General features: G+C 40.1%; 1 protein-coding gene across 1 annotated transcript; it reads left to right on the forward strand.

The window, feature by feature from the left end:
- Window positions 1–4,677: 4,677 nt before the first annotated feature.
- On the forward strand, window positions 4,678–52,986 carry AKAIN1 (A-kinase anchor inhibitor 1). The gene is made up of 2 exons (XM_059409263.1): window positions 4,678–4,766; window positions 50,938–52,986. The coding sequence occupies exons 1-2, from the start codon at window positions 4,751–4,753 to the stop codon at window positions 51,129–51,131; spliced, it is 210 nt and encodes a 69-aa protein (XP_059265246.1). The 5' UTR covers window positions 4,678–4,750; the 3' UTR covers window positions 51,132–52,986.
- The last annotated feature ends 19,103 nt before the right edge of the window (window positions 52,987–72,089 follow it).

Below are 72,089 nucleotides of genomic sequence, written 5' to 3' on the forward strand. Positions count from 1 at the left end.
GGGAGAGAGAATCTCAAGCTCAGGGGGGAGCCTAACCCAGGGCTGGACCCTAGATCATGACCTCAGCCAAAGACAAGTGTCAGATGCTTAGCTGACTGAGCCACACAGGTGCCCCAACTTAGTGTGGCACTTATAAATAAACAGGTAAATTTTTGTATTCAGAATTTGTTGAATAAGATTTATAGTGTTTATTTACAATCTTAAAGTTGAATATTGAGTTGAACACTTCGTGCTTTTTAAAAACTTACCAAATTTGTTTTAATTTGAATTTGTTGATTCTCCCTCTCCTGTCACCTAGTAAAAACTTTCTTTTCTGTGTGTGACTTGGGAGAACTTTTTGTACAAAAATGGACATGGATATATAGCTCTTTGGTAGGAAAAAAAAGGTCTTCAAACAATGTTAGATTTATTTTTTCATGAAAATGTTCATTGTGCATAAACACACTATAAGATTATAACTGTTCTAATTTACTTTTTCCAATAGTTGCTAATGTTTCCTTTCAGAAAATTTGGCAATGTTATAGGCTCTTTTAAAGCATCTCACAGGACTTATACACTACTTCATAAAATGCAAACCTACAGAGACACTGTCCTGTATTCTTTGAACCTGTAACATTTGTTAAAATTTCCCATTTCTTTTCCTACAACAGTGTAGTCATTAATTTTATTTTCCTTTCCCTTTTATTCTATCCTCTACCTTCATTTTTTTTTCAATTTATGCCATTTCCCTCTCTAGATGTATTTTTACCTTGCGTTCTTTAAGTCTTAACAGATTGGATAACACAAAGATTAGTTTTTCAGTGTCTTCTTCCTCATTTGGTTTTTCTTTTTTCATGTCTATGTCACATTCTTTCATTCCTTTTTTTAAAATTCCTGCTCAATTCACCTCTATAGCCTTCCCTAGGCTCAATTCAACAGCTTCTTGCAGTTTTTGGAAGAAAGGAGTCCTTCCTTTTCCAGCACTTCATTTCTGTAATCATTTGAAACCTACAAGCCAAGACATTTGGAAAAAATTATGTTTCAATGCTTCATAATGAAAATTCTTCTTTTCAATCTATTTCAACTGTCCTCAGAGATACTAAAAAGTATTTGAAATTATACTTGGTTGAATAATGCATTAAAATGAATATGGAGCCTGAAGAATCAGAGTATGGCTGGAGCCAAGGTGAGCTGCAAATAATGCAAACAGTGGGAGTATCTCAAGATGGGTTTTCAAATTTTTTCTATTTTTTAAAGCTCTAAAGACCAACAAGGATAAATTAATGTTAGAGGGAAGAGATGAGAACTGGGGGAAAGTTTGAGAGTTATAGCTCTAATCTGTCTATCATAGTTTCTTTGGAGTTTCTAATTTAATGTCTGTATATCATGTAAATCACTACTTCATAATGTGACCATGTTCATTTTATATAAAATATTCTCCCAAGATTCCAAGTAAAATAGTTGATTCCATTAAGTGACTCTTTTTCTTCTGTGCCTTTCAGTTCATCTACCTCCTTGTTCAAATGTCTATAGGTAGGAGTGCACAGTTTGATAAGTTCAGCATGAGAGCAAGGAAGTAGGGATATGTAGTCCAAATTGTTCATTGTCTTGCTTCCTATCAGTATTGCTATCATTGACTGGAAATGATAGTGCTGGAATGAGGTAGATGGTGGTGGTGGAAGGGGTGGCTGCCTCTCTGATGGATGGCTATTTCAAAATGTAGTGGATTGTTTGACTAAAGAATGAGTTGCCTTGAGTGAAGGTGTTTAAACAGAGACAATGAGACTATACTTGGGAACATAAGCCTCTGCTGTTGACTAAGACTAGATCTATCAAAGAATCTGTGTCTAATGGTAGAAAAAAGGGAAACTTTTTTTTTCCCTATGAGACAGACAGTGTTATTAAATTTATCATTTACACCAAGATATTAAAAAATCTAGTAGCCTTATTAAAGTATTTAAATTAATTCAACAGAATAATAACTCCAGTGGTAGCAAAAATTGGAGATGATATTCTTGAATATAAAATTTACTGATGAAATAATTGTAAATAAAAAAGGTATTACAGTGCTTGGGTTTTACTGGGAATAATATTAATTGCCCTAATTAAATATAAACAAGCAAACACTGGGTTGGAAGTATATTGTTCTGTGGCTAGGTAGCAATATTTTGTTGTGTGGAGAAAATGAAGAGAAAGAAGGGCAGAAAAGAGCTGAGAACAGGCTGAGGAGATTTTTCTTTTGTCCTTGGCCTGTTGCATTAGTTTTTACTACATCATTATTACCTGCTGCTGCCATAGCAAACTAATCAAGGATGTTCTTGGGACCATTTTCAGGCATTCTTTATTTCTACTACTGTCTTGGCTTCTGTGGAGGCCAAGCTTGGAAGTCTATGGGAATATACTTGCATTCCTTCCTTATTTAACATTTAGGAAGACATGCTGAGGTTGGAGGTGGCATAAATAGTTTTTCACTTTTTAAATGCTGATACGTTGAATACCTTGCTAATCAAAATATATTTTATGGGCAGGCAGTGCTCTGCAGCCTGGACATTACCTAGGAGCTTGTTAGAAGTGCAGAATCTCAGAATCTGTCACCCACCCTGATCTACTGAATCATAATCTGCATTTTAAGGAGACCTCCATGGGATTTAGATGCCCACTAATATTTGAAAAGTTTTTAACCTATTTAGTTTGCATTCCTGTAGGGTATCATCTGTTCCCTATGTGTCAGCTATTTCCTGGAATGGGCTTAATTGGGGCTGCACACTCTCTTATTTAATCTGTTCATACATCATTGCATTTAATCCCCAAACAAACCTTCATAATACCTTAATCCTTATATTGCAGATGAGACAGTTAAATGACTTATCCAAGGTCACACAGCTAGTAAATGGGGGACTTGAGTCTGACTCCTCAAATCTTTTCTCTTTTCCTACACCACACTACTTTCTCTTTACCTTAATCATGAATAATTGTCTATGCATGAAGAGAATAAAGCCCATTAAAAAAAATAAAGGTTATAAAAAGGCCTTTTAAAGAGGACTTGCAGTCATTCAAAGATTATTTCAGAGTGTGTCGCACTTCTGGTGATAAAGCAAAGAAGACAGAATGAAGCACCCTTGGTCCCTGGTTTTGGTGTAATTCAGGGAAGTAAAAGGACTGCATCTTGTCATGTCCATACCTTATCCTGCCCATCAGCTGACTTGCATCTTGCTGCTGCTGAGGCAGGTTCCATCTGCTTAAGCCTGTGTTGAGCCAGGTGCTAAGAGCAGCACTGATTGTGTTGTGTTGAGGCTGCCCATATGCCTCCATGCAAACTGAAGTTCAAGAGCCGTAAAACTGTTTGCATTCTAAATCTATCAGATGGCTTTGAACAAAACCAGTGCCAGTAAGGCTATTTGAATGCTTTAATTTGGCAAAAGAGTGTAGAACCTATGGCCACCAACCAAATTATTAAGAAATATTGTATTTCCAGGATAGCTGTATTTTCCAGGGAGAGGTGCAAGAAACCCCATAAAACACTGGAAATGACCCAGATCACCCTTTGTTCTTAGAAAACTCCTTTCAGCTGCAAAAACAAAGAATAAAACCCAAAGCAACCTGACATCTGCTTTGAGGCTGGAGAATCCTGTTGTCTTGTTAGCTCTGGGGTTATAACCCAGATAGACTTGTTCCAAGCTGGTAACAGCTAGTCTGGGCTATCCACACTACACAAACATTTCTTGGGGGAACTAGATAATGACTTAAAAATGAGCAGTGAATTAGAAGCATGAAGTGAGTGCGAGTCATGTCCCAGTCACTTTAGAACTGGGTGTGTATGGGAGGCCCAGTTCTCAGTCGGATGAAAGTAGGGGAAGTACTAACCTTTCTTGATCAGTCTAAGGGCTGTTCTCATACTTGAAGAGAACTCTTTTGGCTCAACCTTTTATGGAGTGTGTGAGGGTCTCAGTGAAGACATACCTCACTGAGGTCTTTCTTGTGCACTGGCCAGCCCTACTTTCTCTAAAATGATGACCTTGAGAGCCTCCGAGTTTAGGAGCCTCAAAGTTTAGGCCAGTTCAGCCTCCTGGGGGGTGGGGCCTGATAGGGGCGCCCTCTTCACGTGCTCCAGTCACCCTGTCCTTCCCTCTAGCTCTCTTTCTGACGTTAGCAGCGGAGACTCAGAATGAGGGAGGAGTCAGGGACCCCAAGGGCCCATTACTTGGAAGCCCCACCCCTCTTTTAGAGTCACCCAACCCGGAGAACTCAGAGTCATCCTCAAGAGTAAAGTTCTTTGAATTATATATATATATATATATAAAAGGGCAAACCCACTCTAAATGTCAGTCCAATATCCACGGGGGCGAGGGACAGCAGGTAATTAGAAGCAATTAGCTGTCCCCCTGCCGGGAAGCCGGGCAATTACCTTTTTCTCTCTTCCTCTTCCGTCCTTCCTTCTCCCGTGGAAGCGATAGAAGTGTTTTGCTCCCCAAGCAGCAGTGTACGCTGAGCTGGCACAGGAATGAGGGATGAACTGAGCAGGATTCGGTCTCCTCCTCCCGCCGCCGCGGTAGCCGCCGGCAGAGCAGTGCATTGTGGAGGGTGAACGCGCCGCAGCCGCTGGAGCTGGCTTCCCGGGATCGCGCGGCGGGGAGCTGTCCGAGGTGCTGAACGTCCCGGCCCCTGCACGCCCATCGCGCCCATCTGACCCCTCCAAGTCCTGGCCTTTCTCCCATCCCTCCGTCTGCCTGTCTATTCTCCTCACCTAGGGGCGTAGCGTCTGGAGGAAATCATGGTGTTCGCTCCAGGTATACCTGCACCTTGCTTTTTCACCAGGTGTCCAGGCGGGGATCGGGGAAGAGAAGGGAGAACATAGGGAGAAAAGGCCTTGCCTCCCATCTGCGGGTTTTGGAGTTACTATCTGAAAACTAGGGGCGGGAGAGTGCCTCTGTGCAGTCTTCGCCTCTCTCCCCAGTCCCGTCCCATCTGTCCTCTAACCATCCCCAGCTCTAGTCCCGTCGCTGCTCTAGCCGCCTCGTTCCTCCACATCCCATCGGAGCTCAGGCACCTTGAGAATTGGGACCTTTGCCAGACACACAGGCGCCTACGTGGGCGGGAGGGTGGAGAGATCCGGCCAGGAGTCCTGGGCTTCGGGATACTTCTGTGGGAATCTTCTTCTCTGCCACTTAACCCTCTGCAAAAGTGGCAAAGTAACCCGGTTCCTCCCGATGTCCTGAGGAAAGAAGTGGGTGAAGCCCACGGGAGTGGGACTAAGGGCAGAGGAGCGTTCCTCCTCAAGGAATTCGACCTGAAACTCTGGCAGGAGGCTGCAGCTCGGAAGCTGCTACTGCGGCGCCGCTGGCTGTTGCAGTGTCTTTTACGAGCTGGCAGTGAAGGACTTTGGTCCTTTTGCTGCTATCTGTGGCTACAAGTTGGCAAAGAGTCAGATTTGCCTGCAGTTGACCGGCTTACTGGTGTGTGCATGTGTGTGTATTTGAGCAATGTCTGTGTAAGTTGAGCATTGGGAGAAAACATGGTCATTGTTAACCTAGGAAGCTGTCTCTAGGGGGTACATACAACAAGGTCTTTCTCTCAAATTCCAGGCTCTGCTTTCATTAAATACTGCTGTGGGGGAAAATGGAGTATGGAAAAGAGTAGAGGAGACTAAGACTCTAAGTTTGTTATGGTTCTTTCACTTGAAAGGTTTGTTTGCATTTGCTGTAGCCATTAGACCTCAGGTAGCTAGGGAGGAAAAGTATAATGCAATTTTAAAAGGGAAGAATTGAGTCTGGGTTAACTTGAGAAAGGGAAGTTCCCCCTCCCCACCCCCAAACAGGATGTTAGCTGAGGAAGCAGGAGTGAATTTCTGTCAGTCCTGACACTCACCACAGGCAGTGACTCAGATGATGACTTAAAGGAAAGTCCAGAGGCCCTTCTTCTGACCATTTCAAATTATTCAAGGGGGGAAGTTGTTCTGTACAGTGAAGGACATTCAATCAGCATAGGACCTATGAAGTTGAAAAAAATAGTTCTTGGTAGCATTTATAAACTACTTACCATTTTGTAATGCACTTTTATGCCATTATTTCATTTGATTTTCAAATTATCCTCTGAGGGATGCAATATTTCTCTTTTACCAGCCCCAGGGGGGCTGATTTCAGATAGTCTTCCCAGCCTCAGCTGGAATTTTCTGGGTCCTCTGATTCTCTCAGAACCTATCTTCTTGACAAAATGCCTTTTCTGTCTCAGGGTAGACGCTTTTTTGGACGAGGGTCAGATATAACCCCAGGGAAACGTCCTTCCACTTCTGGGCTGAAGATGAGCTAGTGTTGTCCAGAGTTAGGGTTGTTGAGTGAAGTTAACCAGGCATTTTCTAAAGGCATGATTGTGAATGAAAGACTGTGCAATGAGCAGTGAGTAATTCCTGGAGAAGACTGAACTGGCTGAAGCAGACTACTGTTTGCACAGGGCTTTACTTTTCCATTTTTCTTCTAAGTTTTGTATTAGTTTTATTTTTTTTACACCTGAAGGGAATGTAGAAGTTATTCATAACTGTCAGAGATGGTATAAATTGACCTGGATAGGATATGTTACAGAAACCTGTGGGGAAACACTTTTTGGGTCATTTCTTCAATTTCGAGTTTTTCTTAAAAATTATAAGCATTCTGGGACAATAAGAATAGGGTGCTAAAATATTGTGTTAACTTACCTTTTCATCTACTGATCATATGTCTTCCAACTCATATAGTGATTTTATTCTGAAAGAATATCAGAACAATGAATTGTTTTTGAACTCTGCCAGATTTTCATCATTACAGCCTCATTTCTAGGACTGTTGTTTTTCTAAATCTCTATAATCAGGGATCCAGATGTTTTGTGCTAGTCAAGGCAAATACTCCTCCATTTTCTCCAAGCCACCCAGGAAGGGAGGGAACAGAGGCATGCGCTATGATTATTCCAAAATTAATAAGGTAAAATAAAGTAATAATCCACAATGAATATAACAAGTTTACATGGAACTGTTTATAAAATTGGGTCAGTGGGTACTGTGCCCTTCTAAACCCATTGTAGCTCTTTGGGTTTTAGAAAAGGGAAACAAGAATCCTGAGGCCTACTTCTGGCCTTGCCTATGTGGATTGACCTGCTTTGAATGATTCTGCTGCCTCTTCACTTACCTTAAAGGCAAAGGTGAAAAGTTACAGAGATTCAGGAAGCAATTTTCAGTCCCGAAGTACATGTAATGAAGGAGAAATGATTGTAAATTTATATAACTCTACTTAGGATTCACTCTTATTACATGGTATAAAACAAACTTGCAGTCTCTTGTTTCAATTAGTCTACAGATTATAAGGAATAGGGGTTAAGCTGGGCAGGGTCTTTGAGTGTTATCTTGGTTCACATAGTGCAGACAACTCAATTCTATACTTTTCTTCCTTCTTATACCATTCATAGACTTTGTAATTTATGGGGATTTTTATTTTATGCATTTTAATATTTAAACTCCTTACTAGTAAGGGACAATGACTCCTAATTAAATAAGGATTCAGTTATCTAAAACCTATCATGCATTTCTTCTTCTCTCTAAAGGAATGGTGCAAAATTAGTAACAGTTAAATGAGTAATAAAGTATAAATATATTAATTTCTCCTTAAGTGACATCTATCCTTAAATATAGATTAAACTAAGCTGGGGCACATGGCTGAGGCAAAAAACAAAATGAGACCCCTTGTTTATCCTGAATCTCTTATCCATTTCTCCTCCTTCCTTTCCCCACAACTGAAGGTGGAATCTTTGTAAAATAATGTGAGAAGATTTAGAAGCATATCAGCAATGCCAAATGAAAGAGGGTAAACACAACCAATATGGAAAAATATTTTGGCCTGGTGCATAGCACTAAATTGACCCAAGTTTCTTAGTTTGTGGCTATGAAAAAGCTTCCGTTTGGGAGGAAAAAAGTTTTGGGATGTCTGGAGTTTACATATGGTGCTGGTTTTGGGGGGCAGAAATCAAGGCATTATTATGCATTCATGGACAAAGTCGAAGTAGAAGAAAGAAGAAAAACCAATGGGCATTGATGTTGAAAAGTGAAAAAGAATTCAAGAAAATTTCAGCATATTTCTTGGCCTATTCCAGGGTGAGAAAGCATATGTCCACAGATTCTAATGTTTTTTCAGTGCCCTGGTTTCATCCAAAGAATTTCAGACTCTGAACAATCAGATTAACAACTCCTTCTTCCTTGAAGAAGAGCTAATAAAGAATAGATTGTGAGGGGTGCGTGGGAGGCTTTGTGAGTTAAGCCTCTGCCTTTGGCTCAGGTCATGATCTCGGGGCCCTGGGATCGAACCCTGCATCAGGCTCTCTGATGGGCCGGGAGCTGCTTCCCCCTCTCTCTTTGCCTGTTGCTCTGCCTGCTTGTGATCTCTCTCTCTCGCTCTCTCTCTGTCAAATAAATAAATAAAATCTTAAAAAAAAAAAAGAAAGAATAGGTTGTGAGATATAAAGTGAAAACAGAAATTTCCTTATCCTTGGGCCATCCCCCACATACCCTATTCAAGAATTAATGTAACTCTTTTGTGGATAGGTAATATATACTTGACTTGTTTGGATTTCCTTCAAGTAACATGTATTATCAAGAGAAAGATCTTTCTTCTCATTCATGAATTAGATTAGGTATGATAACAAGGATTTCAAGGTGAAATAAAAATGGTGTCATTGTAAACAATTGAATAGCCAGGTTCTTGACTTCTAAGATTCGTTTCAAAAACCTTTAGCAACAATAGTTCTACAGAGAGCTATTAAAATATCTAAGAAAATATTTATTGCAAGGTAATTATAACTTTTATTTATTTGTATAAACCTCTTACCAATTGCTGAGAGATCAATGAATAAATAAATGATATAATAGACTGTCCTAACTTTAAGGTTTATAAGCTGCCAACTTGGGCAAAAAAATTATCTTCTGTTAGCATAAATATTTTTTACTTTTATTAATTATTTTTATTTTATTAATTATTTTTAAAAATTACCTACGGTTAAATAGACTTTAACAAGTTGACTTTCGGATACGTTGTGAATTATGGGTTAAGGTTTATTTTTTATATGAATATTCAAGTATTGTTTTATTATTTATTTATTTTTTAAAAGATTTTATTTATTTATTTGATTGGAAAAGATCACAAGTAGGCAGAGAGGCAGGCGGGGGGTGTGGGGAGCAGGCTCCCCACCAAGCAGAGAGCCCGATGTGGGGCTTAATCCCAGGACCCAGAGATCATGACTTGAGCTGAAGGCAGAGGCTTTAACCCACTGAGCCACCCAGGTGCCCCACAGTTATTATTTTTAAAAAAGATTTTATTTATTTATTTGAGAGAGAGAGAAATACAGAGAGGGAGAGGGGAGAAACAGACTCCTCACTGAGTAGAGAGCCAATGCTGGGCTCAATCCCAGGACTCTGAGATCATGCCCTGAGCCGAAGGCAGATGCCACACAGGTGCCCCTATGAATCTTCAATTATCCTAATACCATCTGTTGGCAAGATAATATCTCTCTGTTGAATTGCCTTTGTAACTCATTAAAAGTTAACGGGCTATATTTCTGTGGGTCTATTTCTGGTCTCTATTCTATTTCATTCATCTATATGTCTATCCTTCCACTAATACTATGTCATCTTGCCTTAGAGTAAGTCTTAAAATTAAAATTAAGTAGTACAATACTTTTTGTTTTTCTCTTTCAAAATTGTAGTTCCTTGGACTTGCCACATAAATTTAGAATAAGCTTGCCTATATATACATAAAATGAAATCTACTGATCAGTTTGTGGAGAATTAATATCTTAACTATGTTGAGTCTCCAGTCTATGAACATGATAGTTCTCTTCATTTATTTAGTTCTTTGATTTCTCTCATTAGTATTTTATACTTTTCAGCCTATAGATCTTGTGTATGTTTTGATAGATTTATACCTAAATTTTTTTGGAGGGGGGTAGTTACTGTAAATGGCATTTAAAAACAATTCAATTTCTAAGAGTTCATTACTAGTATAGAAATACTTTTTTTTAAATCTTAATCTTGTTTCCTATGATCTTGCTTATCTCTCTTATTAGTTGTAGGAGCTAACTTGTAGATTTCTTAGGATTATTTTTAAAGATTTTATTTATTTATTTCATAGAGATAGAGGGAAAGAGAGTGAGCACAAGGAGGGGGAACTGCAGAGGGAGAAGCAGGCTCCCTGCTGAGCAGGGAGTCCTATGAGGAACTCAATCCTAGGACCTGGGATCATGACCTGAACCCAAGGCAGTCACTTAACAGACTAAGCCACCCAGGCACCCCTCTTCTAAGTTTTTATTTAGGCACTCATCTTGTTTGTAAATAAGGACTGTTTAATTTCTTTTCCAGTTTTTTGCATTGGTAAGGGCACTAGCACGCTATTAAATAGAAATAGAGTGGAAATTTTAATTTTAGGGGAAAGCATGCAGTCTTTCACCATTAGGCATGATGTTAGCCATAGAATTTTTCACTGATGCTTTTTATTAGGTTGAGGAAGTTCCTTTGTAGTCCAAGTTTGCAGTGAATTTTTATCATTAATAGACATTGAATATCATGAAATTTTTTTTTTTGCTTCTAATAATATGTAATGTTGGTTTTCTTTTTTAGAGTATTAATGTGGTGGGTTACACTGATTGATTTTCAAATGTTGAACCAGCCTTACATTCCTGAGATAACACTCATTTGATTATGATTTATTGTTCTTTTCATATGCTGAAGGATTCAATTTGTTAATATTTTTTGAACAATATTTTGGTCAGTGTTCATGAGATATATTGGTCTATAGTTTGCTTTCCACATACTATTTTTTTTAAAGATTTTATTTATTTATTAGACAGAGATCACAAGTAGGCAGAGAGGCAGGCAGAGAGAGAGGAGGAAGCAGGCTCCCTGCTCGATCCCAGGACCCTGGGATTATGACCTGAGCCGAAGGCAGAGGCTTTAACCCACTAAGCCACCCAGGCGCCCCTCCACATACTATCTTTATCTGGTTGTGATATCAGTATAAGGCTATCTTCATAAATAAGCTAAGTATTTCTGCCTTTGATTTTCTGAAAGTGTTGTAGATTGGTATAAATTCTCCCTTAAATGAATTCATCGGTGAAACCATATGGGCTTAGAATTTTCTTTGTGGGAAGCTCTTTAAACGTGAGTTCTATTTCTTTAATAGATACAGGACTGTTCTGTTAGTTTGGGGTTAGTTTTGGTAGTTTTTACAGAAATTGGTCCACTTTATCTAATTTACTGGATTTGTGTGAACAAATTTGTTTGAAATACTCTCTTATCTGTTCAATACATGTAGGATTTATAGTGCTATCTTCCTTTCATTTACAGTACTGGTAATTTCTGGCTTTTTTGTTTGTTTTTTGTCAGTTAGGCTGCCGGAATGTTAATTTTTTATCTTTTCGAAGAAACATCTTTTTGGTTTCATTGATATTCCTTAATGTTTTTCCTATTTTCGATGTCATTGATTTCTGCTCTTTATTGTTTCCTTCTTTCTACTAGCTTTAACTTTATTTTGCCCTTCTTTTTCTAGACTTAAAATTAAACTTAGATTATTTATTTTAGATCATTCTTTCTTCTAGTATAGACATTTAATGCTGTAAATATTCATCTAAACAGTTCTTACAACTTTTAATGTATTTTTATTTTCATTCAGTACAAAATGTTTTGTAATTTCCCTAGATAACCTCTTCTTTTCCCCATAGATTATTTAGAAATACATTGTTTAGCTTCCAATTACTTGGGGATACACTACATATATCCCTGTTATTGATTTCTACTATAATTCCATTATGATCAGAGAATAAGCTTTCTGTGATTTTAGTTTTGTTTAATTTGTTAAGGTATGTTTATGAGACAGAATATGGTATATTTGCTGTATGTTTCATGTGCACCAAAAAATGTATATTTTGCTCTTTTTCGATAGAATGCTCTATAAATGTCATTTTGATACAGTTGATTACTAATATTGTTCATTTCTTCTATATCCTAACTCATATTCAGCTTTCTTGGTTTATTGATTATTAGGCATGAAGTGCTGAAACTTCTAGCAAAAATTGTGGATTTTCCCATTTTTTCTTTTGGTTTGACACTTTTTGCTTTATGTATCTTGAAGCACTTTTATTAGAGAGACAAAAATCTAATAGACTGTTAGGTCTTTCTGAATTGACTCTTTTATCATTTAGTAGTGTCCTTCTTTTTCTCTGGTATTTCTCTTAGTCTGTAGTCTCTTTTGACTTATAATAATATAGCTACTCCAGCTTTCTTTTGATTAGTGTTTGTATGGTACTGTCAATCCTCATTATTCACAGACTCCATATTTGCAAATTTGCTTCTCAGCAAAATCTATTTGTAAAATAGATCAATCAAAATCAGTACTTGCAGCACTTCCTCTGCCATTCAAGGACATGTACAGAATGGCAGAAAAAATTGAGTTGCTTGACATGCATGCTCCCAGCTAAGGTTGAACAAACAACACTTTGCCTTCTTACTTTAGCTCTCATACTATAAACAAATGTGTTTTTTGTGGTCTGTTTGGTTTTTCACACATTTATACTTTTTGCTGGTGATGTCACTCTTTAGTGTGGTCCTCAAGTATAGTGCTGAGGGGTTGTCTAAGATTTCTAAGTAGAAGAAGGTAGTGGCATGCTTTATGGAGGGAAATGTTAGATAAGCTCCCTTCAGGTATGAGTTACAGTGCTGTTGGCTGTGAGGTAAATTTTAATAAATCAACAACATATATTAAATAAAGTGTCCTTAAACAGAAACACACATAAAACAAAGTAACGTATTAATCAGTTGACTAAAATGTTATAACCAGAGGCTCATATGTACCTAACCCTGTATTTCTCTTAGGAACAATGGTTCCATATTTGCTAATTCCCTGTTTGCAGCTACTTTATGGAACACAACTTTTGTGAATAATGAGAATAACCTGTATATTATTTCCTATACTTTTATTATTTTTTAAAATTTTATTTGTTTATCTGACCCAGAGAGAGAGAGAGAGTGAGACAGCGAGCACAAACAGGGCAATGGTAGGCTGAGGAAGAGGGAGAGATAGTCTCCCTGCAGAACAAGGAGCCCAATGCAAGCCTCGATCCCAGAATCTTGGGATCATGACCTGAGCCAAAGGCAGATGTTTAACCAACTAAGCCACCCAGGTGCCCCCATCCTTTTGTTTTTAAGTCACCTTGGTCATTGTATTCAATGTGGGTTTCTTGCAGACAGCATATTTTTGGGTCTTGCTTTTTAATCAAATATGTAGTTTTAAAGGTTTAAGTTCGTGGCTGACTGCCTGTATGTCTTTCTCTTATTATTACTGTGTTTTCTAATTTCCCATTATTGTTTAATATTAAATAATATTTTAACATTTGAAAATTTTTGTTGTTAGAGTTTTAGAAATTTTAATAAGCATAGATAATCTAAAAGAAAACAAAAATCACAACATTACCCACCACTGTTGATATTTTATGTATAACTTCTCAGACCTTGTCTCTATGAGTATAGCTCCCACTTTTCTAAACAAAAATATTACCTTGACATGCATAATACTTTTTGACATGATTGTTTACACATGCACTGTTACCATATTTTCATGCCATTTAGCTGTCTAATACATATAATAATAAAAAAAAGAAGACATGGAACAAATGTTGCCATTATCCCCCTTTTTACAGATGATAAAAGTAAGACTCAGAATGTCTGACCAATTTTATGTTGTGGAACCAAGATTTGACATTGGATCCATTGACCTCCTAAAAATAGGATAGTTTTTAAATACATAGCAGGTAATGAATAATATGTACATTAGGATTAGAGACAAAGAAAAAGAGATAAAGCTGTTCTCCTGTGGAGAAAATCTGCATGTTGAGAACCCCTTCTTCCAAATTAGAGTTTACAACTCTCAACCACACAGAAATGGGCTCTGTGCTTTCACACTTCTTGGATTCTTCATCTACTCCAGGCTGCTGCTGTTGGTGATAGAGGGAAAGAGTGGACAGACAAGATTGCCAAAAGTTGACCAGGAGGGAAAGAAAAAAAAAAAAAAAAAGAGCCAACAAAGTTACACAATGCTTGATAATTTTCAAGCCACAAGGTGCTGTCTGCAAGATAGTCTTTGAGTTGAAATAAATGGCATTGGAATAAGTATTGCCTCTCCTTCTCTGTATAACTGATGAGAATATTTCACTTATTCCAGAGCAATTCAAAGATGACGCAAAGTTGGTTGTTGCAGAAGCATGGATTTAAGGACAGTTAGGTGTAGGCTCCAAAAGCTTATCTCTTCCATGTCTACACTTAGTGCAATTGGGTAAGCCATCCAATCTTGATGATTTGCTGAGTTGCAAAATGAAGATCATAGTACCTATTTTCCAAAATGTTAATGAAGATAAAGATGAAGTGTCTGGTCCACAGTAGGCTACATGGTAGCTATTACTGATGTTATTGTTTAAAAAGGAAATGAATAGTAATGTGTTTTTATATACATATTCAGGGTTATGATTTCAAAATTGGACCATCAGTCTTGGAAAGCTCTACAGTTAATTTTCCTTTTGCAGAAGAAGACTGACTTACAGGTTCAATATGTTACCTGGGTAGAGGTTATTGAACATTAAAGCCAAGTGCTATGACAAACTGAGTTGATGATAAAGCAGATGTCTGAGTGCGTCCTGGGATGAATAAGTTATGAATCATGAAAAGTTGCTGTTTAAAAGCCAGCAGCTGCATGCTTGAAAGCAGATGGCCATCTTGCTGATCTGAATAATCCTGATATTGTCTAAATTTAAAAGCTGAATGGTAATTTTCTGGTGAGGATATAAAGCATTATGTTTTAATATTTAACTATTTAATTAGGGTAGATTTGTATTTTGAATATGATGTTTTATTTCATATTCTCTTTGTCTTTTGTGTGTGTGTGTGTGTGTGTGTGTGTGTCTTTTGTCATAGCCACACACACATTCTTAGATACTATTCTTTGAATATTATCTTTGGTCCTACATGAATCTTCTTGGGAAGAAAGTTTTTCTTCTTCTTTTTATAAAGATACTTTCTTGGTGAAACAACCACAGTCACTAACCAGAGATAGGGACAGGTGTTAGAGTTTTCCTTCAGAAGTTGTTCTGACTTGTAATATTACTTTGAGTTAATTAACCTGCTTCCTGTGCCTCTTTTTCAATCTTTGTCTAAAAGCCACCCTCAACATCTCAGAGGGTTCTCAGTGTGAACATTTACTTGACAGAAGAGATAAACATAAGAAAAGGGAGGGCAGCTAACATTTGTAGAAGACACATTGTGCACTGCGTGTATCCCATGCATTTTTCTTAATGCTAGGAGCAACTTTATAAAGTACATGCCAAATTGTTTTTCTTTAACTTGTCGCTAAAACACTGTTTCATGTTTCAAACAGTGACAGATGATCTATTTGCTGAAACTAGTAGGCAAAAATGCAATGCTTTTTCCCATTCCTTTAACATTTTTTTTCTTTAAAATGAGAGAAATAGTGTTTATGGTACTCAAGAAATATGCTCAAATTAGGAATGTGATATCTCCATTGTGGACACCTTGCATAAACTGTATGAGGGATCTGTTTGGTGTTTAGACAGAGAGACTTCATAGAATCCATATATTGTGTTGCCTGACATAAGCTGTTAATATTTTTTCTCTATAGAATTTATTTCTAACATTCTTGTGTACTTATTTCTGCCTCTCCACTTTAATTTTACATTTTTGTGGGAAGGAAAAATGAAATTATATGTTTCTTGCAGCACCATAAATGAGATTTTGATCACCCCTGACCAGGGAATTTAGAATGAAATTCCCTATAGTCTTAATTGCAATCTGACTCATGTTTCAGAATAGATTATTTCACCACATCATCAGGCCATGCTGTACCAGTCAATAAATAATAGTTGTTTTGCTCTAAAAATAACTTATGTTAAGAAGGACAAACATTATAGCTTCATTTATCTTGCCATTCTTTCTTGTGTCTATAAGGCGATACCAGTTGGGTGGCCCCAATCAGTATTTATTAGACTGGAACTCAGTAAAAAGAATAAGCATGACCCTTCTCCACTCAGAACCTTGGACCAGAGCAGATCCCCTTAGGAAAGGTCGGGTGCAGCTTGGCTTGGGGAAAGAAATGTAGTAACCTTTGTAGGAACAGAACTGGGGATATCAAGAAAGGTCATCAGTAAGTGAAGGGGGAGGGGGTATAATACTTTATATATTTTCATTCACTGATTCAAGAAACATTCACCGACTCTCCTCTGTGAGCCAGATGCCCTGCTCTGTGCTCAGTGCTAGGACTTCCTCATAAATATGCATGTACAAAGATTAGGGTCCCTTAACTGAAGAGTAGAGAGTAGAGGGGGTCAAGAGGAGAAATGGGTCAATTCTGTAGGGAAGGAAGTGACCGTCTTGCCTGGGTCTGATTCCTTCTGGGAAGCCTGCCTTGGGAATGATTGAAGACTTACTTCAATAGAGAAACCCTTCTCTCTGGACCATTTTTTACTGCCACTGGGCTGGCTGTGTGTAAGAACCCTGTTTGTGAGTGCTGGAGTGTAAGACTGGGAGGCATAACCAGGTAGAAAGACAGAGTCTCTTTTGTCTTGTCCTTTTAGGTACAGATGTGCACTTTATAAGGAAATAGTCTCAGGTGCTTGGTGGTTCAGTCAGTGAAGCTGCTGCCCTCAGCTCAGGCTCCCTGCTCAGTGGGGAGTTTGCTTGTCCCTTTCCTTCTGCCCACCTCCCTGCTCCTTCTCTCTCTCTCTTCTCACAGTCTCTTTCTCTCTCAAATACATAAGTAAAATCTTAAAAAAAAAAAAAAAAACAAAAAAAGAAAGAAAGAAACAGTCTCTATTATCCTGAAATGACAATAAGGATACCCCCAAGGAGACTTGAAAGAAGACTCTTTAAGAGGAGCAGAGGTATTAGATCTGGGCCTGACTCTGGCCTCCAAAATTCATCTTTGTTTCAGGTCATCTCTGTTTAATGACCACATGACCACTGCCACCACTAAGATGGGGTGAGGGTGTTCTGTGCTCCCTTTAAAGCATTGCTCAACATGTCTTTTCCTTTTCTAACCTATAGCTAAGGAAAACTTTTATTGAACACTAGGGGAAAACCCAAAGGAAATGAGCATTCAAACATACTAAAAGTATCAGGATTTTGATCTGGCAATAGACAATTTACTTCTTGGTCCCTATTCCTGCCCATTCCATCACTGTCTGTGCTGTACCTCAGGATTTCTCAATGCTAGCTACACATCAACATTACCTGGGAAGTTTTTTTTGTTGTTGTTGTTGTTTTTGGTTTTTTTGTTTGTTTGTTTTTTGTTTTTTTTAAAGATTTTATTTATTTATTTGACAGACAGAGATCACAAGTAGGCAGAAACACAGGCAGAGAGGAGGAAGCAGGGCCCCTGCCGAGCAGAGAGGCCGATGTGGGGCTCGATCCCAGGACCCTGAGATCATGACCCGAGCCGAAGGCAGAGGATTAACCCACTGAGCCACCCAGGCGCCCCTGTTTTGTTTTTTTAAAGACTTTGTTTATTTGAGAGGCAGAGAGAATGTAAGAGAGCACGAGTGGGGTAAGGATCAGAGAGAAGCAGACTCTCAGCTGAGCAGGGAGCCCAATGTGGGACTCAATCCCAGGCTCTGGGATCATGACCTGAGCCAAAGGCAGGTGCCCAATGAAATGAGCCACCCAGGCAGCTCTACCTTGGGAGGTTTTGAAATATATTGATGCTCTGGGTCCTACCCAGACTGGTAATATAAAGTAAAATCTCAGGTTGTGTGCTCTAAGCAAGCATAAGTGTTTGTTAAAGGCTCTCTTGGTGGTTAATTGTGCATTTAGGCTGAGAACCACTGATCAAACTTCCAAGAGCAAGCACAATAGGTAGGCAGCTTGTCTGGTTCCTTATACTCCTATTTCTTACGTATCTTCTCTTCTCAGAACAGGGCACATACAAGTGCTTTGTATACATTGGATGAATGAATGGGTGGATGAATGGACAAGTGGTCATCTTTCTTTTTACCACATAGTCATCCTATTAAACTAAAAACCAAGAGAGGATTTTAACTCTCCTGCCCCTCTGGGGCCTTCCCACCCAAGTGCTGCTCTGGTTTGAGGAAGATACCTCTTCTGGTCATTGACAGGACTGTAGGATTGTCACTGATTAAAAGCTGGTGGTGTCTTCTTCCACTTGTTTGTGGTGAGAACTCAGTCACTCAATGGTCATAGCAGTCATACTACTAGAATTACACACATCAGTTAACAGGAGGGTCTGTAGATCCACAGGCAGATGAGTCCTACTGTAGTTAAGCAAGGGAGTCAAAGTTGAGTAAGCTTAGTACTCCAGTACAGGGCAGAAGGCAGGGACATTTGGCCGCAGAGGGACATCGACCAGGGATTTGCACCAAGGACCTTGGGGGTGATATCCCTCTTGCTTGGTGGTTTGCCTGCAGGCATTACTCTGAGACAGGGTCTGGGTCACACCTGAGGAAGGAATAGGGCAGAGCCCAAGATATATGTGCCAAGGATTGCTCACCGGTGTAGACTCTGTATGCTCTCCAGTGACATTCTAAATAGCTTTTCCTGTTCCTACAATAATCTTGGTCAAATGGAAAAATGGGGATAGCTTTCTTGGCTCCACATTTCAGAAGGGCACTTTATTGCAAATTTTAAACACAGAAGAAAAGAATCAAAGTAATATATAATCAAATCAATTTTCCTTTAGGCTTAAGATATATTTTTGTTATATAATTTAACTTAGAAGCAATTTATATATAGGAAAATTAGCATATTTATTATTTATAGAGTATTACATACAAGGTATGAGTCTGGAAATACATTTTTAATGCTGTTTAATATGCTAAGTGTCCTATTTTGTTTTGGAAATCCTGGTATTGAATTGCCTAAATGTTTTGTTATACTGTCATAAAAGGCAATTATATATATTTAATTTTTGAAATCGTTAGTCTTGAAATCTTTTAGGAAAACATAACTCAAAATTAACATATAAAGTATACAAGCCACATGCCATTAGAAAACATTACATGGCTTGGGATCAGAAACTTGACTTTAATACCAGGATTTTCTACATACCTGCTAAGTAATTCAGAAAAAGTTACTTAGTCTTCCTGAACCTCAGTTTACCTAACTATAGAATAGTAATAATAATACTCTTTCTTATCATATAGGGTTGTGATAATGATTTATAGAGAAATGACTATGAAATATGCTTGATAAAAATTTGAGTTATAATTTGCATTTACAATTTTTTAACCTTAATGAGAGGCTCACCTTGCATGAATCTGTAAGAAAAAAGTCTCATGATATCCTTAAGCATTTTCCACCTTTTTACAAGCTCTCTGTTGACCCTGCAATATGTCATTATTTTATTTTATTTAAGTTTTATTTATTTCAGTAATCTCTACACCTGAACTCATGACCCCAAGTTCAAGAGTTGCACACTCTTGCAACTAAGCCAGCCATGTGCCCTTATATGTTGTTATTTTAAATATATGTTCTCAAAATTGATTTTCTTGAGAGACCACCTGTGGTGTGCAGTTTCCACTGTCTCTTTCTGCACAACATTTACTGAACTATTTTTATTTCACTTTTTAAAATGAACGTAGTCTGACAATGTGCTCTACTTTGGCTTACCTATGAGTCAGGAAGAATGGAAAGTCAAGCAATTAGGACAACCATCTTTCCTCCCCTCCCCCCCATTTCATTATTTCTAGCATCAATGATTGGCTAATATAGGGAAGTAAGAAGAGGAAGGAAGACTAAGGTAAGGTCCCTTGGTCATTCATGTTTCCTAGAATGCCGTTGCCTTCTTTCTGTGTCCTAAGATATGGTTCTAACAGCAAGTGTCACCTCCTCCCAAACCCTCCCTCATTTGTAGACATAACACTTGTACTTCCTTTGAGGCTCTGAGCTTTGTTGAATTCATGATCCAATGGAATTCTGTGTTCAAAGGGCATTGCTAGAGTAATATGTCTATGCAAATGGGGTAACAAAGGAATGACATAGAGTATGCTTCTCTGCACAGGCATATGCCTCATTGTCCCATTGAACTTCACTCACAAAACAGGCTCAATGATAAGATTATTAAGAATTTCAAGATGGCAATAAGAGAACACTAGCACAAGCACCAGACTCTTCTGAATGTGGAGCTCCGTGTGACTGCCCCAGTCACATGCCTGTGAAGCTGGCCTGGGATATGGGCATTCAGTTGTTAGAGGCTAGGGATGCACGTATATGTCCCACAGTGTCCAGAACAGCCCCCCACTTCAAGTCACTGCTGGAAAGGTTGGTATTCTGTCTCCGAAAAGCATCTGAGGCCTGTGCACAAGGACAGTTGTCTCCTTTTTGGTAGAGTTTTCCCATGATGGAGCCTGCTCTGTGTTTGTATGTGTGTGTGTATGTGTGGTTTTTTTTTTTTTTTTTTGCTTTGTGTTTTATAATGTCATGGTCATTGTACTGGAGACAACTACTGTCTGCTTTTTGAGGGGGCTGTTTACTTATCTATGGTCAGACCCCTTAGTACTTCATCTAATCAGGCAGTTTTCCTTACTCCTCTCTGCTGTCGGTTTACTGAGGAGGCCAGACAAGGTCTCCAAGGTGGACATTGACTGCTCCTGAATGTTGTACATGGACCTCAGTGTTTCTGCATGTAGGGCCCCCTTGAAAGGGAATCCTCAGAGCACCACCTCTCCTACACAGATAGACACTGGGAGAGGTAGACCTCAAGAGCTTGGACCTGCTTATGCTGTGGTTCCCAGAGTTCTCTTAGCCAGGCTGGACCATCTTCAACACCAGAGTCCACAGCACTTTTGTAACTTCTTACAAGTCTGAAGGTTCAAAAAAAGTCTGCGGGAGATGGGGGGAGGAGGTTTGGGAGAAGGGGGTGGGATTATGGACATTGGGGAGGGTATGTGCTTTGGTGAGTGCTGTGAAGTGTGTAAACCTGGTGATTCACTGACCTGTACCCCTGGGGATAAAAATATATGTTTATAAAAATAAAAAATTAAAAAAAAATTAAAAAAAATAAAATTTAAAAGAAAAAAAAAAGGTCTGTGGGAGAAAAGCTGGTTTAAGCCACCAGGACACTGAGGGCAGGGAGCAAAAACAGGGATAGACTAAATGCATCAGTGAGGGGAGGCTCTGGGCAAGTGTTTGGAGCATCTTTCTTGGATTTTGTTCTTCATGTGCCAGGAAGAGTACTAGGAGCGGGTGAACAAAATATACCAGACAGCCTAGAAGTAATCTTGTGCCCCCCTTTTCTGGCTGTAATCCCATTTCTAGGTCTTTAACCATGAAAAGCAGGTGGCAGAGGCGGGCCTGTGCCGAGGAAGGCCCAGGTGGGACAGGTGTTTGCTGCTTTCCAGCACTACTGTGGTCAAGGGTTTGGTGATCACCAACCCCACTATGCTTCCGTTCTCCTAGAACTCAGGATTGTTCTATGAACCTTATTTCTGAATTCCCAGTGTGCACAACAGAGTTTCATTCATATTAATTATTTATTAGGCAAATATTGTGTGCCAGACCTGGGCTAGAGCTAAACAGACATGATCCCTACCCTCAGGGGCCCTAGTATGTTTAGGCACAGAATTGAGAAAAACAACACCTGCCAGTAGCCTTGACAGGGTTTTGTCCTCCAAAGGAAAGTACATAATTTTATTCCAAGTACAATACAACAAAAGTCGATCCACTGATTTTTGGCTCATAGTCGCGTTGCCAGCTGCTTTGGTTGGACTTTCGTGTCATTGATGGCTGTTCTTCTTTTTGGACATGGGGAAAATGTCAGTATCTTGAATCAATGATTTGGAAAACAGAAAATACACAGAAATTGGAAAAGCTACAAAATATAATACAATACACACAAGGTACCAACTACAGTGCCCCATTATTTGATATTTGATTTTTGTTTTGCTTATTTCTTAAAAAAAAAAAGGCATTTAGCAATTGTGTTTATCAAGGAAATGCACATGTATTATGCAGCAGTGCTTTGGTCAGTGAAAGCAAGTTCTCTCTTGGGAAAGGATTTGAGCATTTTCATGGCTAGTAGTAATTAGAATGGTTATTACATTTTTATTTTGCACATTATAATATCAGCTTGCAGTGTTTTAGTGATTAAATACTTTTAACCAGTTGTGAAATGAAACGTTTCTCATCATCCTAACTCCGACAATATTTAAATACAACTTTTCACCAAATCATTTATCTTGCTTTAAAATACCTAAATACAGTGTAAACTTTAAAATAAAAGGTACATAATTTAGATACCACCCTTCTTTTCTACTGTCATAACTCTTTTTTTCTTTGGAAGGACCCTGATCTTTAAAATCTTCATATTTCCCTCAGAGGAGTTTTAAAAATATGGTACAAATGAGTAGAGTTAGACTCCATAGAAATTGCTTCTTCTAGCAGTAAAGTTTCAATTTCTTGTATTCTTGGGAGGTACAAATAGAAAAGGCCAAAAACGTCTTTCTTTTGTTTGTTTGTTTGTTTGTTTGTTTTTTAAGAGAGAGAGCAGGGAAGAAGGGACAGAGAGAGTGGGAGAGAGAGAATCTTAAGTAGACTCCACACCCAGCATGGAGCCCAATGCAGGGCTTGATCTTATGACCCTGAGCTTGTGACCTGAGCTGAAATTAAGAGTTGAATGCTTCCCAACTGAGCAACCAAGGCATCCCCCCAAACCTCTTTCTTGATATGGTTTTTTCTTCTAAGATATTATCAATTGGTAACATGATTTCTTGGGAAATATAATTATATAAAACTTATATAAATATATAACTGTAGGGCGCCTGGGTGGCTCAGTGGGTTAAGCCGCTGCCTTCGGCTCAGGTCATGATCTCAGGGTCCTGGGATCGAGTCCCGCATCGGGCTCTCTGCTCAGCAGGGAGCCTGCTTCCTTCTCTCTCTCTCTGCCTGCCTCTCAGTGTACTTGTAATTTCTCTCTGTCAAATAAATAAATAAAATCTTTAAAATATATATATATATATAACTGTAAACCATGAAACATTACAACGGATAAGTAGGACTATGAATCCATGACTAACCATTCTTTTCATAATTACTTATTAAGGGGAAGGATAGCATAGTGCCTAAGAGCCCAGCCTGTAGAGGCAGAGTATCTGGGGTCAAATTCCATGTACAAGCTGTGTGACCTTGGGAAATTTACAGTCTCTCCTTGCTTCAGTTTTGTCATCTGTAAAAATGTGGATAAAACACATTTAAAGTGTGGATAAAACACATTTTTGTTTTATAGTAATAGGTATCGACCTTGTTCTAGTTAGCTATTATTGTATAACCACCACAAAACTTAGTGGCTTAACAACATGACACCATTCCTTTCGGCCATGAATTTTCAACCTGGGCCATGCGGGGTCAGTGGAGAGGTAGGCAAGGACAGCTTGTCTCTGCTTCACTGGGCGTCAGCTAGGATGACTTGATTCTAAAGGCTGGAGTCACATGAAGGTACCTTCACTTGCATCATTGGTGGTTGATGCTGGCTGTCAGCTAAGATCTTAGCTGGGTGCTGTTGATTGGAACAATTATATATGATCTCTCCATGGGGCCTGGGGCTCTTTACAGCACAGTAGCTGGACTCCAAGACCAGCATCCTCAGGGAGAAAAAGCCAAGTGGAAGCTGTATCCTTGGAAGTCATGCCATGTCCCTTCTATCATATTCCATTAACAGAGGCAGTCACAGATGCTTACACAAGTTCAAGGTGAAGAGAAATGGACTCCATTTCTTATGAGTGACAGCAAGTTTCTGAAAAACGTGAGGGACCAGGGATATTGCTGTGGTCAGTTTTGGAATACACAAATTTCTTCTTAATATAGTTTCCATGAGGACTAGAGGAGTCAATTTATACTTAAAATGTTTAGCACATATCAAATAGTAAATGAGTGTGCTGGTGGAATTATGGAGTATGTAAAATGTGCTCAGGGCTGTGTAAGTCTTTTGGCTAGCAGAAACTCAGAATTCTAGAGTTGCCAGTCTAACTCCTGTTTTAAACATAAGGACACTGAAGTCCAGAGGTTAAGTTGAGCGGCTATCCAATGAGAGAACCTGGGCCAGTAGACCAAATGAATGCTTCTTACTTAAGGTCAGACTAAGAAGTATGGAAACTGGGCGCCTGGGTGGCTCAGTGGGTTAAAGCCTCTGCCTTCCGCTCCTGTCATGATCCCAGGGTTCTGGGATCGAGCCTCACATTGGGCTCTCTGCTCAGCGGGGAACCTGCTTCCCCCGCCCCTCTCTCTGCCTGCCTCTCTGCCTACTTGTGATCTCTGTCTGTCAAATAAATAAATAAAATCTTAAAAAAAAAAAAAAAAGAAGTATGGAAACTTAAGAGAGCTGGCAATCATGGAAATAGACCTCTAAGTAGTTACTTAAGTCCAGTATTGAATCCTCTGTCACCAGAGATCCTTAGGATCAGAGACCTGATTATACAAGGAGCCAGTCTTCTCTCTACTTTTGGCATATTTGTGTTCAGTGACAAAGTTGGCTTTTGGCTTTATTTTCTGATTGATAGGATCGGATGAATTTCAGCCCAAGTTTCTAGTACACATTTTTGCCATATAATGTATACTAGGCTGTATTTTTGTTAAATATCAGAATATTTTAAATGTCTCAAGTGTGTGGATTAGTAATACAGAGGGTGTGCCGGGCTTAGGTACAAATACAATTGTACCCAATGTAAAATTTCAAATTGTTACAATTTTATTTATTTATTTATTTATTTGTCAAAGAGAGAGAGAGCGTACAAGCAGGCAGAGTGACAGGCAGAGGCAGAGAGAGAAGCAGGCTCCTCACTGAGCAAGGAGCCGGATATGGGACTCGATCCCAGGACCCTGGGATCATGACCCGAGCCAAAGGCAGCGGCTTAACCAACTGAGCCACCCAGGAGTCCCCAAATTGTTATAATTCTTAAAACTTTAGGCTAGTATAGGACTGACAGGTCACAGGCAGGTGAAAGATAACTATAATTGCTGGATATTGGCTGTCATGATAGATGGGTAGATATCATTATAGATGACAAAATCTGTACAAACAATGTGATTGTATTCATTTCTCTCCTGGGGAATTATCTAGGTAGTTTGTTATAATGCTTTATCTTTTTTGCTCAGAAATACGTTAATTGGGGAAGTGTTTTTTCATGTTTAGTTTATCTGGCTTTTCTTTTTTTTTTTTTTAAAGATTTTATTTATTTATTTATTTGACAGACAGAGATCACAAGTAGGCACAGAGGCAGGCAGAGAGAGAGGAAGGGATGCAGGCTTCTCGCTGAGCAGAGAGCCCGATGTGGGACTCGATCCCAGGACCCTGGGATCATGACCTGAGCTGAAGGCAGAGGCTTTAACCCACTGAGCCACCCAGGTGCCCCTACCTGGCTTTTCTAAATTTGTCTATTAGTCCTCTAGAGACCTCAAAAGAGGCTGGAGTTGGTAGTGGGCATCTATGCAAATATTGTTCGTGACAGTGGTGCTGGTGTGAGGAAGGATGCTCCCTGTGCTACCTTGTAGGCCGTGGGTAACAGTAGATTCCACCTCATATTCTGATTCAGACTGGCTGCCTGTAGCTGAATTTTAAAGAAATCACCAGGAACAGCACTTTGGCTGATGAATGGTGTCTGTCATGGTCTCAGGCAGAGTGGGTGGTTGCAATGTCATGCTGTGTATTAGGTGTCTTGGCCGTGAATTTCATCCAGTCGTCTTCTGATGGTTAATTATGTGTGTCAATTTGACCAGGCAATGGTACCCAGATTTTAGTCTAACACCAGTCTGTTGATGCTGGAAGGGATCTTTTAGTGATTAACATTTAAATCAGTAGACTCTGAGTAAGCAAATAACCCTCCCTAAGGAGAGGGGGCCTCACCCACTCAGTGCCAGATCTTAGGAGAAAGGACTGAGGTTCCCTGAGGAAGAAGGAATTCTTCCTCCAGACTGTCTTTGGACTTAAGACTACAACATCATTTCTTCCCTGTGTGTCTCTAGGCTGCTGGCCTGTCCTACAAAGTTTGGGTTTGTCAGCTCTCACAGTTGTGAAAATCAATACTTCAATGCTTAAAAGGCTTTCTCTCTCTCTCTCTCCTTCCCCAGACCCCTCATCCCTCCCTCTATCCCTGATCTGTTTCTATATCTCTATCCATTTGGTTCTGTTTTTCCAGAGAATGCTGACTGGATACACCTCCTTTAGGTCCCTTATGTAGTCCCTCCCCACCTTTTTGAGAGTTGTCTCATTTTGAGATATGGACACCTGCTCATGATCCATGTTACCCAAGTGACACACTTCTAGAAATTCTGGACTTAAAGGCATGAACTGTAAGGAGAAGGGTTCACACTAAGATAAATGTTCCAAAAATTGATTTCAAAAAGTAGATTTCAAGATAAAGTAGCATTTGAAGAATAAAAGATATGGAAATATGGAGATGGCATGGCGCTGAGGAGGAATGGCCATGAGGTTTGGAACAGGGCAGCTTGGATTTGGAACGTAATCTTGCAACCTTTGGAAATGTTCTTAACCTTTGTGAGTTTCTGCTCTCCTCATCCATAAAACAGGGAGAATGATACCTACCTTCCAGTGCTAATCAATGATGACTTTGACCGTTGGGTTATTAAGGAAGACTGTATGAGGGGAGTGGTAAAATAATGAGGTGGGTTATGTTTTTCTTTATTCCATTTTTTTTTCTACTCTGTGAAATAATTTTTTTTCAACTTCGCTTCCTGCATTTACTTTACCTAACCCTGCTTCCAGAATGTTCATTTGTATCAAGACATAGTGCTAAATAAGAGCATACATTGTTGCCCCTTTGGGTAATAAGGGTTAAGAATAAGATACAGGCTTCCTGTATTCCTAATTAATGAAATTAATAAAGCATGGGAATAAAAAGCAAAACATAAGGAACACAGTCAATGATCTTGTAATAATGATGCAATGAAAGAGATGATAGCTACACTTGTGGTGAACATAACATAAGGCATAAACTTGTCAAATCACTCAATTGTACACCTGACATTATGTGTCATTATGTAACATTATGTGTCAACAGGACTTAAAAAAAAAAAAAAGAGCCCAAGTAACAAAGTTCTGGTGCAACCACAACGTACACAATGCAGGGGAAGTCGTGTTGGGATTGGGTTGGGGGGACTGGGAAACAGTGGTCTACCCTACGGTCAGCTGTGCCCATGGCCCTATCCCTCTGTCTGGGGAGAAGAGCACCACTTCCTGAGGGTGTTTAGAGGAATAAATGAGATAATCCACAAGATGTGCTTCACTGTGCCAGGAATCTAGCAAGTGTTCAATCAAGGTTAGTGGGAAAGAGTAGCAGGCGGCAGCCCCAGTGGCAGCAGTAATTTTATTACAAAAATTGGCACAGAGCTCTTCAGATGGGTAAGCGTACGGAAGAATGCTAGGTGGGGAAATAAACACGGCATTCTGTTGTCAGCCAGGCGGGGGAAGATGGTTGCACTGGGGATTAGTAAAAGATACAACATTTCAGGTAGAGCCAGGACACTGTCATAAAACTCAAAACACAGTTAGTTATATGGTTATTTGTACTGCTGTTGGTGATGGTTTATGAGAACCTGCAAATAGCACTTGTGTTGTAAATTTAGTTGTGAAAAACTCTTGTTGGGATGATGTTTCATGGTAGCTCTTCAAGGCTGATGACATTGATGTGGCCAACACTGATCCTTGCTTATGCAGAGACAACTCCTCTGCAGTATCTGCACTCACCCATCTGACTCAGGAAAACACTGGCTAGTCTAGGCTATAATGACGGTTTCCATGTCTGTTGCCCGTGATTATTCTGGCCGTACGACCAAAGGAGGCCTGTTAGTTGAGCTGTGCATAGACAGGGATGTGAAAGGAGGAAGGCACCTAGTTTTTAAAAAAAAAAAAAAACTAACTTGTAGCAATAGTCATTAGGAGGAAGGGGTCCACATTCTGCTTCTGCACACTGCTTTATGAGGGTCAGATAGGTGGATCTACTGCGTCATCTCGTGGACATGACGAGGAGAAGAGCTGTCACTTATTATTATTGCTTTTGTCTTCCATTTGCCTGGGGAGAAAATACCGTGATGTTTTAATTCTGGAGGAGACTGCGCTGAAGAAGGAGGATGAATGCCCATCATCTGTTTTCTAGCATTCTGTCCATTGAATCCTTCTTTGTATCTCCGCCCCCACAGCACTGAGCATTCGGATCCCATATGTATCCCCGAGTTTCTCTGTTCTCTTGGACTGACTGTGGCTCACTTTCTTGGCTGTCCTCTTCTGATATATCCCAGGCTGTGGCTTTTTCTGACTCTTTCTTGTGTCTACTCATCCCCCTATGCTTTCCTTCTTCCAGAAGTTTGTAGAGCTCTCCCTTCATAGGTCCCTTCAGTTTCATTCTCCCTTCTTGTCACAGTTTTGGGTTCATTCCTTTTTGTATTTTTATACATTGGAAGATACACAGGCTAGTGCTTGTGCTTAGTTGATCAATTTGACTATTTCTTTTGTCAATTAGCCATTATAATTAAGTCATATTCCTATGGGATTGTTATTGATTGGCAAGACCCATGTACATATTAAGAGATCAATCTCTTTTCAAATACAGAGCAAATATTTTCTCCAGTCTATTGCCTTTTAAAATTATTATGGCTTTCTTGACATATAGGATATTTTACTGTGGGGGTCGCAAAATTTATCAGTCTTCTTGTGGTTCCTTTCTTTGTTTTTATTCTTAGAAGGACTTCTTCTTCCCAAGATCAGATATATAGTCACTGTCTATTTTTGATCTTCACTTCCTTTCTTCTTTCCTTTTGACCTCAAATGTGTTGGATTTGACTGATCATCTTCTTTAGTTCATGACATATCACCATTATTGGCTCACTCAGAGCCTCTGTCTTTTCTTTTGTTATTTTTTGTTCTTTCACCATTTCTTTCCATTGCATCTCTCCAGCCCTATGATTCTACTCTAGTATATATGGGTATGTTCTTCACTTTTAAAAAAATTCACCATTTTTTTCTCCATCTGGAGTTAGAGTTTTAAATTAAAAAAAAAAATTATCCGATTTTCTCAGTACCTTTCTCTGTTCATTTGAATTACCATCTTTGCCAAATTCCCGGCACCAGGCTTTCTAACCTGTTCCATTTACCCATCTGTCAGCTTCGGTGCTAGCATCACACTGCTTTAATTGTTATATAATTTTAAAAATGTTTTAGTATGTAGGAATGCAAATCACATGCAATGTCCTTCCTGATCATTTAATTTCTTTCCCCCTTTTTAAATATGATACAGAAGCAGTGCCATTCATTAATAATGAATGCATCCATGCACGTTAGCGCAGCAAATGCCTGGTTACTGTCACCTAAGCCAGTCATGCGCTATGTTTTGCAGATGGTGAAAAACACTATGGAAGATGTGACTTTAGGAGCAGAAACATATTTTTTAAAAACATTTTATTCGTTTATCTGACAGAGAGAGGGCACAAGCAGGGGAAGCAGCAGAGGGAGAGGAAGAATCAGGCTCCCCGCTGAGCAGGGAGACCAATGAAGGGGTTGACTCCAGGACCTTGGGATGATGACCTGAGCTAAAGGCAGATGCTTAACTTACTGAGCCACCCAGGTGAACCAAGAGCAGAAACATTTTAAAAAAAAAAATTTTTTTTTTTTTTAAATTTGACAGAGATCACAAGTAGGCAGAGAGGCAGGCAGAGAGAGAGGAAAGGAAGCAGGCTCCCTGCTGAGCAGAGAGATTTGGGGCTCGATCCCAATACCCTGGGATCATGACTTCAGCTGAAGGCAGAGGCTTCAACCCACTGAGCCACCCAGGAGCCCTGAGCAGAAACATATTTAAAAGAAGTGCCTATAACTGATTGAAAAGAAAACAGAACGCTCACATGTTTTGGGGAACTCTGGGTTTGAGTTACTCAAGATGCTTACTGTGATTAACATTCTTGCAACCTTAAATCGTGCTCCGCCAATTTCTAAGAAAACAATTTCAAATGTCATTTTGAGCAACAGTGAAATAGGAAGCAGGAACAAAATCATGTTCTGACCTTCTTTTTAATTTTATCCATGTTGAGCAGACTCTTCTGTCTGGACTTGATTTTTATTAACAACTTTTGTCTTTCCTGCAAGTTTATCATTGAGATTTGGTTTAAATATAGCTCATACTCCATGAACTATCAGACAGATTATGGTGATGCCAAGAACCAGACATAGAAGAGTGCCTTGCTCCTTGTGATAGCACTGGACAATGGTTCTGTGTGCCTGCTGTAGGAGGTGCAAAGTAAGGGAGAAATAGAATAGCAAACATGTTGTCCCTGCTTCCTAGGGCAAATGGAGAGAAAATGTCAACTCACTAGTCCCTGAGGAGCCAAACTTATTAATTCTGAAGAATCAAAACTCTAGCATTTTCTCATGGCTCAAAAGCCAAAACCAAATGCATTGCTATAAGACATGAGCATTTTATTTTTTAAAAGTATAATTTTATTTATTTATTTATTCACTTTTTTTTTTAAAGAGTTTTTTTTTTTGTTGTTGTTGTTTGTTTGTTTGACAGAGAGAGTACAAGTAGGCAGAGCGGCAGGCAAAGGGTAAAGGAGAAGCAGGCCCCCCTGCTGAGTGGAGAGTCCCACTCAGGGCTCAGTCCAGGGACCCTGGGATCATGACCTGAGCTGAAGGCAGATACCGCTCAGGCACCCCTAAAAATTGTAATTTTAGTTGACATGCAATGTTAGTTTCAGATTCACAACATGGTGATTTGACATTTCTGAATGTTATGCAATACTCACCACGATGTGAGCATTTTAATTTCCACCATAATCAGTAATATAATAATGAATTGAAGAGGGGCTTACACATAGACAACAACATAACGCTTAGCTAACTTGTTACTTAGCTTAGGAAACCTGCTCATCAATAGATGCTTACAATCTTTCTGGAAACTGTCTACATTTTAATTAATTTGCTAAAAGATCAGATAGTTTAAAAGCAATGCAAGTGATAGTTTATCAAGTAATCCCATACCACATTTTGGAATGTTGAATATTTCTTTAACAAAGGAAGCTTGAAGCCAGAGAGGTCAATGGAATTGTGAAAGTTACTCGGTGGGCTGGTGGTAAAGCTGGCTGCTTCTCAGCCCCGTGTGGGTTCTGCTGCTTCGGAACTGCTGGCTCTTTTCTATGAGGATCAATTCATGGGCATGGGCTGTTTGGAGCACTGAGTGAAGGTCAGCCACACTCACTTATAACAAGTGACATGAAGGCTCAGCAGGGCCTGCCTTAGAAAGAGGAGTAGAGAGACAGGAGGCCTGTATGTCCTCTTCCCGTGGCACACCTTTCTTTAACTTAGAGACACCAGCTTGTAGATGTGCTTAGCTTATACGTGAAGGAGTTCAGTGGACGTGTGGGTGAAGCTCCTTCGATCTGATTGGGACAATACAAAGGGAGAACAAGAACACAAGTCAGAGCACGTAGCGTCCTGTCCTTGAAGACCCTCCTTGCTACTTAATCTGAAAACTGGATGAAGCCCTAGAATGTCATTTTTCTCATACTGATTTTAAGAATTCGAGTTTATACTATAATTCCAGAGACACAGCCCAAGGAAGTGGGTCATGGCTGCCATTCTTTCTTGGGACATACTCCCTACCACCTCCAGAGGGGTAACAGGTGTCTTCCAGGCAGGTCTTGCTACTCTCCAGTTGTGAGCTGAGCTTGGGGTAGACCCAATGGCTGATTACCCATTTTATCTCCTTATATTAGGCACCAGTTAAAAAGTCTTGGAGGGCATCTCCCCTCCATAAGAACAACACACAGGTTGAAACATTTCAGTAGAATGTTTTGCTGAGCTCATCTTTCTTTTTTAGGGGGCACTTGCCCTGATCCATATTTCTTCAGTTGGTTTTCATGCTCGATAACCTATTGGGGTGGTAGGTTACAATAAACATATCAGAGACACCAGCTGTATATAGTATGAATTGTCGGAGTTGAAATGATGAATTGAAAATTACTCAATTAATGGACTAGAAAGGTACTAATAGAGTATATGTTTCATCTTGTGTCACCTTGCTTTGAATTAACTTATCCATCCCTCTTTCATAGTAACATGATTTTATACAAAGTCATTTCTATGAACTTGTTAAATTGAAGTATGAGTTGTTGTTTTTTTTCCATCATCCTTTTTCATCTTGGTCTAGGTTTTCTCCACATGGTTGGAGAATATTTTCCAAATACAGGAATCCTTCTCTCCCATTATCCATGGGGGCTATGTTCCCCTAAGACCCTGAGGGAATGCCTGAAACCACAGAAAGTACCAAACTCTGTACGTACTATGCTTTTTCCTCATAGACATAACTAAGTAAAGTTTAACTTATAAATTAGACACAGTAAGAGATCAACAACTATAAGTAATAATCAAATAGAACAACTGTAACCATAAACTGTACTAAAAGTTATGGGAGTGTGGTTTCTCTCTCGAAACACCTTATTATATGATATCCCCTTTTCTTCTGATGATGATATGAAATGAGAAAATACCTATATTATGAAATGAGATGTGAGTGATGTAGGCGTTGTGACACAGCAGTAGGTTACTACTGATCTTCTGAAGATATGTAAGAAAGAAGATCATCTGGGACACCTGGCTGGCTCAGTCAATAGAGCATGGGATTCTTGATCTTGGGATTGTGAATTCAAGTCCCAGGTTGGATGTAGTGATTACTTAAAAACAAAATCTTTAAAAAAGAAGAAGAAGAAGAAGAAGAAGAAGAAGAAGAAGAAGAAGAACAACAACAACAACAACAACAACAACAACAACAACAACATCTTCTTCCAAGGCAATGGTTGACTGTGGGCAACTGAGGACAGTGGAACCGTGGGTAAGGAAGGACTTCTATAGGTCAGTTAGGTGCAACTGCTGCCTATGATAGGTATTTGAATGTGTAATGACTTTTTCTTGTTCATCTGATAGTTTGAATTATAACCCCCCATTTTCTAAAAAGGCATAATTGTTGTACTATTGGATTTTTAAAATAAACTGTCCAGTACATTATGTGACTCACATAAGTTTACCAGATGGTTCCAAAAGATACTAAGTCATATTGCTCAGCCTTCTGAACACACATATTGATAACATTATCTGCCAGCATTTCTCTTTTATCATTTCCAAATGTTCTACATTGATTTACTTGTGAATGCTTCATGAGATTTGGAAGCGTGTCTCCTAATTTTCTTAATTCTTGGAACCCATTTTAATTCATACTGTTTAACTCCAATCAAGTATTGAAATTAATACCTTGAAAGCTGCCAAGAAGACAGTATGACTTTAGTTTAACATACAAATAATTCAGAGCATATATAGGAGAAGCAAATTTTCCATAAATAGGAACTCATCTGAGGGTGTTCCCAGCCAATCATGCCTATGGCCTCACAACACGGTAGAATTTGAGAATTTTTCACTTGATTTACTTCTGTCTCTCAATGATCCAAAAATTATAGAAACAGCTCCACTTCCCCTCAGCAAAAGTTTTCTTATATTGTCAATAAACTGAGTTCTTTGACAAATTAAAGTATAATGAAAGAGGAAAGCCCTGAAAATGATGCTAATTTCCAAAACCCCAATTTGAGACCTAAAGAGCAGGTAGATGAAGTAACAGTTAGAATTTTGGGAAATTAAGGTTAAAACCCTAAAACCTTGTTGAAGATTAATGGCTGATTTTTTTCTCAAAGTATAGCACAGATTTGGCAGTTAGCTAATTTAGTAAATGGAAAAGGCTATCTTGCACTTTGGGGCCTGTGCCATCTGCTCAGTTGTCCCTTTAATTGAATAAACTGTTAAATGGTCACTTATCCATTTAATTCCTCATGCTTTGTAGGGATAGGGCTGAAGGTGAGCGGAAAATAACAGGGCAGCCCGCCTGTCACCTGTATCCACGTTACCTGCAGTCACAGTCCAACATGTAAATTTCTGAGCTACATCCCATCATGGCTGCTGTAATTGTCAAACCTGGGGTGGCGTTGATGTTGCCAGAATTTGAGAACCACAAACCAGCCAGATGCCAAGTGACCTGCCTGCAGGCTGGCCTTGCCCATATAGGCCAGCCTCTTCATCACTTCGTTCTCTTTTTACTGCCACTGCCATTGTGGGGAAGTCCTTTCTTCTTTACATCCGTCTTCAGGCCTTTCTAAAGAGAAAACTGTGAAAAATAAGAACTTTAAACTCATGGCAGAATTTGTAAGAAGCCCATCAGCCTTATCTATGAATATATTAGTGATGTAATATGTATACATCACATTCAACTCTAGATAGCATTTGAATATTATACATTTTTTAGCCTCATAGTTATCCAATGACATCTACCTGGGAAGGCATTTCTATTATAATTTGGAAGATGAGTTGAACCAGGCTAAGGGGTCAAGAGGCTTGCACATAGAATCAGGTTATAGCCCATGTCTTCTGTGAATATCTTGAGTGCCAGGAAATGTAGATTATTTCAATATCCCTAATGCCAAGCACATTGCCTGGACATAGGAAATGTTCAATCAGTGTTTGAATAACTCCATGTAGCATTTCTGTCCTCCAGCAGACCCTCCAGGGCAAGGGCTGAGAGAGCTATCAGATCAGGGGGTTGCAAGTATGCATTTATTTATTTATCTGACAGAGCAAAAGGCAGGGCAGGCAGAGGGAGAGAGAGAAGCAGGCTTCCCGCTGAGTAGGGAGCCAGATGTGGGGCTCCATCCCGAGACCCTAGGATCATGACCCCCAGCCAAAGGCAGATGCTTAACCACCTCAGCCATCCAGGCACCCCACGGGTTGCTTTAATTGTTCTGACTCCTTATACACGGGGACAGGAGCTGAGACTCACCTGTGCCAACCCTGGGTTTCTGATTCCTGGGGTTTCTTCCCAAGAGAAGTTGCTGGTAAATTGGGCAGGTGAGACAATGTAGCCATGGAACTACATAATTTGTTATTTTCACTCACTTTGACCTGAGTCCCTAGGACTCTAGTACTCTCTTTAGAGTGCATGGACCCAAGTTAGCTTTTTACATATAAATTCTTTCCTTATTGGTTATAGCATTTTTTTTTTTTTTTTTGGTCCATGGTACAACCCCCTCCTAAATCTCCTCAAAACTCGAAGGGCTCCATCTCTTGTTATTTTTTCCTTCATTTGCTTGTGACTATCCTCATTATAAGTTGGTCACTATAAATTGGGGTCCTGTGCTGTAAGGGCAGTCAGGTCTGGATGCTCTAGTCTACTTTGTAAATTTCCTTTTGGGATTTCTGTCTCCCATCCCTCTTGTGGTCAAAATAATATCAACCAAGTGATGATGTTCTCTACTTTTTTTTTTTTTAAGATTTTATTTATTTGACAAACAGAGATCACAAGTAGGCAGAGAGGCAGGCAGAGAGAGGAGAAGCAGGCTCCCCGCTGAGCAGAGAGCCCGGATGCGGGGCTCTATCCCAGGACCTGGGATCACCACCCAAGCTGAAGTCAGAGGCTTTGACCCACTGAGCCACCCAGGCGCCCCTCTCTCTACTTTCTTGCCTTGTTTTTCTGTCACCGGCTTACTTTTTAAGATACAGCCAAACTGCACAATTTTTCCAAAGTTTCCTTCTCTTGCCAGGCCTTTATCCTGTATTTTAGAGCCCTGTCCTGATCAGTACATTCTACTCAATGACAAAAGCAAAATGACATGCTTGTGCCTTCTTTTTCTCTAATGCAGTAATAAACACACTGAAAGGGAAAACAAAACAAAACAAAACAAAAGCTTGGCTTCTCACTCATGTTTTCCTTCACCAAAATAACTTGCTGAGTTCAGGAGTGAGTTCAGATCACTAAAGAAATCCTGAACAGAAATGGAAAAAAAGAGAGAGAGAGAGAGAGAGAGAGATATTTGATCAGTAGGTGAACCACAGAGTTAAGAGGAAAAGGAAAAAAGGCCACAAAGAGGGAGAAGACTGTGGCTATGACTGACCTATGACTGACAAAAGGGCTGTGTCCAGCATATACACAAGACAATAAAGGAAAGGCAAACCACTCAGTTGGAAAATGGGTGAATTAGGTGAATAGGTGCTTCATAAATGGAGAAAACATGATAATCTCTGAAAAGATGCTTAACCTCATTAGGTATCTACAAAACATGCAAATTAAATCCAGAAGATAATTTTTTTTAGAAGATAATATTTCATGCTTACCAGGTTGGGAATTTAAAAAATGACACATACTTGTTATTGACCAGGATTTTGAACCGTAGGAATACTCCTCTCTCCTGGGAGTGTAAATTTGTACAAGTCCTTTGGATAACAAGTTGACCACACTTAGGGAATTTGGGCGGGCTCATTCTCTACAACCCAGAAGTCTACTGCTGCTTCAAGATCTTGGAAACTCTTGCGAATGTGCCTTCATAAATAAAAATCAAGAATGTTTGCAGCAGAATCATGCACAGTCATTTAAAACTGCAATCAAGCCAAGTGCTATTAGGAGGAGAATAAACATTTTGATCTGGTCATTAAATGGGACGCTATACAGCAGTGAACATGGCCAAACTAGAGCTACAGGTGACAATGTAGCAACAGGAAAAGCAAGAGAATGATTATGAGAAAATGCAGGAGCTTGTTTACCTTTAGTTGGAAGGAGAGGGTGTGATTGGAGTGGCCTCAGAGACACTGCCCGTATAGTTCTTGTGTGAAATGATTGTTAAACTAAAAAAAAATTATGGCAGAAGAATTTGTGGCTGAGGAACTTGATATTTCATGAAAAAAGTAAGATGAGAGGAATGATAGGGTATAAATCTACCTGTGCAAACCCATGCACATTAATTATTTTCACTAAAGAAAGCAAAAACGAGAGTACTTACCTCTTCAAATTATACCAGTTATAGACCATCACATCTTAGCCTGGTTGTAATGTGTCTTGTATAAGGAATTTTTATTTGCCATAGTTTGTTGATAGAAACTTTTAAAGACACTATCTGCAGTTTCAATTAGATGCATGTAATTTGAGTTTTATTGGGGGGCGGGTAACTTAGTTCCGTCCTTTGAAACAACTGTTTCTCATGTCCCCCTGCCTCCAGCCCACCCTCCTCCCTTTCTTCTTTTTCCCATGTGGGATCTTAGACGAATGCTCTGTACCTATGCTGTGCTCCAATTTGGAGCTCCTGGAGACACAGGGAGAGACAGGAGATTAACCTCCTGTCACATAACTCTAACACACACTCCTGAACTATGGGTTTATTTTCCTCAGCTTCTTTTTCCTTCTGAAATATCACTAAAAAGAGAGAGAGAGACAGAGAGAGAGAGAGAGAGATGAAACATCTGATCTTGTTCTTCACTTCCTTTTCTATTCCAGCCACCTGTTCTTTTTTCCTAATTAACCCCAACACAGTAAAGAAAGCCAAGATTCTCGTGGTTACATTAAAAAAAAAAAAAGGTGTAATAAAAGAAAAGCCACATATAGTAAAATGTTGCTCCAGGAGATTCATGGTTGAAGAAGGAGTTTTGTATGTCTTTGTCCAATTTGTAGATGATACAATAGTGACATGCTTTCTCATTCCTCTGCTTGAAAGAAATGAATCAAATGTTTTCACCTGTTACCCATTTCAACTGGGTTATGCTATTTAAATCGGACAATGTCAGGGCTGGGTCAGGAGAACTCAGAATGGGACTGCCGTGTCCTTGGGACAAATAGATGGGTATAGAGCCTCTGAGAGTCCAAGGATCCGAGGAGTGCGGGTTCTGGAGTTTATAAACATGGAGAGGGCCAGTAGAAGGTGAATCACGTGGGGACGTCACCGGACCCCCACAGAAGGGAGCTTGTTTCCGCACTGCCTGCTTCTGAAAAGTATTTGAAATCAAATGGAGGCAGCTGAGAACTGATCCTTAAAGGGGCTTGTACAGATACAAAAGGAGGAGATGATGGAGAAGACAGAGAGAGGAAAAGAGATATGACTTTGTCAAATTTCTGAATGCTAATTGGCCTCGTTATATGTGGTCTGGGAATTGGGGCCGACTTTCTGATAGTCACACTCCAGGCTGCCTTCTGCACCGTTGTTCGCAGAGGGGTTGAGGTGGTGCCAAAAGATCAACTCTTCAGCTGTTTCCTACCACGCTTGGATTCTAATTTCAGGAAAGCAGTGACACGGAGCAAAGGAGGCCAAGAGCAGGAAATTAGCGGGAGCAGAGAGAAAAGGGAAAGAAAGCTAGAACAGAATGGGAAGCGGAAACTGGAAAACTAATGCAACCATCATTCATCATTCCTTGGACCAACACTGAGCATCTGATGCGAGCCAGTGCTGTGCTCCGTCCTGGGGACCGAGTGCTGAGCAAGACAGACGGGGCTCATGCCCTAGGGAGCCGAAGCCCTGGCCGGCAAGGTGGACACCAAGCAAAGGTGTGTGATCAGCTGATGGGACACGTTGGGTTGCATTTCTGGCTGCTGCACATTCTTAAGAAGAGACTTCTGCAGAGGTGCTGCCTATGTACTAATGCCAGGAAGCTAAGTGCAATTGGCCACAGAGGTCAAATCCCTGTGTAAAAGGTTTACATTTTAGACAAAGGCTGCCTGGAAACCATGTAGAACCACATTTTAAATTTCGTTTTTTTTTTTTTTTTTTAAGATTTCATTTATTTATTTGAGAGAGAGAGAGAGAGAGAAAGAGCGTGCACCAGCAGAGGGAACAGCAGAGGGAGAAGGAGAAGCAGGTTCCCTGCTCAGCAGCCTGATGTGGGACTCAATCCTAGGACCCTGAGATCATGACCTGAGCCGAAGGCAGATGCTTAACTGACTGAGCCACACAGGTGCCTGAGAATTGATTAAAAAAAATTTATTTTTTAGATTTTATTTATTTATTTGACAGAGAGAGAGAGAGAGAGAGCAAGAGCAGGAGGAGTGGCAGGCAGAGGGAGAGAAGCAGACTCCCTGCCGAGCAGAGAGCCCAAAGTAGGGCTCAATCCCAGGATGGCTCAATCTGCCGAGCTGAAGGCAGATGCCCAATGAATTGAGCCACTCAGGTGCCCCCTGAGAAGTCATTCTTAATCCCTGTTAATCTTTTAAGTCTTAAAATATTTGGAGGTACTTAAAAACTGTGAGAAATCTTAGATATCATTTCCTTCCTGAAGGTGAAAACTTGGTCTGTCTTGTGCAAACCGAGCCCATTTGGACATTGAATAAATGTTACCTGAGTGACTATTTTGGAGAGGGTAGAATTTGAGGCTAGCTGGTGGGAGGCTTCTAGGTCCACACGGTGCCCTGGGCCCTACCCACATTCCATCATTCGGGATTAGTTTGTAACATCCGTCTTCCTGTTATTGTTTCTAACACCTCTAGCCTGATGTGGGACCTAGAAAGACCTCGGGAACCAAGCAGCTCTTTGGAGAACCAGGGGTGTCACATTTGCCCCACATTCTTTCCACAGCTGGAATACAGTCTCAACATAAGCCCTGCAATTTTTCAAATGTACACGGAGGCTGTTGTGATTAATAACATTCAAATTCATCTAAAAGCATTACAGAATTCATAGCCTCTTTTTGTCATTGTGTTACGAGGGGATATGTGAAATATTTTGACATTGCAAAGGAATCATCTTCAAAAGGTTGGGAGCTGCTTCTTCAAGGAAAGTAGGCAAGATTTTACCTGATGTCAGAGCGAACTGTTCCCCTGGTTAGCCCCCTGGGATGCTTGCTATATACTTACATCCTCTGGGGCTGAAGCATTACTTTTGAGAGATTATTTAGTGAAGTTCTAGACTTGTACTTTCTGATGACTTGTCACAGCTGGGAATTTGATTCCTTCTTAGGCAGGAAAAAAAGTGATTGGGAGGATTATCCTGCTCACATTAGGGAGGCCAGCAGGAGAAGAGTTTTTGTGTTTGTTTTTTAAGGATTCTTTTAAAATCATCCCGAGAGCGGACATCTTTCCCTCCCCCCCCTCCCTCCTTTCCGGGATGGGTAGGAAGGGAGAGCTTGTGGCTAGTTTTGCCTTGGAACTCAGAATCTTCCTTAAATATTTAAGAGATCTGTTAATTTAGTCAAGTAATTTTCATCTGAATGAGGACAGGAAAGCTCTGGACTGTATTTTCAGCTGCTCCAGAACTCGCAGGAGGATGAATCTATAAGTGGCCTCATGAGAGTTCTTGTGGTCAGAAAGTACCATGGAAGAGCTCCTTAGTTTATATGTTTGATAAAATAGCCAGAGTCTTGTCTTGTCTCGTGGGTCAAGGATTTCCCATACACACACACACACGTGGACACACACACACACGCACGCACTCACACATACGTCCGGTATCCAGGAACCAGGACACAGAGCTTCCTGCTAAAGGATATCGGTTTTGTGTCTGCAGCAATGCTAGGAGTTGCCACCAAGGGGCAGCAGAGGCTGTAGAACTGAGCCATGGCCCAGCTGGGGAGGCGGATGGGGAGCTGAGCCCTGGGGGTGGTAGTACTTGTTTTGAGGCAAAGACCTAGTTCTGAGGCTGGGAAGAGAGAACATGATCCCCTGGGTTCCAAGGTTGATTTTGCTTTCTAGTCAGCTCTAGTATTGGTACTTTCTTCAATTCAGAGACTCATTTCCTCTAACACCGGCTCCTGTATTTCCAGAGTGGCTACCTGGGAGGTGCTGCACCCACCAACCTGGCATACCTCAGAGACAGGCATGCAGGAGCCAGGAATTTGGGCTGGGTTTGTTTGGTGGCTCTGGATCACTGGGTGACATGCCTGCTCTGAGGAAGTGAGCTGGTTAGAAAAGGTGAGGAGACAGGTGATCACTGTCACTGGGGGCCGGCCCCGTCTCCTCCATCCCACCCACTGTGGCTTGAGATGGCAAATGAACATTTGATGTGTCCTGTGTAAAGTGCTACACATGCCCTAGATTCAGGACAAATTCTTTGTTTCCCCTTCCTCTAGATTGCTGTTCCTAAATCCTTCCTCCATTGAAATTCTAGAGCTGCTACTGACTGCAAGAAACTAGGGACTCGGGAGAAGTTTGATCTTCCTAGTCCTTTGGGACAAAAGGATGGAGGCCTGTACAAGGTTTTGCAGAAATCTGTGTGATGGTCAGAATAGCCTGTGGGGTGCCTGGGTGGCTCATTGGGTTAAGCCTCTGCCTTCGGCCCAGGTCATGATCTCAGGGTCCTGGGATCGAGCCCTGCATTGGGCTCTCTGCTCAGCGGGGAGCCTGCTTCTCTCTCCCTCTCTGTTGCTCTGCCTACTTGTGATCTCTGTCTGTCAAATAAATAAATAAATAAGATTTTAAAAAAAGGAAGAACAGCCCCGTGAGTCTCTCTGAATTCATAACTCAGTCGTGGTTGAGTTGTTATCCAAGTGTTCAGAAAATTAAATACTTGAGGCATCTCCCAGATGGCTTTTCACAAACATTTTCCTCACCTCAGCTTCCTCAAGTGGAAAGCCTGTTCCCATGGCTGTGTTTCCATGACAAAAATCTACTTAGCTTAGTATAGTCCGATATATCAGTTTTCCTTTATGGTTATTGCTGTGTTCTGTGTTCTGTTTACGAAATCTTCGCTTACCCCCACATTAGAAATATATTCTTTTATATTTTTTTCTGAATGCTTGATTGTCTTTTTTTTTTTTTTAAGATTTTATTTATTTTTGTGGAAGAGAGAGCGAGAGGCAGAAAGAGAGAAAGCAGGAGCAGGGTGAGGGGAAGAGGGAAAAGCAGACTCCCCGCTGAGTAGGGAGCCTGATTCAGGACTCCATCCCAGGACCTTGGGATCATGACCTGAGCTGAAGGCAGACACTTAACTGACTGAGCCACCCAGGTGCCCCTTGATCATCCTCTAAAGACTATTTTCTTTTTAGAGGAGTTTTAGGTTCGTTCTCAGCAAAATTAAGGGGAAAGAACAATGCCCCTGCCCCAACCCCCCACAGCTGCAGCCTCCCTCCCCCATTGTCAATATCCTGAACCACAGTGGACATTTGTTATACATGCAGAACCTACAGCAATGCTCATTAGCACCCACAGTTCATGGTTTACGTCAGGGTCAACTCATGATGCTGTACATTCTAGGGCTTTGGACAAATGTACAGTAACTTGTATCTATGATTGTAATGTCCCGCAGAGTAACTTCACTGTCCTAAAAAGCCTCAGTGCTCCTGATTGCTTTGCATTTCAAGTATAGATATGCTGTCTATCTGGAGCTGATATTTTATGGACAGTGTGGGATGGCCAAAGCTCCTTATTTTTCCATATGAATAATAACCTGGCTCCGCTCCATTGCCTGAGAATACTGTCTTTTCCCCACTGTGCTACAATGTCGTTTTCACAAATCGGGTGACTCGAATGGGTAGGACTGTTTCTGGACTTCCTATTCGATTTCACTGGCCAGTTTTTCTATCCTTGTCCCAAGATCACACCTTCTGAATCCCTACTGATAGCTGCTATTGGTAGCCAGTAAATTAGGTCCTCCCTATTGTTCTTTATTCAAAATTACCTCTGTCTTGGCCAACACACTCAAATTGGATTTCTAGTTTAAAGACGACTTTTTCTTTTCAAGTTTTGTTGGCGCTATTCTTCATGGCTTTCCTAAAAATAACACATTGCAGCCCAGTAATATAAGTTAAATTATGTTCTAAGATAACGAGGTAGCTGGACCAGGTAAAAGCTTTCTAGGACACTGAGTCAGAGAGTCCTGTGTCTGCTGTGCCCTCTGAGGCCTGGGAAGGAATTCCTTCTCTTTTCCTGTTGGCATTTCCAAGTTCAATCTGTTTTGCTAGACCTGCTCTGAGCCCTAGATGTTCCTACCATGGTTATGTAACTCTCCTCCGACTTCTCGGGCTACCCCGTGTGGCATGAATTTGTGGGTGCATTTCAGCTTCTCTCTCCAAAAAAGACCCAATACCTCCCACCCTGCCAGGGTCTGTACCGTCTGGCTGGCCCACTTTCCTAGACATGGTCTTCTGTCTCCCCCACCATTCCCCACTGTTGGGCATCCAGCAACTGGGGCTGCTTTCAGCTCCCCACAGGACCCTGTTCCACCCACAGGGGGGAACTTCCACGTCGGGTTGAACTTCCTGCCTGACATGTTCTTTTCTTCCTGCTCCCACCACCTTTCTTTCATCTGTTAACACCTTGTGAACCTCTCAGTCCCCTTCCCCGGGCATCCTTCCCTGGTCCCTGCTCTCATGCTGCTTCATGCATGGGTCCCGGCTCAAAATTATAAGCCTGTTTGATTATATGATCCACACTTGACTCTTCCGCTGTATTATAAATCCAATAAAGCAGGGTCTGGAACTGTTTGGCTTGATATTGAACCTAGCATTTGTCCTATAGCAAGTGCTCTATAATTCATCTAAAAATGAATGCATGCATGAATGAAATGCTTTGGCCCAATGGTCTCTGTCACTTTCCACAAGGACCCTGCATATAGATGCTCAATAAATATCTTTCATCTCTTCTTCTTTTATGGGGCATTTCAATAAAGAATAGTGTATGAGAGTAGCTTGCCTCATTATAAAATGACCAGCCTGGCCATTGCAGGCACACTCAGGAGTGTTTCTTAATGCTCTGTACTTGATTTGATGTGGGTGACGGTGATAAGTCAAATATGACTTAGAGGTGTCCTATACCTGCCAATACCTGTCTTGCCTTCTGACTCTCAATCTGCCAGATGTTGCTTCTGATTTGCTTATGGTGCATAGGAAAGCAGTGTCGGTTTGAAGGTGTTAACGGCAAGCTAGAAACTCAGGGGGCTGTGACTTTCCATTGCTGGGAAGTCCTATAACTTTAGCTTGCTCAGTGGCAAAGCAGGGCACCCAGGACAGCTCTGCTAGCAGTTGGCACAAATGAGTGAGAGCTAACATCTGGTCCTTCATGGAAAATTCCTGTACTTAGAGCCGGAAAATAGACCATCATTCCATTAATAAAGGGACCAGAATTAGTCCTTGTTCTCTGTGTTCCACATGCTAGTCATTGATGAATGATAACACTGTCTCGATAGTCTCAAGCAATCAGAGGGGAAGATAAAAAGTACGATCCATGGTCACCATTAGCAGCGCTATGCCCTGGAGAGTGTGGGCGGGCGGTGCCCACCCACCCCTACTGCTGCCTGGAGACAGACTTTTGTAATTTGCATAGTTAGTGACCCCATGGGGAGGGACCATAGATAGAGATGCTGCTTATGATACAACCGCTGCCACACTGTCTGTGTGTTGAAAGAAACTGATCTCTCCGATAGGAAAATCACTAATCAGATTCTGCCTCAAAATGGAAACACCAACCTTTTCTAAAACACACTTCACTGGAATAGAATGATAAGGTTAATGTAATAGAGGCCAGTGGCCCTTGGGTTGTTAGGGGGAGAAAGATGTAAATTGTTACCAGGAAGATCTTCCTGTGATCCTGGTTTTAATGGGTTTAATTAAAGAATTAAGACCAATTATTAACCATATTGCACTGAGTTCCAGACAGCTTCTGCTGGGGCAGGCGAGGAGGTCATATGGAAGAGCAGGCTCTGAAGAAGGGGGAAGGGCCGCGGAGCTCAGTGTCATCTGTGTCCCCATGGAGCAGACTGGGTGTCCTAAGGAAGCATGATCCTGGGGAAGCCTGCATGTATGTGTGTGTGTGTGTGTGTGTGTGTGTGTCCCCACATGTGTAGGTGGATATGATTTGAGGTGGAAGGACACAGAAGATAAATTTAGTTACATTGCATTCTTGACTTGGGTGTATCTGTACTGGGCATTTAGAGTTTAAAGCTAATTAAATCGATTCATCATCTTTTGTGAAATACCAGAATGATTTTGTAAATGCTAATTAGGCTAGAGGACATTTGCATCATTTAAAATTAGGCAACTGGACACCTACAACATGTAGGTGATTCATTAATTTCAAGCGAACGTAACGCGTGTAAGTAAATGGCAGGACTCTGTGGATTTCTCTGGTTGGTTCTGCCTTCTGTCAGGTTGTAATGCACTTTTTCACACTGTACTTTTATTAAGGGTCTCTCTCAGGTTGTTGTCAAATGTCCTATTCTTCCAAGTGAATGCCATAGGAGCACCAGTCAGTAATGATATTGGATGAGGCCAATCCTGTGAGTGTCTGCCCTGCCCTGCCCGTGGCCCCTTGCCCGGGAGGAGGGGGCTAGGTGGTTCCTAACTCTTATGCAGATGTATTCTCACCTCTTGATCCAAACTCAGGCTACAGCTGATCAGGCCAAAATGACCCACTGGCATTCAGTCAGTCTATGGCTGCCTAGGAGGTGACCTAGGATAAGAGTGCTGTTTTTCAAGGACAGTGGTGGAATGGTGAGTCTTTCAGTTTCTCTCTCAGGAATTTCAGCTGAAGATATGTTGAGAATCAAGCCATCACAAGCAGAACCTTAGCCAAAATGTCCTCAGAAAGAAGGAAGTTTGTAAAATCATGAAGCACTTCCAGTCATGAATAAGCAGAAACAAGGGTAAGTAAGTTCCACGAAGTCAGGGAGACTTGGGAAGAAAGGGAGGACTGCTGAGGGAGAGCTGAAACTCTCTTAACGGCAGAGAACAATCTAGATAATCCAATGATATCCAGTTAGAGCTGTATCGGGTGATTCCAGTTTCTGAATTGTAATGTGAGACTCGGCCAAATATTTCCAAGATGTCCAGCTGGGATGCATGCCTTCCCATGGTAATCACACCGCGGAGAAATGCCCGGAACGTAAAGGAACAGAAGGGCATCAGGATTTCCTTGCATGCTGAAGAGCCTACACACAATATGTGTCTGTGATTTACGTAACTTCTTTATTTCTTTCAGTTTTATTGAGATATAACTGACACAGGTCACTGTACAGGTTTAGGGTGTAGGGCACACTGACTTCGCTTACATATGCTGTGAAGTGATTACCATCCATCATTTCATACGGACACAAGGGAAAAAAAGAAAAAAAAATTCTTATGTATTCACTTATTTGTCTTGTAACCAGAAATTTGTTCCTTTTGACCCTTCATCCAGCACTTCCATCCTCTCTCCCTCACCTCTGGGAACCACAATTCTGATCTATTTTTCTTATGAGCTGGTTTTTTTGTTTTGTTTAGATCACATAGAAGTGAGATCATACAGTATTTGCCTTTCTTTGTCTGAGTTATTTCTTTTAGCACAATGCCCTCCGGTCTGTCCACGTTGTCACAAATGGCAGCACGTTTTTTCTTTCATACACTCTACATACATACCACATTTTCTTCATCCAGTTCATCTGCTGATGGACACGTAAATTGTTCCCAAGCCTTGGCTGTGGTAAGTGACACTGCCATGAACATGGGGATCCAGGTATCTTTCAAGATAGTGATTTTGTTTCTTTTGGATACAAACCCAGAATTAGAGTTGCTGGATTATATGGTATTTCCATTTTTAATTTTTGGAGAAACATTCGTACTCTTTTCCATAGTGACTATACCAGTTTACAATCTCCCTGCCCCCCTCGCCCCCTGCATTAGGGCTGCCTTTCCTCCACATCCTCACCAGCATTTACTTCTTATCTTTTTGATGCTCACTATTCTAACAGGCATGAGGCGATATCTCACTGTGGTTTTGATTTGTATTTCCCTGATGATTAACGATGAACACTTTCTCCTGTACCTCTTGGCCATTTGTATATCTTCTTTGGAAAAAATGTTTATGTAGGTCCTTTGCCCATTTTAATTGGTCATTTGATTTTTTGTTATAGAGTTGTGTAAGTTTTTTAAAATATATTTTGGATATTAACCCTTTCCATCCCTTTCTGTAGATTGTCCTTTCACTTATTGATCATTCTTTTTGCTGTGTAGATGCTTTTTAATTTGAGGTAGTACAACTTTGTTTATTTTTGATTGTGTTCTAGGTGCCACACCCCAAAACGTATCACTGAAATCCATTCCAAGGAGCTTTTTTCATACTGTCTTTTAGGAGTTTTATGGTTTCAGGTGTTCAAGTTCTTAATCCATTTTGAGTGAATTTCTTGTGACTGGTGTGAGATAGGGATTAAGTTTCATTCTTTTCCATATGATTATTCAATTTCTCCCATACCATCTATTAAAGATACTTTTTCTCTTGAAAAGTATTGAGTATTCTTGGCTCCCTTGTCAAATATCAGTTGATTATATATGTATGTATATGCATGGATTTCTTTCTGGGCTCTCAGTCTGTGTCATTGTTCTGGGTGTCTGTTTTTATGCCAGTACCATACTGTTTTGATTGTAGCTTTATAATACAGCTTGAAATCAGGAAGTGTGATGCCTCCAGCTTTATTCTTTCTCAGGATTGCTTTAGATATCTGAGGTCTTTTTAGTTTTTTGTAATTTTCTTTCTTTCTTTTTTTTTCTTTTTTTTCTTTTTGGTCTTTCTGTTATTGTCCAAGTGCTCTGCCTGGCTTTTACCCTCGTTTTGCATTCCTCACCTTCTCTGTCCTAGTTGACTGCCACTCTTTTTGTCCTATACTCTTCACTACAGCTACTCATGACCCAGGGCAAAGTGTTGATGAGGGCTGTGAGGGTTACCCGCTTTTCAGGTCCCCCAAGGGGTGCTCTAGACACAGCATGGCACAGGCTGCCTTTGACTTTGTAATCAATTTATCTTCATAATGGATGGATGAGAATGTGACAGTTTAGCTCAGATATTAGGTCACAGTGAAGTTTAAAGTGTTTCTCTCTCTCTTTCTCCTATTAAGGAATCAGCATACTCTCATCCTCACAGTCTTCCTTCCTCCATTCAAAGACAGAAAAATAGCTGTACAACAGGGACATTGTAGAGCTAAAACATATGTAGTTTGGCTAAGGTACTCTTTCCAGGAGCAAACAGGAACCTTTATAGCTTTTCTGTTTGTCTACACATTTATGCTCTAGAGTAGTAGGCAGAACTCCCCGATTTTCATATTGCCCTGCTGTAAATATATACTCTTCCTCTTCAAATTAGCCTTGGCCATGGCACAGAAGTAATTTCAAAAAGTATGTGATTGCTTCGTCATGTTAACATTAGAACCTCCCTGAGTTTTAGGAGGGCCTTTGGCCACCCAGTTTGCAACTTATTTCCTAGGCTTCCTGGTGGCCAGGTGTGGTCTTGTGACTCAGTTTCCCCCAGTAAAATGTGAGCAAAGTGATGTTTGCAACTTAGATGATAATTTTTTAAAGGAAATCACTTACCGTCCACTTTCCCTTCGACTACCTTCCAGCCCCAGATGGGATATTGGCTAACGAGCTCAACTCATGCAGATGAGGTGAGTATAGCAGGACATGGCAGAATGATAGGCTAGAAGGAAGCCGACCCCTCAGTAGCCTAGTGGAGCAGAGCCACTTGCACCCTGGAGACTCTCTGGGATGATACAGGGAGAGCAATAAATATCACTTTCTTGCCTGAGTTTTCTCCTATATTTTTTAGTTTATTTGTTACAATAGCCTTGTTGATGCCCTAACTGATACACAGTGGTGCAATACCAAGTCCTCAGGAACCACACCGAGTGCTGAATAAGTGTCATGTCACTTAATTTTCTAGCAACTCTCCTAAAATAGATACTAATTGCTCATTTGATAGATGTACACACAGGCTTACAGAGGCTAAATGATTCGCCCAAGATGGTAAGGCTATGAAGCGGTAGAAGAACCTGGATACAGCTCTGAAGGGCTTCAAAACACAGATTCTAAATCTTTGTGCCCTAGCATACCTTGTTATTACTGTTCAGTCTTTTTTTTTTTCTTTTTCTTTTTAGACAGTGCATTTTTGAAGCATTCTTGTCAGCTAATTTAAAGTTTCTGTCCATTACACATTGTAGCTTTTGATTGCTTCTTTGCTTAGTTTGGGGCAGAATGCTCATTTTATTCTCCTTTTTTTGGAGGGGAGCGAGGTAAAGATAGTCCCTTGGTTTTGAATAGATTCATCTTACTTTGTCCATTAAACTGTAAATCCCTCAGGAAGTAATGCTTGTGGTACAAATGTAGCTAAATAATGACAACTCTCTGTCTCAAGGGATAAGAGCTGCCTAGTCTTCCGGAGTGACTCAGTATTCTCTTACGTGATGTTTTCCTCCTGGGTAGATGAATTCCATTGTCAGTGAATCAGTCCCGGTGGACAACCTCCAATCTTAAATACATTCTCATGGTAGCAGCATATTTAAATAGAGGGAACATCCAAAATGATGGTTTTGCATAACGAATGATGCCCATTCTATTTATCACTAAATACAAGCAGGTGGAACTTAAAATTTTCATGATTGCTCTTTAGTCAAATGTTAGATTCATGATCATTCTGCCATGCGTGAGTTAGTAATAAGTATGCTGCATAATAAAAGAAAGCCCCAAATGCATCAGTAAGATATATTTGCATCAGTGTATCAAACAGAACATGTATTTTTCTCTTTTTTAAAAAATTATTTATTTATTTGAGAAAGCAAGTGAGAGAGCAAGAAGGCGAGAGAGCAGGACTGGTGGCGGCGGGGGTTGGGGGTGGAGCAGGGGGGAGGGGAACAGAGAGAAAGGGAGAAGTAGACTCCCCACTGAACAGGAAGCACAACCCAGGGCTTGATCTGGGGCTTAATCTGGAGCTCAGTCCAGGCTGGATCCCAGGATTATGGGATCATGACCTAAGCCGAAGGCAGACGCTTAACCAACAGAGGCACCCAGGCACCGCAAGGGGTGTGTGTGTGTGTGTGTGTGTGTGTGTGTGTATTTTTTTTTTTTTCCTAACATGAGAGCAGTCTGGAGGTGGACAGCCAAGGATTGACATGTGGCTCTTGGTCATTGACTTCTCAGGCTCCTTCTGTTTCTTTGTAAATCCCTGAAATTGGTTTCTATTCTAAAGATTCCCTCATGGTTAGCAAAACCCCCTGAGTGACATTCATCGTGTCAGAGTCGCAGGCAGTGGGATGGGGAGAGGGCAGAGGGCCTCTGTCTGCCCACTTCCTTGTAAAGACCTTTTTCAGATTGTTCACTAAATGAACTTTCACTTCATTGGTCAGAACTTAGCTATACCTGCTTACATAGTTGCCTGGATGAAATCAAGGTTTTGTCTTGTTTTTAGCTAGGGAAGAAGGCAAACAATCAATGGTAGGTAGACTCCCTGCCTTCTAATTACAAAATCTCTGCCATTTTACACCAGGGGTTGGCAAACTGTGGCCTATGGGCCAAACCTGGCTCACAGCCCGTTTTTTTTTATAAGTAACGAATTATTGAAACAAAGCCATATGAATTCATTTTTGTATTGTCTATAGTGGATTTAATGCTACAACAAGAAGAGCTGAGTAGTTGTCATGATCCACAACAGTTCCTATCTGATCCTATTGAAAAGTTTGCCAACCCTGTTCTAGATCATGGAGGACAGATTCTGATGAACAAATGGTTTCATTCCTTGGGATGTTATAGGAGCAGGGTTGAGCCTAATATAGATTCAGTAGCAATCTACTCTCCAGCCCCAGTGAAATTAAATCTCTTAGGCATATATTACATAAAAGTAACATGACTACTAGTGGCAGATTCAACAACAAGGAGTTTATTTATCTCACACACAAAGAAGTCCAGAAGTACATGGTCTGGGGCTGGTGTGGATGCTGAATGATGCTTTCAGAACTGGATTCTTGTTTTCTCCCTAACCATGGCAGAATGTTGAATCCATCTCCATGCTTAAAAACATTAGGTCTGCATCCTGCCTCAGAAGAAGGGGTAAGTGTCAAAGGCCAAAAGGGGCACGAATCTGTCTCTTTCCAGAACCTTCCCGGAGGTCCTTATGGGCCAGGACTGTATTCTCATGACACCTGCTGGCTGCAGAGGATCCTGAGGTGGCGAGAATGTACAGTGGACACCCGACTGAGGCAAACAAATGGAGAGGGAACCAGGAGCAGTATGACAGGAGCAGGGCTCCTCACAATTAACGCGGCCACTCTAGCACCTTCTGAGGGTCTCACCTTGCCTCCCTGCTCCTTCCTGTAACCGTTCCTGAAATTGATTTTGTTCTCCAACCCCCTCCTTTCCTATTTCCGGCTAGGTGAGAAACCTGGAAGCGAGCCAGAAGAGGTGAAGCTGCAGAAAGCCAGCAAACAGATTGTGCAGAATGCCATCTTGCAGGCCGTGCAGCAAGTCTCCCAGGAGAGCCGGCAGAGGGGGGACAGAGCCCGTGACAGCCGGGGCAGCCTCCAGCTGGGCGTCGGGGAATTAACCAAGAAGCACGAAAAGAAGTAACACCATTGATTTGGCTCTTGTCACCTGCTTGGTTTCGGCCTTCCTCTTAGTATAGGATGTGTTGCCAAAATGTTGCCAGTAAAGCAAACCAAAGTGTCATCGGCACCTAGAAGTAGGATGAATTCGCGCTAGCCCTTGGCTGAGATGCACTGTTTTGAAAAAGTGCGTTAGATGATTCTGTTTATATTAATGCAGTGCCTCTGAAATGGAGTGGGCCCAAACAGGACACTGTAATTGCAGAAGTAGTTTTGCAGCACCATTTATTTTTAAGGTCCCCCGCGCCAAGATTCTGTGTTGCTTGTTTACTTTTGCTTTTTACGTACCATTCTGTGAGTTTAAACAGCGACCCTTTTTGCTGAGATACTGAGTATGGTACTGTGTTCTTTGTATTTTAAAAAGACATGCTGGAAAGGTGAAGGAATGGGGTTTGTCAACTTCAAATATGGAATTGAAGGCTTCACTGGGTTCAGGTCCAAGATCAAATGGAGCCAAGGCAAATTCTAAGACTCAGTCTCTCAGGATCTTACAAGGCATTATTTATATTACTTTTTAGAAAGGAGGGGTTTAACTTTTAAAGGACTCAGTTTTTTTTTTTGTTTGTTTGTTTGTTTGTTCGTTTGTTTTTTTGGTCTCCGTTCTCTCCATGGTTTGATAGCTGGTCTTTACTCTCTGTGCAGAAATCCTTTGGAAATAGGGATTTCTTTTTCCATCTAAAATTAAAATAAGACAAGTGATAGATCTAGATGCATGAGTTGCCAATGACTGTTTTTTCGAAGCCCCATGAAGAGCAACCGGAACCATAGATTCCATTTACAAACACTATGTTATCATCAGGTTATGTCGTCACATTAGTACCTTTCTAATAGGAGCTTCTCTTTTCCCACCCACAAATTAAAATTATATTTTCAAAGTCATGAAAATCATACATATCAGGACTAAATAACACTGAACATAGGAAAAACCAATTTTTAATTCTCTGAAGCATGAAGATAGAGTGGGAACAATAAAGTAACCATGTTTTGGACAATGCTGTTATGGAGATATATGTGCATATGAAAAAAGCCATTATTATAGCAATGGTATGATCTTGGCTCCACTCCCGTGAAATAATGCATATCTTTCTAGAGTCATTACAATCCCACAGTCTGGGTTTCACCACAGTCATTGAGTTGGTGCTACTGAAGACAGAGAAAGAATTTGGCCTTTAGTAAAAACCCTGCGGCTTCAGAATATTAATGTCTACATTTGATAGTTTTTTTTTTTTTTAAAAGCCAGGATCAGCATATATGGTACGACTGATATTAAGATATACTTCTAGAATTCCAGTATGTTATGCTTTCCACAATGGATACTATTGATTATAGTAGATAAATGGAAGCACTCACCTATCAGTTTTCTTAGATTATCTCACATGATGCACAGCTGGAAAAAAAATCACAGGAAGAAAGGCTATGAGAGGGAGCAGAGGGAGTTAAAATTTAAGTGTGATTTATTTGTAAATATTTTTTTGCAGAGCTCATGATAATCGAAGAATGAGTTTAAGTTGATCTGAAGTCATATAATTGATATGGTATGATTGCACAGTCTGTAGATAATAATTAGTAAGGTAAATTATTCAGAAGGATTTACTATAAAAAGTAAACCCAATGCTTGTAGTCTGCAAGTGATCTAGCACCATGCGTACTAAGCTGTCTGGTTATAAATAGTCCTGGACCTTGCTGTCATATCATATGGCGAAAATACATAACTGCACTATCTTTCTTCTCTGGTGTGTCTGTGCTAATTCATTGAGGATCTTTGAGAACATTTGATTAACTTCGGTATCTAAACATTATTTGTAAATAAAATATATCCAGCTTTGAAATATGTTGTCACTTCTATACCCCACTGTGTGGCTCATTTCATACATGTATCTTACATTCTTTTGGCACCATGAGGCACCCCAAGTTTTCCAAACCCCTAGATATCATGATCCTGAGAGTGTTTCTTCCCTGGGCCTGTACTGTGAGCCTGTGGGATGGCAGTGTCTGAGGCTGGAAAGGGAAAGGACGCGTGCTACAAAGTGGCCTTTTGATCTCAGGAAGTAAAGGTGAGTGGATCTAGAATGTGGAGCGTCTTTCTTGATCTTTGTGAGATGCAACATCTACAGCAGGGAACACAGAGATTGAGAAATTCTTGAAAGAAGAAAAGAAAGTTGAGCGACACCTGCCCCCAGTAGGTTGGGGCCATATTGGCAGAATCCTAAGGAAGTTCAGCCGTAAAAATAAATCCATCTGTTAAACTCTTGCTAACCTCTCTCAGTATAAAGTTATTGGCCTTGAACAGGGCCTATCGAGCTTCATGTGGCATAGGATTAAGATGGGTTACCAGTCGGCTATTATCATAAACCAGCACACAGCTTTTGGTTTTTGGAATTCATAGGAATATTTATGTATGTATTTAATGTCTTTTAGCTTCCTGATTTACTACATTGCAAAGCAGACATGGGCATCCCAGCTCTGTGTGTTCAGCTGTTCATCTCTTACTTTGCCTGGCCCTGGAGTAGACCAAAGAGAGAAATCCTTTTATATTACTTTGCTTTTCTGTAATAATCTATCTGGTATGGACAGTATTGTAAATTGATACAAAACAACTTCCTGCCTTCTGGGCTTCATCTCCCCCCTAGCCTGCCCCCAACTCTCTTTTTTAGCTGCTTCGTCTTCCCTTATGGTGGGATTTCAGGTTACCTATATATATATATATATATATATGAATCAACCATTTAAAAACAACCATGTTATTTATTCCAATCTGGAATGAATAACTATTTTCAAGGTTTTAAGGTCTTACAAAAAAATTAGAAAAGAGAGTTTTCAACTTATCTGCTGTAATGGCTATTCGAATAAGATACAATAGAGAATAAAAAGTTCTGAGAAATCTGGTAACTAGTTTAGTTACTACAGTACCCAAACAGGTGAAAAAGACTAAACCCTTGAGTAAAGTCTTTAGTTCATGTGAGGAGATTTTGGAAACCACAATAATAACATCTTTTCTTTTGAGCGTGAAAAAGTTTTCTGAAATATATTACTGCACATTAACTCATTTTTCTCATTGTTACAACCTCAAAATATGTTGCATCTGGGAAGATCTTATTCTTTTGCAGATAAAGTCACACTGAGTCTCAGAAGGATAAGTATATCCTAAGGGATGAATAGCAAGTAGTATTTGGCAGAGAAATACATGAATCACTGATCTTGAACTTTGAGAGCATATGAATTAGCTAAGGGAGCCTAGGAAATATAAATTCTGGGCATCTTTATGTTAAGATGGAAGAATAAAACTGCGTCCTAGTAAGAAATGTCACAAAAATAGGAAAGGGCCAGAAAGATCATCATCAATAGAAATAGCTCAATGCCATGAATGTCAGAAAGTGGTAGCTAAGGAAGGAAAGGGAGGGAACGAAATAGAAGGTCACAACAGAGCATGGCAAGTTCACTTATCTTTCCTCCTCAGAGCTACATGCAAAGTCCATGGAATCCTGACCCAGGTGTTGAGAAAGATGAATGTGGTGGGTGATGTTATTGTTTGTCTGTCGACTACCGTGTAGTGGAAATGACTCATAGGAAGAAAAAGGCAAAGTTGGAGAAGGTGCTCTTCCCACATGGCAGTGACAGCATTATTGTACAGAAATGAAGAAAGGAAAAGATAAACTCATATTGAAAAATTCCCTGAAGGTGTTCTAGAAAATGGATACAAAGTGTTCAATACCAATACTTCTGGAATAAGAGAAATATCCTAGAAATTCCTAGGCTGAGAGCAAGCCATTTACAGAGGTAAAAACTTGAGGCTGGTGTGGACTACTTCATAGCAACAATCAATACTCTATCAGAAGAGAGAAAAGTCTACAAAGTTACAAAGTAGCTCTGAAAAGGAAAGGATGAAGTAAGCTTGTTATTCCCAGCCAACACTCACTGGAGAATAAAGGCAAATTTAAAAAAAAAAAAAAAAAGGAAGGAGGAAAAGTCAAGGGTTACTGGTTCATGAAGTGGGACAAAGGAAATGATACCATGCTCATGACTTCATCTGTCAGAAAAGAGAATTGATATGATCTTAAGTTGAATGATCTAGTTAAAAAATTCAATGATGCAAAATTCTTAATTGATTTCATAAGTCCTTTTCTTAACCTGAGAGGAATGTATTAGAAAAATAATACATTATGCTAAAGAAAGATTTATTTAAAGTTAACAGTACCTTTAGTTTCATTTAGGTTCTTTTTCTTTCATTAAATAAAAAAATATTAAGAGATATGTATTTTATGTATATATAGTTTATCTCATATCTGCTGTTCTATCATCTATCTATCTATCATCTCTCTAAATTCCCTAATGCTATACCTGGCCACTTTTGGCTTATTCCACTAAAGCTGAACAGGAAGACTCTGGCAGCTTGTGAAGAACCAGAGTGATTTTCCCATTGAGAGAAATAATCCCTTTAATCATTAGACTTAGGCCAAAGATGGCCCACAGTCTAAGTAATAAGTGAAGAAAAAAATAGATTTATTCCTGTAGTGCTTTTCAGTTTTTAGAGAAAGATACTGTTTATTGTACAGCAGGTTCCTACCTGATTTCTACTTAACCAATTAAGCAGTGCATTTCTTATACGGTTCACAGTAGTGTGTAAGCATCGACGTTCTTGCGTGCTCCTTTCATTAAGATACTCTGGCTCTGTTGGTGGCCATCTCCACGCTCTCAGCATTAGCCCTTTTTCTGTGCACAGATGGCTTCTTACTGCAAATAGCTGCCACTTTCTGCCTCTGGGATTTTTCTGGCTATGGCTGTGTGTTCAGCCCATGCAAGGGACAGCTGGAAGCACCCAGGGGGCCATGGCCCCAGGAGAAGCCCTATAAGGATGATAGATGGGAGCTGGCGCCTCCGCGTCCCAGCCCCATGGCCCCTCAGGTGGGCCCACTCCGAGGCACAGCATGCAGTCTTCTAGCAGTTGCCAGCCTGATGAGTCCCAGGTGTGCATGGCCCGTGCCTTCTCTCTCTCGCTTCGCCATCTTCCTTCCCACTGGTGCTTCCTAAGGTGAGCTCCGTGATGAAGTATGTTCACCCACATCTTTGTTTCAGGGTCCACTTCTCAGGAAACTAAGCTGAACACAGTGGCATTATGGTTATTTCTTATCAAGAAAACTGAGGTTTCTCATGACTTCTGCTTCGTTGCAGGAAAATTGGACCAGTCTTTCTGCAGAGACAATCTGCTCCAGCCAGATACTGGGCAGTGGCTGGCCCCTTTCAAAACAGATCATCAAAGTAATAGACCGTGAGTTGGTTAAGCTATCAGATGTGTTGTGTACTTTAATTTTATTATGGATATCTTGGTTGTCTTGAGATTGATTTATCTCAGTTCTGTTTTTGAAGTTGGCTAATTTATAACCACTGGCTTCAGATAAATATCAAATAAACAGGCAGCAGAGGCTGTTCTGCTAAGGGAAAGTGATTTAGAGACCATTGCCAGGCTATAAATCTGATGAATCTAAAGAACTGAAATTTAACAAACAGAAAACAAATTTTAAGTCCAATAATTTTGGCAGTGCCTCATCGGATGAAATTGTTTTTTTTTTTTTGTTTGTTTTTGTTTTTGTTTTTTTTTGCAATTGGGAGAAAATCATCCCTTTAAGTTTATTTATTGTTTTGCTTATGCTTTGCTATTAAAGGTTGCCCTTTAAATCTGGAGAGATAAATTCATGTAGATGTATAATTTGTTCCTCGTTTTGAAAAAGCTCAGATGAGGGAAAAAGGCAATGTTGTCAGGGTCAAGAGAGGACTAACCCATTAGCCAAGTGAGCTGTGTTCTGGCTCCAGATGCAATCATTAAAAGCACCTGGTGTCAGTCCTTCACAACATCGATCACTATGCAATTATATACTTATTTTTTTTAGGTAATCTGTTTAAATTCTGTTTCTGCAGCTAAGTCAGAGGCTTTATGAAAGCGGGTCATGTATCTGTCTTGTTTAAATATCTTAATCCTGTCGCGGCAAAGAGTAAGCACCCATTAATTACCTGTTGAACAAATGAATACATTAGCTCTCGGACATTTACAATTTAAGTTTTTCGAGTCTTGGTTTCCTCATGTGTAAAATAGGAGTTGGCCGTGGTGATCACTAAGCTTCTTCCTAGTTCTAACAATAAATGATTCTATGTGAGGTTTTTGGGGTACATTTTATTGAAGATTCATATAAGTGTACAGCTTGATGAATTTTTAATATGGATATATGGCCAAGGAAGTGCCTCCAGAGTGAAATAGAAAGTTACTGGCACCCCTACAAGTTTCCTTATGCCCCTTCCAGTGGCTACCACCCCAAAGCTAACAACTTGTCTGGCCTATATAATCCTGGATTTGTTTTGTTCACTTTTGAACTACATATAAGTGGTATCATGCAGTATACATTATTCCTTGGTTTACTTTCCTCAGTTTTTTGTCTGTGAGATTCACTTAGGTTGGTGTCAAGAGTGGTAATTTGTTCTTTTTATTTGCTATTACTGTGTATAAATATACCACTACTCATCAATTCTAATAGGGTTTCCCCTCTATTTTGGCTGTTACTTTTTTTTTTTTTTTGAGGGAAGGAAAGAGTGTTTGAGCCTGGTGGGGGGAGGGGCAAGGGAGAGGGAGACTTGAGGCTCCCTGCCCAGCAGGGAGCTCATCTCAGAACTCAATCTCACGGTCCTGAGATAATGACATAAGCAGAAAGCAAGAGTTGGACGCTTAACTGACTAAGCCATCCCATAAATCATTGTAAATATTCTTTTACAAATTTTTGCAGAGGAGGGGCAGTCTATAGTTTGTTCTTCAGGTAAATACCCAGGAGTAGGATTGCTAGGTCATGGTATGCATTTGTTTACTAGATACTAGAGACTTCCTATGCAGTAGTACTAAGTTATCCTCCTATTGGGGATGTACAACAGTTCTAAGAGATGAAGGCAAATGTTACTCTGCCTTTCAAAGCCTTTGGTTCCCCAGTCTCTCACATGCAATTCCAGAATTCAGCAAGAGTCCTTTGAAGGGTGGGAAACCGGCTACATTTTGGGTACTTCAAGTTTCCATTCAATCCATCTGCCTGCCCAAATCCTTGCTGATTTCATTATCCTCTAGTCCTCAACTAGAAACCTCCAACCACTTCCTCCCAACAAGAGGACAATTGGTGGCGATATCTTGCCATGGAAAGATTCCCCCTAATCTAGAATTCAGTTCATCTAGTTCCCAGGGCATCCATGCCACTCTGCCTTAACTAAGTATGCTTTTTGTCATTCATCCACTCTCCTAGCTGATGCTAGGGGCAGCATTGGGCTATATACTTCCCAGAAGCAAAGATCCTCTGATCTGTGTATTGATCCAGACATATTGGGACCAGTAATATTGTACCAGTTACAGATCACATTTGTAATACTGGGATCAGATAGAAGAAAGAACATCTAGTTTTCACCCTCATTTGTTTTAGAATCGCAACCCTAGAAGCAATGTGAAATAATGGACTTCACTGATGTCCTTGCTGATACACAGTGGTTTACAGTGAGGGAATTTGGATAGGCTTGTAGTCACTTAAAATTATGCTTGAGGTGGGTAAGAAAGAAATTCAGTGCTATTAGATAACTCTTTTCATCGCTGGTCTTTTTTTGGTTCAACTTTCTGTAAACTTGCTTGTACCCTCTACGGTAATCTCTTCCCTATGTCCACCAAGCTTCTGCCTCATCACCAACCCTAATTCTGAATCCAACTATGAAAAGAGAAGAGGTGAGAGAGAAGGAAAAAGGGAAAGAAGGGCATAATAAATCAGGAAAGGAGTGTGCTTTACGCTCAGGCTGGAAATGTGCGTGCGTGTGTGTGTGTGTGTGTGTGTGTGCTAGGGTGGGCTTGTGTCCTGACTCCAAACTTGTACTTTTAGGATGAAAATAAGCAAAATCTTCTGGTCTTGGTTCTAAATGAGAAGTAGGCCTACTGCATAAGAGCAGTTCATATAAGTAGTAAACAGGAATAATTTGCATAGAAAGTAGGTACTTGGACTTTCACTCTGTTTCAGAGACTGGGGCTTTGTAGCATCAGGACAATGAAAGTGGTCCTCCTCAGACATGTGACCTCTTGATTTCCTGGAAGCTTGCCAGGCAAACTTCAAAAGAGAATTCATTCATTCACATTGAATGATGAACTCAGAGTCTCTCTACTGTTTTAGAAAAACAGCAAAAAACAAAAACCCCATACAACAAAATTATTCTTCATCATTTTGTAAAATATTTACCTTTTGGGGTAGCTTATTATTCTGATATGTCTTAGATAACTTATGTTTATTTTTATTAAATTAAAAGTTTATTGAAAACTAGAATTCAGGTTGAAGTAATTATTCAACTATCATAAATCATTGTGGTGCTGTTATTTGTTCAAAACTAATTAGGTTTGTGACCTTAAGCAAATGAGTTTATCTTCCTAGTGCTTGTTTTTATTATTTCAGAGAAAGAGGATCATTATCCTAATTCCACTTATTATTAGTCATGTTGGTATATGATCAGTTTCTGAATGCCAGTGTCTTTAAATTCAGTCCTGAGGATCCCAAGACCTAAAAGAATGGAAAGTTCTTTGGGGCGCCTGGTTGGCTCAGTGGATTAAAGCCGCTGCCTTTGGCTCAGGTCATGATCCCAGGGTCCTGGGATGGAGCCCTGCATTGGGCTCTCTGCTCATAGACATTAGGGCCATGACCACTATGTGGTTTCTTAGTGGAAAAAGCAGGATAAATCTTTTTACCTAGACTAGTAAAGGGCCTAAGTAACTTGCTGTACGCCTGCCGTGTGTGTGTGTGTGTGTGTGTGTGTGTGTGTGTGTGTGCTCGTGCTTAAGTTCTTCTTTATTCTTTCATGGCTTCCAAAGATAGGCATAATCCTTGGCAAGGTCTTTTCATACCATGTGTGCGGGAGTTGAGTACCATCAAAACTTTGGTCCTATGCAGAAAAGAATTTCAAGAAAATAAAATTTTTTTCTGCAATCCATTTCTGTTTATACGGCCCATCAAAGCTACACCCAGTCTTTTACAAGCTATAACCCATGGTTGATGATTTAGGTATATGAGGATTCCCTTGTGTCCTTGTCACGAAAGGTGGAGTAAAAGGAAGTTCCTCGGCTCCCTCTAGAGGAAAGAGTGTGTTATTAACATAACTTTTGAGGTTTAGTTCAAGAAAATGTGTGAATGGCTAGGCTTCTTTAGAAAAGTTCAAAGTATCACACAAATTCATTCAGTTGAAAACCTGTGATACCCGGTACTATGTGAAAACCCTAATTGCAAGATGATTTTAAGGTGTAGGAAAGAGAAAGGAGGTAAAATACTTTTGCGCAAATGGATGTAATATATAACAAAAACAGACTAATTAAGATAGAGACAAAATGGCCAAGGGGATCAAGAACAGTTCCATGTAGGAAAGGCTATTTCATGGAAATCTTTCTGGGCTAGAGAAATAGAAAAAAGGAGAAGGAAAAGTCATTGTTTTAAATAAAATTTCTAAATTATCTTTAATTTTTTGAATTTCAAAAATCAATTTTTTTCTATATCAAAAATGCTTTGTAAATTGTAACCTTCTTCTGCCTGTTTAGGTCATGTCATGCCACTTTTACTTAACACTTTATGCTCTAGTTGTTCTAATCCCTGGCAGTTTCTCTCTTATTTCACACCTTAGTGTCTATGACCGTAAGTAGTCCCCTCTGCCTAGAATGCCTTTCCCCAACTTCTTCTTCTTTTTTTTTTTTTTTAAGGATTTTATTTATTTCTTTGACACAGAGAAATCACAAGTAGGCAGAGAGGCAGGCGGAGAGAGGGGGAGACAGGCTCCCTGCTGAGCAGAAAGCCCAATTTGGAGCTCGATCCAGGACCCTGAGATCATGACTTGAGCCGAAGGAAGAGGCTTAACCCACTGAGCCACCCAGGCACCCCACCCCCAATTTCTTTTATCTTAGAATCTTTTATTCACTTTTCAGAATCAGCTCAAGCATATTATCTTCCCCAAAATATTTTTTCATACCTGTACCCTTCCAGCCAATAAGACTGGTCTAAACACAGTCTTTTTTTGTGTCCAGTTGTCCCAAGGGTCCCTCTCTTAGTGTCTACCACATATTCTTGGAATTGTCTCCTGAGATTTTTATCTCTGCTGGCAGATTACAAGTACATCTTGGGCTGGGGCCATATCGTGATCATTCTTACACTCACATGATACAGGACAGTCCTTTGAACATGTTTGTACTCAGTAAATGTGGAATTGAGTTGTCCTTTGACTTTCTAACATGGATTCTAAACTGCACTGCATTGTAGGGTTGGGGCACAAATGAAGGGGATCCTGCTCAGTCTGGACTGCCTTTATTCCGTACGTGTAATGAAACTGAGGGAAGTTTATTCCCTCCCATTGTAATGATCTTGGGCAGCTCCTAAGAGGTGTATAAGGATTAAGGTTGACTTACTTTGTGTCGGAAATGACTTATTCCAAAGGGGTATTCAATAGCAGCCATTCCTCACATCAGTGAATCAGAGAACTCTCAGGAAAAAATGCCAATATTTATGTCTATGATGAAGGAACAAAATCACTGTTATGTAACAAAATGCCCATTTTACAGTTCGGGAAATTGAGAGGCAGAGAAACTAAGTAATTGGATCGAAGCCGCCCTCTAATGAATAGTGAGATCAGAAGCCACAGAAAAGCATCTTGTGGTTTGCAGCTTGTGACGGAAGGCTGCTGTTGGAGCCACAGGGCCCAGTGGGAAGCGGCAAGGGAACTGGCAGAGGCTAGGTTTTGTTCCCTCTACTGTGCATATGGCCTTTCCCAGCTTGGGTGCCCTCACTTGTAAATACAGAGGGTACCAACTGGTTATGGTGAGGATTAGATTAAGACCAAGGTGATAAAGAATGGTCTGGTGGAGAATTCAAGGTATTTCTGAAAGGCTAGGTAAATAGAGAAGTGGGAATTGTGACTTTAGTCAGGAGAGGGTGGAGAGGGTGCCTTCTCTTGGAGTTTACTAAACTGAGGGTTTGGAGAGCCTGAGATGTCCCTGGAAACATGGGTTGGTCAAGGGCACTAGGGGTAGAATGCAGAATCAAAAGAAGAAGAATTGTTTTTTTAATAGAGAGATTGGTATTTGCAGAATTTATATACCTATATAGATCATAGGTATTAACTAGCCTTAGAAGGTCTTCATCAATACCACAAGGTATTTTTAAAATAAGACTTAAAGGACATATTAGTAGTTTAAGTGTGATTGGAGAATGTTTTTGGTTACAGAATGATACTGTTTGCTAAAGCTTATTCCTTTTGTGTTGTATCTGGAACATATCTCAGGGTTTCTTTCAAATATGGGAGAGGGTTAAAAGGTTTTTCTCATCTAATTAAGGATGTAGGATTACCTAACTGAATTATAAAGGGGCTGATCTCTCTCCATCCCTCATCCCCTGTCCTGCTTCTTTTTATAAGTGAATTAACATGCAATTTAAATTGAATGAGCGATAGCCTATCAGGAGATAAACTTTAATAGCTCCCGGAACAAAAACTAATAGGAAAATAAGCTTAACTGAATCTAAAATTGCCTTAAAATTTAGCTTGAGGTTGGATTTTGAATCACTTAATTTGTAAGTTCCAGAGTTCAAAGATATGTATTTCAGTTTTCATTGTTTTAGTGTATGTGTGTAAAAATTTGACACAACATTGCTAAACCATGGGGTTTAACTGTAGAAACAGTGACTATATTGACTCACAGTTTATAATTAACCGAAAATGTTAGAACTGGAGGGGACTTAGTGCACAGCATTTCTCCGAGTTCTGCAGAAGCCTAGTCTTACTAGATGCTGTGGAAAAAGACTGCTCTTTGTGCGATGAAGTTGGGAAACACTGGATACAGTTGCTCTCACTTGGAAATTGACGATGTAGTAACTTATTAAGGACTGAGAATTCTGTAACAATGAATCTTATTGATCTCTGTTTAACTGAAGGTTTCTTCAGTGTGTTTCACCTTGGAACCTTTCTTGATAAACAGTTATTGGTGACTTATAAAGAAAGCACCTGAGGATATTTAGTCCCAGATCAAGAGACTTTGCTCATGGCCACGTAAACTCATGGATCTTGATTCCCAATCTATTACAGCTAGCTACTGTCCTTACCAAAAAGAACAGAAAATGTAGTTGTTATGGTTTATTTTTAGAGAACATATGGTTACAGTTACTAATTGGTGATTTTTTTTTTTGAAACGTTCACAAACTATCTCTTTAATAACATGTTGTGAAAGGTTGCTGGCTATTAAATCTATCAATCTGGAATTAATACTTCCTGAAACTTGAAGTATTTGCCAATTTTCAATCCTCTGATGTCTTTTTCATTTGCTTTGGTTTCCCAAAGATAATTGATAATGGTTGTAAACACCTATTCCAATCTTATGATTGATTCATCTGGTTTGGATATTTAGAATCTTTGGAAGTAACAAATTACTCTGATATAATCACCTTATACATCTTGATTTCTTCTCCACTTTAACCAAGGTTTTGCCTTTTCTAATTCTTCTCCTTCTTAAAGAAATGGAAGATAAGTTTTATTTCTGTTTATTACTGGTTATATACAGCAACATTAATGGTATATTATTTAATCTAATATATAATAATTGCATAATAACTTTTGGATCTTTAGATAGAAAACAAATAGTTCAATATTTTTTGCTTATGATATGCCCATAATTTGAATTTAACCCCATAGTATTTGTAGACTTTACCCTGAAAAACTAACTCACGCATTTGGATTAATTCCTAATTCATTGACTACATTAGTGTCCCCACTCTGCAACAAAAAGGAAAATGTTATATCACTCAGATTAAAAACAGAACATATCCCTTATATAAATAGTAGTGGGTTCATACCTAGCGTACTTGTGAAATTCTTAAGGTAAAGGTTCTCTAGAGAGCTGAGAGCCCACAGCCTGGCAATATAAAATAAGAATTAGGTGGGGCCACTCTCAAGTGACGTCTATTAGTGAGAAGATGTGAAACCTACAGAGAAATATGACGCACGTCAAGCCGCTTGGAATAGGCACACGTTTACCAGGCCCTGAATGTTCCCCTGAGCAGTGTCACTGTTACCACACTAATTACTGATGGTGGTCAACCCTGGAGAAAAGATTTCAGAAAAGTTATGAGCTTGGTATCCCAGTGGTTTGTATTCTCTGGGACAGGCTGGGGCAGGGAGGGGCCGCAGCCTGATGAGCTGGAGAAAGGAGCTGGTGAAAGAGGTGGGAAGGTAAAGGATGAGCCTATAGACCCAGGGTTCAACCAGGAATTGTTCGAGACCTGCTTCGTATGAAGTGTGGTCCAGAGCCAACCACGGATTCCAGGTAGTACAGCCACACAGAGATAACCAACCTTTCTTAAGCTTCTTCTATGCTGTGAATTTTCAAAGTATAATTTCATGCCATCCTCAGCATAGCCATCTGAAAGATCACCATTATCCTCACTGCAGACTTGAAAGCTAAGGCTCAGGGACATTCAAGGATTTGCTGAAGATCCCAGGAAGAGGTAGGACTGGCATCTAGCTCTCAGTCTGTTGTCTCCAGAATCTAGGAATGTGGCCGGGTTCTGGCTATGCCATTCTCTGATAAAAGTGTCCAGGCAAGACATTGATGCTGACCACCCAGGATATCTAAACAGAATGAGTACAGCTGTAGGGACATATGACCAAACATTCACTCAGCTACCATGAACTTTTGAGGAAGGGCACTGAGCACCAGTGCAATAATGAATTAAGCAGAGTATTTACTTTTGGGAGGTCTCCGATTGATGCATGAGACAAACAGTCCAATGCATTTGTTGGGCACAGAGAGGAGGCGAAAGCATTTGATTTTGCATGCCTTCTGACGAGGTGTGCTCTTCTCAGATCCCACAGTGCTCCCCATTGTCAATTCATCCTTTGTCAATATGCTCCTGACCCCTAAGATGGATGAGTTGGCACCTTGGCCCCAGAATCTTTGGTACAGAGGCAGGAGGGGCAGTGTTGAAATAGATCCAGTAGTGACATAAGGTAAATATCATCAGGAAATAATATGACATAGTTTGTTAATGTTCTACTTACCAATATTTTTTTCCCAATTTTATGTATAATGCCCCCTAATTTTAGCAGAAATCAATAATCTGTTTATCTAATTTATGATATTTTAGTATCTCCCACTTTTCTTATTTATATTTGTGCCCTTGGTAAAAATTTGAATTGTATTTTTATTGCAAAAGCAATATACATTGACAGAAAAGGAAAAAAGTTCATCTTAATTCTCTTGCTCAAAGGCAAACACTGTTACCATTAACTTCTGGGGTGTTATGTACAAGTATATGCATTTCAAAAATTTTTTACAAAGTCCAGGCATTCTCTGTGTGTTACATAGCTTCCCCCAGCCCCCAATGCCCAACTTAGATATTTTAGATGTTTCCCCCATATTATTAAACATTTTAACTTTTTTTTAAAAGATTTTTATTTATTTATTAAGAGAGAGTGACAGCGAGCAAACAAGTGTGAGCAGGAGGAAGGGCAGAGGGAGAAGCAGACTCCCTACTGAGTGGGGAGCTCAGTCCTCAGATTCTGGGATCACAACCTGAGCCAAAATTAAGTCTGATGCTTAGCTGACTGAACCACCCAGGCACCCCTAAACATTTTAACTTTTGAGTTACATTTTGTTGAAAGGATATGTCATAATTTATTTAGTCCATTTTCTATCAGTGGATATTGTTTGGCCTTTATAGTTATGATCCTCTTCTAATTTTAACAAGAATTTGCGCATAAATATCCAATATGCTTTGTATGGTTGTTAAGAAAGAGTTAAGTTTCTCCATGATTCTTACCATTGTCCATGCTAGTAACTTCTTGTTACTATTTCTGAGATGACAGGAGCCCAAAATGGTCCATTTTAACTAATCCTTGACTGAAGGATGTGAAGCAAAGACATATTCAGGCAGCTCTCAATTTGAGAATAGCCTCACTTCTCTTTCTGGACACTAGGTGTCACTTTAGTTGTTGAAAAGGATTTTTAGGTTTTTAGAAATGAAGTTCTTCAGAGTAGACTGGTAGGCTTAATCTCTGCCTAATCTTTACAGTAATGATTACTCACATTCTTTCTCCATTTTTTGAGTTTTCTTCTCTCTGACTACCCTGTAGCAGCACTATTAGGTTGGCATAATCAGATAAATCTATTTCTGCCTTATTTAATCTACTTTTCTTTTTTATTTCCTGAAATATTAGTTTTCTTCTCTCTCTCCCTCACCTTGTTAGTCTGAATTAAAAGGCAAAACAAACAAAAAAACCTAAAATAAGCAAAAACCATCAACTTAAAAACCTCGATCAAAAAAAGCTACAGGATCTTAAATTTGAGCAATCTCAATTCGTTTGTAAAATCCAGCTGAAGTAAAGTTTTCTCCTAGTCTTCTACGAAATACTGAATATGAACTTTCCAAACCCATGTCTGTGAATTATCCATGTGTGGAGCGTCTGTGGGGCAGGCTTCAGTCCAGCTCAGTTGTTCCGTCACCTTGTTAAGTACTCTGCTCCTGGGCGTGTGTTTGTATATACCGAGCAGGAGACTTGGTTCAGGGACTCAGTAAGAAGGCACATGCTAGTAAACTTTTGATTCCTACAAGCAGTTAACCTCTTGGGTTATCAGATGAGCAGAAGGACTGTGAAGTGTTTCCTTTACAGAAGGTGAGATCACTGGGAGTTAATTTTTGTATTCGTTAGCTTACATTTGACATTGATGAGCACACCTGTTCTCCAATCAGCCTGCTTTCCTTTCTTCTTGGGACAACTAGTTTGATTTCAGTTATTCCGGGAAATGAGTGTCTCTGTGCTTACAGTTTTATTTATTTATTTATTTTCAAATTCAGCTTATTTCCCAAGGATAAAGTCCTAGGAATGAAATTGCCAGGTCAAAAGGCATGCATATTTTTAAAAATCTTAATACATATTGCATAATTGATTTAAGACAGATCAACTGATTCATAATGTGGAAGGGCCATAGATTTGTTCTTCCATGATAGATTCTTAATTTAGTTGTGTTAAATTACTTAAAACATGACCATTTCAGAGGTGTTGGAAAGTTTTTTATACACAGTACAGATTTATGGAACCATCTCTTTTCTTTCAGAGAAAATTAGATTTCTCTCTCTCTCTCTCTCTTTTTTGGCAACTTATTACATTACATTAAATATGATTATTCTCAATGAATTATAAATGTTTTTGTAAACCCATTTGCTAGTTTTTTTTTTAAGTTTTGAAATTTGTGCCATGTGGAGCTGCCGACTTTATTTTTATATCACAATTATCAAACATACTTGTAGACTTTCTTCTTTCTTGCTTTTTTTGCCATTGTTTCCTAGGAGTTAAAAAGTGGCATAAAACATAGTAAGAGGACAAATCTTTACATTCATTTAGTCTGTTTTCATTTCTCATTTACTTCGTAGAAGTTGAGACACAGACATTATTCTTGGCTTTCTGATAATCTTTCTGGATAAAGTTGTTGTGCGGTTGGCATCGACAACATCTGAAAAATGCTCTCTTTGTGAAGGACGAAGGGACTGGGCTGAGCCAGACAATCCCTTGGACTCAATGAATCATATGCCTGGGCTCTTTGCCTTGCAGGCAAAGTTAGGGGACTGTCACCTGGTAGGGGAAAATCTGGTTTGTTCCTTTGAGACTTTTAAGCCAGTTATAAAAGATAAACTCACAGGATGCTGTCTACTAGAAGTAAGAAAAAGATACAGTAGACTAGTTGGAATACTTTAACAGTCAGTACAGTCCTAACCAGAATTTTTGACTTGCCTGGATAACTACCTTAGAAAATATGCTATCAATATCTGATTACTAAAACCAAACATATTTGTAATAAGAACGTGAGAATTGAAACAAGTACATTAAAGATGCATTAGTCCAAAATCTCTTGTTATCAGGTGACAGAAACCCAATCAAACTAATATGAACACAACAGAAATGTATTTTTCACATAAATAGGAGGCCACGAGGTTGAAGTTTCAGAAAAATCTTGGTCTAATTGTTGAATTCAATGAAGATATTCTCTTGCTGATATTCTCTCTAGAGAGGATCTTTTATTTATTTATTTATTTGTTTATTTTAAGATTTTACTTATTTATTTGACAGAGAGAGCAAGAGAGCATAAGCCAGAAGAGCAGCAGAGGAAGAGGGAGAAGCAGACTCCTTGCTGAGCAAGGAGCCAGAGCCCAATGCAGGGCTTGATCCCGACTCTGAGATCATAACCTGAGCCAAAGGCAGATGCTTAACTGACTGAGTCACCCAGGCACACCGTAGAGAATATTTCCTGAGAGAATTTCTCTCTTTTTCTCTCATTCCTTAGTTTGTTGCTGTTTTCCTATGTCTTGGCTACATGTCTGAGGGCAATCTTAATCAGGTGGCAAAATGTCACCAACTAAGATTAGGTCCCATGGGCAGCTCAAGGTTAACAGTGGTTTTACCAGCTTATAGTGATCCCAGACAGAAGACAGGTACTCTTTCCTGATGGCTGAGGGCAAGAGCCTGTGGCCCTCCTGTACTAATGCTGTGGCCAGGGGTTTGCTAGCTGGGCCTAGGTCACAAGACTCCCTTTGCACTGAGTGCTGAGGTCAAGTTACCTGGAGCATGTAGCAGTGTTAACCATAAGTTAGAGGAGTTGTGTTACACGGGAAAAATGGAGAGAGTGGAAAGAGTAATAGCTACTCTGAGTATCTGCAGAAGAAAATGGTGAGGAAAGGCACTTGTGGAAAAATAATGGGCACCTGAACACAAGAACACATGGTTTCACATGATGTGTCTGGACTGTGGACAGGAAGACGGTGGTAGTAGGCTGTCTTTGACTGCAGGTCCCAAACATCGACAAAGGGATGTGGTATCACCAATAAACATGTGTTCTGCTCTCCAGCCATGCCCCCCCCACCCCCCAGCCACATCTTCCTTGTCTTTGGCAGACTAAGGGGATAACTCTAGGGCAGAAAAATTAAAGTTCTGCCTTGTTAAAGAACTTAAAGCCTAAAAGTACATGCTCCTACTGAATCTAGATAAAAAGATTTGGAAGCATCCAGCTGATCCTTCAACTTATGACTCACATTCTGACATTTTAAAGCATAGTAGCCATTATTTGGGCATTTAGGACATAAGCAAATGAAGAAAAAAATTCAGCAAATTATAGATATTTGTGTGTAGAACTTTTTGCCATAATTGAACAAAAATGCCATATGTTTCCTTAGCATTTGACAGAATGGCCAGCATATTTTTTTTAAAAGATTTTATTTATTTGACAGACAGAGATCACAAGTAGGCAGAGAAGCAGGCAGAGAGAGAAGGGGAAGCAGGCTCCCTGCTGAGCAGAGAGCCCAATGCGGGGCTTGATCCCAGGACCTGAGCTGAAAGCAAGGCTTTAACCCACTGAGCCACCCAGGCGCCCCTGGCCAGCATACTATAGATGCGGTTTAAACAACTGGATGGTTTTAAGTGATTCTTGCTGGATACCTACCTCCAGAGAATTCCAAATCCTCATTGTCACCTGTTCCTCAAAGATTTATGACCCAGAGATGTTCATGCTGTTCATCTTCCTACAGCATGAAGTCCTTGGGCATTCCTCTGTAACTCCTACCCAGAGAACACCAGGGAAAGCAAGGCGTTACTGTTTCTGCAGAAACAGAAGGTGAATGTCACTCATTCTCCCTTCCTAGCCATTGGGATTCCACCTCTTTTAGTGGGTAATGTGGCTGATATTTTTGCTCTGGACTTAGTCACAGATCAGCTGCTGATGCGCTTTTCTGTCTTGGTGGTGTTTAAGGAAAGAGGGGGTCTAAAAGGGGAGAGAGGTATGTGGTGGGGGCACAGGGAAGGTGAAGGAGGAGAACACTGAAGAAAGGAAGAGAGAAGGGAAGAAATAAGAGGGATCTTGCACATTATAGAGGTCGAAAATAGCTTATGTGTATATGTCAGTGGCTGTGGGGTCAATTGCCATTTTCAACTATTTCTATAATTTTTATCTGAGTCTCAATGACCCAGTTTAGGTGGAGATGGGAGAAATAACAGTGACACACACACACACACATATATATATATATATATTTTTTTTAATTGAAACTCTTACTGCTTTGATAGGTAAAGTGGTTTGCAAAACATTGTCCTTCTCCAGCCCAGACTTAAAAGCACAAGGGTGTTCGGGTTTGTGAAATTTGTGCTCAATTAGGCTCAGAAGACAGAATGAGTCATCAGTTAGAAACAAGACTTTTGGGCCCTACATGGTTGTTTGTGTTTAAAGCACTGGGTGTTATAGGCAACTGATGAATTACTGAACTCTACATCTGAAACAGAGGATGTCCTGTATGTTGGATAATGTAATTTTAATTAAAAAAATCCTTAGAAAGGTTTTGAAATTGTTTATGGTTCAAAGCAAGAAAACAGTTCTCCATAGCTGGATTTTTGGGTGCAATAAAAAAGATGACTTTTATTTGGGTATTCCTGTGATAAGACTCTGCGAGCCAGGAAACCTCATTACAGGCTAATCTGTGTGCTACCAGCTCATGTGTAGCTGCTGTGGATATTGATGTTCTGAATAATAAATAGGCACATGGGAGTTATATACAAAACACAAAGCTTAAGCTTACAGTCTACCCACTGTGGCTGTTTACCTCCAAATGCTTCAACTGATTTTGGTTTAATAACAAAACTAGATGGAAACTATGTTATATGGTCTTATAAACCACTGGCAAGCTCAGGCAGGACTTCTCTTGTCCTGCAAAGTCAGGTCAGGGATTTTTGAGTGTCTCCGGAGTGTGTCCAAGTCGTTGCTGTCAACTACCACAAGGAGATCCTGGGCAACCCCCTGTTCAAACCAGACATCATGCTTCTGCTGGCCACTGAGGCCACCATGTATTTTGGTGGTTCTTTTGTAGTATCTAGTTTACTTCCGAATCTAGCATGGTAAGGGTTAAAATGTAGGAACCTTGTCTTGGGTTTCCTCATTTCTGTCATTTTGGGCTATAAGCACATCTGTGAGTTTCATGCCCAAACTCTACTCTTGAAGCTCAACCAGTTGATGAGTGAGCTCTGTGCCCAACATGGAGCTTGAACTCATGACCCCAAGATCAAGAGTTGTGTGCTTTATTGACTGAGACAGGCAGGTGCTCCTTAGACTCTTTCCCCATCAAGCTCTTAGTTTTATAAAATTATGTTATTTAAAAAACCCTTCTAGTTACTTCCTTTTTATTGAATGAATCCCTGTATCAGCCAGGGTTCTCCAGAGAAATAGAACCAATGGGAGAGGGAGAGAGAGGGTGACTGAGAGAGTGAATGATTTGTTTTTAAGGAATTGGCTTACAGGATTATGTGGACTGGCAAATTTCAACTCTGCAGGGCAGGCTGGCTGGCAGACAGGAAACTCAAGGAGGATTTTTATACAGTCTTGAGGTAGAATTCTCTCTCAGGGTAAGTTCAGTCTTTGTGCCTAATGCCTTCATCTGATTAGATGGTGCCCATCAAAGTCAACTGAGAGCAATTCTTACTCATACCTACAGAATGTCTTCCTAGCAACATCTAGATGTGTTTGAACAAACAACTGCCCACTGCAACCTAGTCAAACTGAAACACAAAATTAACCATCAATCCCCTTCTAATATCAATTTCCTAAGTAGGCCACCTACTAGATGCCCCTCTTAAGCGTATGTTTATTTACTTCATTCAGATTTCATTCTTATTGTTCTGTCAAAATCCAGACTCTCATGAAATGAGCAATCTCAAATACACATATCCAATAAATTACTTTAAATAACTGCCTTCCGGGGTGCCTGGGTAGCTCAGTGGGTTAAAGCCTCTGCCTTCAGCTCAGGTCATGATCCCAGGGTCCTGGGATCGAGCCCCACATGGGGCTCTCTTCTCAGCAGGGAGCCTGCTTCCC

This window comes from Mustela nigripes, chromosome 8, assembly GCF_022355385.1.
Source record: "Mustela nigripes isolate SB6536 chromosome 8, MUSNIG.SB6536, whole genome shotgun sequence".
Taxonomy (NCBI): Eukaryota; Metazoa; Chordata; class Mammalia; order Carnivora; family Mustelidae; genus Mustela; species Mustela nigripes.